Genomic DNA, 60,948 nt, shown 5'->3' with positions numbered 1-60,948 from the left:
ATATGCACATACCTATGTGTATTATATTCATATGTTCCTGTCAAGGAGATATAAGTACATTTGGCCTCAGTTTCCTTATCTATATATAAAATGAAGCAATTTGGCTTTAATTGGATGTTCTCAATAACTCATCTTGGAGAATATAACTTACACCTTGGGAGAATACCATCATATACATACATATATGTACATAATACGCACACACACATATATGCATATATATATGATATTAACTACCTTTGAACTCAAATGAATTTTACTTATTTCTGCCTCAAAGGGACAAAAACCTCAGACAAACAGGGGAAAATCCCTAACAGAATTAATATGCCAAGTGAAATTCCCAAGGTCAAAAATGCTTGCTCAGAGAATTTCCAGATGTTCCTATTTTCCAGGAACTTTCATCCTTAGTCTGGATTGCGTGATATCATTAGAATTATCCTAACACCCCTGGCTCTACATGCTACTATGGACAGATGTGGAACAGGGTGTAAGGGAGACTGACCCCTGTGCAGACAAAGAATGAAATTTTCCAGAGACTATATATGGACTTTGGAAAGCTATTCCAGCAGACAAAAAAAGTTTCCCTTTCCTAGGACCAGTAGGGAGTGGCATTGTTAGAGGCTTACAAGAGGGACTTTTGCTTTTGCTTTTGAAGAGGATAAAGAGGAAGAGGGGGACTGGGAACAGCTGGTCTCCACTTATCCATTTCCTAGGAAGGGGCGTGACTGGAATGTATAGAAGCTGCTGACTATTATCACTCCAGGATCTCTGTGAAAACCACAGGTATTTTTAACTCCCCATACCCTATACATATCAATGGCAATCATTTATCCCAAAAGTTTGCTTTGTTCTTTAGGTAATTCACAATTCTACATTTGTATAGTAGTATTTAAAGCTACCTTACCTTTGATACAAGATTATTGATTAATTATAACTTCTCTGTGATGTGTGCATGTCCTTAATTGTCATTGGTGGGGCTGCAAGAGAAATAAGTAGTGAATGGCATATGATACCTGGATAGCTGTCTCTTGACAGAGAAGATATACCTTCTCTGTTTGACTGGGAGTACACGAAAGCCCTTTATCTCACTTGATCCTCACAATAACTTTGAGAGGTACCAAGTGGGTATACATACACGTATACTGTACATCTGCATATCTATATGTGTGTATATGTATATATGTATATGTGTGTATATGTAGATAAATAGATAAATAGGTAGAGAGATGAATGGATGGATGGATGGTATGTATGTTTGGAGGGGAGGCAGTCCTGTACACTTCTTATATACTTATATATTATATGCATTACTATATATAATATATATAAATAGCAATTGTTTCTGTCCTGCCCAGAAGTTCTGAGGGTCTTACCCTCCTAGATTGACTTTTTTTTTTTTTTGTGAGTAGGCAAAGTAGGCCATCTTTTGCCTCATTTCTTACCTAAGCTAAAATCAGTGAATGGGTGTTGCTTCAGACAAACTGTGACCTGGGAAAGACCTTAGTTAAAAAAGGCCAAGGTCTCCTACTGCATCTGGGGTCATCTGTAGTCATTTTAACCTATGTCTCACCACTGGGCTCAGATGACTCTGGAAGAGAGAGTGAGGCTGATGACTTAGCACAGCCCTCCCTCGCTTAAATCGAATTCACCTGGAAGTCTAGACATCACCCTCCTGACGTCATCGGTCCTCTTGGAGAGTGAAGGACAAACAACAACGTCCTGTCTGTACATACACCCACTTCGGTAGCCCTGTCTGTCAAGGTTTGGAGGTTTAAGGTAGAAAGTAAAAATGAAGAGGTATTCATTTCTTCTTCAGGTCTCCACCTTTGAAATATGAGAACATCTACTTTTCTTAAATGACACCTTTCTCCTCCTACCTGGCACTAACACCCCTTTCTCTTTCACACACACACACATACACATACACACATTTCTTCCCTCCATCTAATATGCATATACACACACATACATGTATGCACAATTCTATAGAGATAGGAAGGAAGACAGGAAGGCAGGAAGGCAGGAAGGCAGGAAGGCAGGAAGGCAGGAAGGCAGGAAGGCAGGAAGGCAGGAAGGCAGGAAGGCAGGAAGGAAGGAAGGAAGGAAGGAAGGAAGGAAGGAAGGAAGGAAGGAAGGAAGGAAGGAACATATGGGTTTCCCCAATGAGAAACTGGGTGACTGTTCTACAATGTAGAGATTTTCTGGGGCACTGAGAGGTTATGACTGACCAAGGGTCATAAAACCAATCAAGGTCCAAGGTAGGACTCTTTTTTATTCTAAGGCAGGTCCTTATATCTCTGTGCCTGTCACCATGAACCTTATCTTACATTTATATATCAGGCATACAGGAGGCACTTTCTTATTTACTGTTATCTACCTCAAGACCTAAAACAGTAGCAAGAGAACACTGAAAAGAAAAATGGTGGAGGTGTTGGAAAGCAGAGATAGAAGAGCTGGAAACCACAGGAAGAGGTTGTAGGATTTTTGCCTAGCCTGCACAGGTCTGTTCTGTTCCTTTTACCCCTGTGTTAGTATTTTTTGTGGGGAAGACTTCCCTTGAAAGACTTCTAGGGGTAATTATTCCAGTGCATGTTACACAGGGAACATAAAGAGAGGCTTCCAGGGCACCTGAATGTCTTGCCCACTATGAGAGCAGGTTGGCTGTGACACCAGTGGTTTTGATTGCTGCCTCTTTCCATTATGACCAAGACCAGCAACAGAACTGAGACCAGTACTAGCAGCAACCATTGCCCTAAACACCTACTTAATGTTGATTAGAACCCTGGCTAGAACCGGTATTTCAGCCAGCCAAGCTAGGATCAGGAGTCTATATTGGAGACAGTCTGGAGGGCTGGAGACTGTCAGCTATCCTGAGGCTTAAAGGAAGGGTTAGCCAGGGTCAGGGAAATCTGCCTCTCTCCCCATACTGCCTTTACCTTCCTGTTGAAACTCTCAGTTCCAGAGCTAAATTCCTGGACACAATATTTCCCCTACACACTATCCCCTTTCCCCTCTCCATGATATGTGAGAACAGTTGATGTGAGATGTCTCCTCAAATAACCCAAAGAAATGGGAGGGTAAGAGGGAGAAAATTCAGAGATACCTGGGGGAAACATTCCAAATCAGGGAGCCCTTGATAGGCTCTTAGCAATTTTATTTTATTATGGCTTGTATAAGCCATGTGATCAGATAGAAATTAGTTTCATACATCATATAATATATAGAGAGGGTCAAATTGAGTCTGAAAATTTCCCAAAAATACGGTTTGGGAGAATCTAGTGAGTTCCCTCTCATTTTCTAATATGGTGGGGCCATAAATCATATCATCCCTAGATCAATATTAAACCTGAATGGTTTCCTTCTTACCCAGTTATCTGAAACAGCAAAGTCTGGCATGGTGGGTAACTAGTGAAGACACATGAGTACCTCTGTGAGCATGCAAAGAGAGAGAATCTCCTTTACTGGCTAGTTAATGAATAAAGGGACAGCCTATTTTTCCCGGAAACTTAGAGAATGCAGGACATGAGTCAGGTGTGTGCTATACTACTAATGCAGGACTTAAACTATCACCTGAGAACCTACCCTGAGCACGCCCAGACTGCACCTGCACTTGTCACATTTATAGAACATTTTATTTATGGTTATAAAGTTTTATTTTATATATACACACACACATATATGTATATATATATATGCACATTATACATATATACCTACACATGTAAGTATGCGTAAATAAATTGTATTTATGTGTGTATGTATACAAAACTTTTCTTATATTATTTTTTTGCACTTAGCACAGTGCCTAGCACATAGTAGGTGTTTAATAAATGTTGATTGATATATCTTCTCATTTGGTCCTCAGGACAACCTTGTAAGGACTGTATTTGTTCAGTTGTTAAATCATGTCTGACTCTTTGTATCCAACTCTTTGTGACTCTGTGGACCATAGCATGGAATTTTCTTGGCAAAGATACTGGAGAGATTTTCCGTTTCCTTCTCCAGTGGATCAACTTTTGTCAGAACTCTTCACTATGACCCATCTGTCTTGGGTAACCCTGCACAGCCTAGCTCATAGTTTCATTGAGCAAGCCCTACCACCACCATGACAAGGCAGTGATCCTGGAGGGAGAAGATTGTACTACCGTCTGTTTCTGTTTTATAGATGAGGAAAAGGTAGAAAAGCATGAGGTTAAAGTGAGTCCCTAAAGGCCACATACATAGGACTTAAGTCCAAGTCTTTTGGTTCTGTGGACAAGTCTCACCACACTGCCCCAAAGCAAGAAAGTACTTAGTTAAATTCCAACAGGTTACATCAATGCACTTAGTCCAGTTGCTTGTCATTAGAACTTTGAAAAGAAATTTATTCAGATCAATGCTTGTGAAATTCTATTTGTAATTTACTGTAAATCTGACTATAATTCCTTGAAAGGGTCAAATTACATTTAGTGGCATGAAAATGGAATGATAAGATAACACATCAGACCACTAGGTGGTGCAGAAAGTAATATTGAATCTGGAATCAGGAAGTCTTGAGTTTGAATTCTGCCTCAGACATTTAACTAGCTAAGAAAACCTGGATAAGTCACTTAATTTCTCTATGCCTCAGTTTTCTCTTCTATTAAATAGGAATAATAACATCTACTTGATAGGCTGTTGTGAAGTTCAAATAAGATGTCATGAAAAAATGCTTTGCAAATTATTGAATTCTATGTAAATGCTATCTGTCATTATTATTAACATATAACAGATTCAGAGTAACTCCCCTTATCCTCTACCGGTCTTTGTAGTTTCCAGGATGAGAAATATTTGGAAAAAGAAAAGCCCTGCAGCTATCAAAAGTAGGAGTGCCATAAGGAAAGGAAAAAAAAGACTTACTAAAAAAGAATCAACACAAGCGTTGCCTGGTCCACCTACTCCACTTTCTCTGGAAGTGAATATTACAAGTTCACCACATGCCCAAGTCCTTGACATTGTAGAATGTCTTCTCCTTCTCACAACTGGGAGGGCAGAGAAGTAGGCAAGATGATCAAATTTGAGGGATACCGAACAAGGCACTGCCATAGATGAGAGAATGAGGTGAGTGCCATGAGACTGGTTTGCCACTGGAAATCAATTACATAGAGGAACATCTAGTGTGTAAAACATATGAAGAAGAATCATACTGGACCATGATGATGCACAAATCAAAGGGGGACTCCTAGAAAAGACCTTAAGACCCTGAACATCAAAGAAACCAAAGGATTCTCAGTTTCTTATGAAGCTGTGTGAAGGGGCTATTAATCAATCATTCAATCAACAAGCATTTATTAAGCATGTATTCTGTGTTGTTGGATCTGTTGGGAACACAGAAAGCTCCTTGAGGCCAGAGACTCTATTTGCCTTCCTTTGTATCCCCATCCTTAGAATAGTACCTGGCACATAGTGGGCATTTAATAAATGCTTGGTCACTGACTATTGATTAACAGAGGGTACCCCAGAAACAACCACAATAAGGCTAGTGTTTCTGAGACAATCAACAGAGGCATTTAAAGAGGGATGGATTCTGAGTCTGCTTCATAATTCACTGTGTTTCATTTACTTTGTTCCATTGTTTAAATTGAATATGCCTTTTCCTTTGGTTTCATTTTTTCTTCTGGCTTGGACTGATGAGTTTTAATGGAAATTTGAGTTAACGAATTATGGGCTTTAACTGGTGGCCACAAAGCTGGATTAGTATAACTTTCAGGGGCCATCTTGAGAGGGTGCTACATCAGAACTAAAACTTTGTGGGATCAATAACAAAAATGAATATTGATGCCAAAATGTTGAAAATATCAATAAACAGCAAACATATTGTTAAAAATTATTTACTGTAATTCCTGGAAAGCAGGGATGATTTTAATATTAGGAAAATCAAAGCCATTATAGATTATACTAATAATAAAACTATACAAATTGCATGATTCTGTCTACAGAGAAAAAAGCCTTCAACAAGACAGCCTTTATGTTTAAAACACTAAAACATGTTAATAAATGGATTTTTTTCTTACTATCATCAATAATAATGTAGCTAAAGCCAAGAGCTTACATTATCTGTAATGAAGAAAACGTTAGAAACCATTCCAATGAGATCAAAGCTAAAACAAAGATGTTTTATTATCATTGCTTTTTTGATAAAGTTTTCAAAATGTTATCATGGCAGTAAAAAAAAAAAGAAATTTAGGAAATAAACCTCAACAAATAGCAACCATGTCATACTGATCTGCAGATGACATGATGATTTACTTAGAGCAACCCACAGTTTCAAAGAAAAAAATTAATTGAACCAAGTAACAATGAGAGTAAAGCAGGATATATATAAAAGAAACCCACAAAATAACTAGTTTTCTGATTTTTCTAATAAAACTTAGCAAAATGAGATATAAAAATTTGATTCAAAATAACAACAAAATTCACAGAAAATCTGGTAGTTAACTTAAGACATGCTCAAAGCTTATTTGAATATGACCACTACAAAGTATATAAGTATATATCCCAAAGAGATGAAAGACAAAGGGAAAGTCTGATATATAACAATATACGTATGTATGTATGCGTGTATATACGTATATTTATAACAGGAATATTATGTTAGAAAAAGTGAGCAACCATTAATTGAGAAAAGGCTAAATAAATTGTAGTCAATGAATATAAAGGGATATTATTGTGCTATAAGAAATTATGACTATGGAGAATGTCCCTGGAAAGACATATGTGACCTGATCCAGAGAGGAACAAAGCATAAGGAGGTGAACAAATTACACAAGGACCACAATGATGTGCAGATCATGATATAATGGGAAAGGACAGTATGTACTTGGAATCAGGAAGACCTGAGTTCAATAATAACTTAAAATATTTGTACTTCAGTTTCCTCATTTTTAAATGAAACAGTTGGACTCTAAAACCTCTAAAAAGATCTTCAAGCTCTAAATCTATGAGTCTATGTATGAAAAACAACATTGGAAGACATCAGAACTCTGATCAACGAAGTCATTCAAAATGACTTCACAGGAGAGGGATGATAGAACAGAGGTTTGGAATGAAGTTCAAGTCTTTAGCCTTTCATAATTGTGTTAGTTTATATTACTTGGCTATACTTCTCTGTTATGATGAAAGGTACTATGGAGGAGGTGAAGGAGACAGCCACTGGACAGTAACAGAGATGTAAACCAAGAGAGTGTCAAAGAAACATTTGGTCATCACTCCCATCTAACTCAACTCTCCAAATACATTTTAGAGAAGGACGGCTGCTACTTACACTCAATGAACTAAGGGCCCATGATAACATCAGCAGAGCTTGTAATCTCAGTCAGAAAGTTTTTCTGGAAATGAAATCCCAGCAGGCTTCTGTTTTTCCTCCATAATTTTCTTCTTCCTCTCTCTTAGGCATTAGTTCCTTAGATGGAACCTACTCTTAAGATATTAGGAGATACCCTGTTTCTCAGAGCCAAGGCCTAGCAAGCAGGCTGTGCCCTGAACTTGGCATAGCAACAATCCTTTGCACTCGTCCTCTGGATGATCTCACCCTCTGGCAAAATTGCATAATTATTGTATTGCTTTGACTAGCACCAAATGTTCTCTAAATTCAGACAAACACTGGACAAACTTGGACAATTTCTGGTCATGAAGCCCTGCTATGAATCAAACTTCTCACATTGACCCTGTTGCCCCTCATTGTCAGGGCTACAACTTACTGTGTAGCCACAGGTATAAGGAATGAGATCTTCCTACACTACAGTGAGTCACCCCAGTAGGGGAAGGGTCCCAGCACATGGATCTAATTTTCCTCCTTGCTTGAAACTCATTTTTCTCACTTTGAAATTAAACTTCTGTTTGAATCCTGACTGCCCTGTCTCTAGCCTGTTCTGTTTGACTCCAGTTATCCACAGGTTAGAGGCTGACTTGGTGCAGGTGACATTAATTGGCATCAGAAATGGGATTAGACATGGAATTGGGTCTTGGACTCTCCAGTAGCAGCAATAGTGGACCAGGTACCGCCAGAGATTTATTTCTCTAGAGTCTCACCCCCACTCATCTGGTGAGTCCTCTGCCCTTGTCTCTGCTCCAATCTCTGAGTTCTAGGCTTGATGGAACTCTCCATTCTTTGTGAGGAAAACTCTGGGGTTCTCCAGTGACCCAATCCATCTTGGGCCTTTTCTCTAAGGATATCCTTTCTGCATGCTCCGTTCTCCCAACCAGCTGTTTCTGTCTGCTCTGTTTGACTTTGGTTTCTGCACAACAGAGGTTTTTACCTACTCTGTTCCAACTTGGTTATGCCCACCCCTCCTCACCCCACTCCCCCACCCCTTTAGGCTAAGAGAGTGCTTAGTTAGCTCTGAGCCTCTATTAAACCAGCAAACATATGCCTGGCTATAGGTTGTAACTGCATGAATTGTTAAAACTATTTGTCTCTGTTTGTATCTGTCTTGTCTTTCTGTTGGCATTTGTAAAAAGTAAAATCTCTGTGTCATGTTAGTGCTGTTTGTCAATTCTGTAATCTTGAAAGACTTAAAATGCAGCCAGCTAGAAAAAACGTCTAAAAGCTAGAGCCAAAGGTTTTAGAATACTGGAAAAAATTAATGAACTTTCAACTCCCATTTTAGACTTTTCACAGGAGATTAGGTAATAAGAAATAAAGTCAGATAATCAAAGTTGTAGAACTGTTAAAAACATCTTGGTAGATTTTGGAAGTGTGGAGATTAATCATTAAGGGGTTTGAAGATTTATCATTTTAAGACTGCAGGGAGACTTTGGGTAATTAAGACTCCTGAGACTTTGGGTAATTCTAGGAACTCACTCCCATCTGAAATATCTTAGTAAGTTTTGGAGTACTGCTCTGTAGAATTTGTTTTAAGGAAAAATGAGGATGAAATCTTATAAAACTTAAAAATAAATGACAAGATTAATAATTTCATTATTCTAGGGCAATGAAGGCAGACAGCTAGTTTATAAGTAACCTGAGAGTGAAGAAAGAAAAAAAAACAGGTAAATGAATTGCACCTTATAGCCACCACTTCCTTGATCATCTCAGATCAGGTTCCCAAATAAGAGAGTTTTAAAAACTGCTAGAAAAATGTAGGGAAACTTGAATTATGTTCCAGTTGCAGGAATTTATTAGCCGTATAATCTTAAGTAAGCTGTCATGTCTGTTTGCCCCAAATTTCCTTATCTGTAAAGAGAAAAACAATAATGGTACCCACCTCCCAGGATTGTTGTGAGATCAAAATAATATAATGATTGTAAAGTGCTTAACATAGCAACTGGCATATGCAAACCTGATATTATTGGTATATTTTAATTGACTGTAATTATTCCATACTTGATAAGTCTAAAATGGGTTTAAAATGTCAGAGGTAATAAGATGAATGACTTTTATATGGGATAATTTGGAAACGCAATTAACTGAATTGATGTCATCTGAAGTTTTGTTCCATGTTTTAAATACATGATATTATCTGTGTGGTTACTGTATTTCTGAATTATCCTATATTGTGACATTTGAAAAACCATTGTAATAGAAATGCTTTTAGACAACAATTCTTAATCTGGATGCTGTTACACATAAATTGAGTATTTAAAAAGGATATGATAGAAAATAGATACTTGATAACTTAAATATTAAATGAGGTATATTTTGTAATAAAGCAGATAATAATATATAATAGAAAATTTTCATTTGAAATTCTTGGCTATCATGAAAGTATATAGCATGGTTTAAAGATGTAGCCTCAACATATTAATGACGAGTCAACCATCAGGTATTTGCTGTATGTTTGAAGCCCCAGAATATGAGTACTCAATTTGCAAATAAAGGATAAATCAAATGTTAACTGTTAGGGAAACATCAGGAAAGATATTTAAGCCCTAAGTTTTGGTTAGTGAAATTTTGCTATCTCAGGTAAAAATTCCTGGTACTATAATTTGCTGTTGTTTTGAGTTTTGATTACAGGGATAGTTGTCTGAGTTGTCATGAAGCCAATAGTAGAAAACGGCATGTGCTACAGTCTGGGAACTGCTAAAGGTGAATGTGCTGCGAAAGGTTTGGGGGATCACTTTGGCATAGCCTAAGGTAAAAATCCTCCTAACTCTATTTCCCCATTGTGCTATTTTCCCTTCTAAAAAGGAAATTTCCCCACCTAATTAATCCTGAGCCTTACTTTTAACACCTCCTGACTCCACGATTGGCTGTCAGATATGACTCATGCCCAGAATCAAACGTAGCTGAGGGAGTTTTTCTTCTTATTATGATATATACCTGTGTCCCTCTTTCTCCCTTTATAGCAAATTTCTATAATCAAGAAGTTGTTTAAGTTCAATACTAAATCTACTAATAATAGACACAGGAATATCTCCAAGTTACTATAATAGGATGCAGGCATGAGTGTCTTACAATTTTTACCTGTATTTGTGGTCACATTGTAATATAGGGATGATATCCTCCTAAGGGGGAAATGGTTAGACAAAGTAATAAAACAAAGATACAATGTAAAAAGTTTTCTATATAAATGGAACAATGAATTTGAAAGAAGCACCAGGATTTTACTGGCTTTTTTTTTCTAGGAACTATTTACAAATGTGTATAATAGGCTTCCAAATATCTATCATAGAAATTCAGGCTTTGAGCATTTTTTTGGTAATAAGTTCTCAAAATTGGGTTTTACACGTAAATTCTACTGATAATGGTAAAGAAAGTGAAATTATTTTTCCATTTTTAAGGTATCTGTCTGATTAAATGGAAGAAGAGCTCATTTTACAGGTGAACTTTCATGAATTTTTTAAGGATTCTCATATCAGGTACAGGATTTAGGTAAAAATAGAAACAGTGAATGGGATAAATAAATTGAAACTCTTGGAAGTTTCGAGATTAGAGAACTAAATTTACTAAGTTGTATTAAGTCTTATTACTAGCAGAATTATTTAGGAACCTCTAGATTTGGGACCAGAGAAGCAGAACCCCATTCAGAGCCGTCCTGAGAATAAAACCTTTTGTCCAAAAAAAGATATTTAGGGACCGGATAACTCCATAACATGTTTGAGACTCAAAAAGTACTGATTGAATGGATATGGAAAATGGGTTACCAGGATACAAGGAGACTTGATATTAGTTAACATGAGTAATAATTATTGTATTGTTTCAATGTTTTGCCTCTAGTCTTAACTTTTGACACTGGTTTCTGATCTTAGCCATGAGATCTTGGTTCATGTTTAAGTTTTCCTGATTAGTTGAGTGACATACAAATTTCCTTTCTAAAATTCATGAAGAAATTTGCTCTAAAGGGAGTTAGAGGGACACTGAGGTGTCTCCATAACTAGGCCCTTCCCCTCTCTTGCAGACTTCTTACACATTATTCCCCTTCATGAATTTTGTGATCTAACCATACTAGTTTACTTGCTGAGATACTGGGAATGTAAGAGACTTGGCCAGAGTTAAGTATGTGTAAGAGGTTGACCCTTGAACCCAGGCCTTCCTAACAATGACGTTGTCTCCCACACTGTCTTTTCTCTCCCTCCTTTGTTGATTCATTATCCACGTTACACCCACAGTGGGTGTCCCCCCAACACTTATTCCTTGCATTTTCTCTGAGAAAGAATGAGCACAGGACTAGGCTTCTTCACTTTCTTTCGGTGGTAATTTATCCTGTGAGATCATAAAGCATCATTCAGCATTTCTATACACTTAGACACATTTAATCCATTAGTCTTAATCTTTCCCCACCCATGGGGGGTAGGGGTGGGGTGCCATCTCTTTCACATCTATATTCCCTCACTCGGCCCACCCTGAGCCAACAAGAAAATTAAGGAATTAGCCAAATCTGTTTAACCATGGGACTCTCTAGATAATGAGGGGGAGAAGGGTGGTGCCCCCAGTATCCTACTGTGATGTCACTGTTGGCTCCCTTCTGGTAGTACAATTGGCTTGGATGGATCTCATGCTCTAAAGATTCAGTTCCCACAGAAGCAATATCATAACCAAACCGTTGACAAAAGGTTTGGCACCATCCCGTGTTAATGTGTTGTAAGGAAAAGGGGAGGAACAGGGGTAAACAGTGATGAACACCCAAGAGCTGAGACCATCTTGGGAAAGGAGATGTTTGCATTTAGTACAATTCATTTCACAAAACAGTTGTCATCAAGTGTGTGGCCTAGCAGCTCAAATTTGCCCAGAAAAAGTGATTTCTAAAAGACTTTTCCACTTTCTACAGAAAAATCACAGATGTAGAGCTGGAAGCAATCTCAGGATATCTAGTCTAGTGCTGTCTCATTTTACAGGAAACTGAAGGCTAGGAAGCTCACATGATTTGCCCAGAATCACACTGGCAAATTAACGCTAGAGACAAGATTTGAATCTCCTGAGCCAATGCTCATTGTATCTAAGTTATGCTTTTCTCTGTAAAGACACAGTTTGTTGTTCACTCATTTCAGTCACATCCAGCTCTTCAGGACTCCTTTAGGGGTTTTCATGGTAAAGATACTGGAGTACTCTAGTTCATTTTACAGATGAAAAAACTGAGGTAACCGGAGTTAAGTGACTGGACCAGGTCACGTAGCCAGTAAGTATCTAAGGCTGGATTTGAACTCAGGTCTTCCTGACTCCAGGCGCAGCGCCCAATCTACAGCTCCACCTAGCAGCCCAAAGATGAACACACACACACACACACACGCACACACACCATGAGCCCCTCTTCTTATGGGCTCATGGTATTTCAGCATATAAGAAATGTAAGTAATGTAGTACAGTAGTAGGAACACTCAATTATGATCCAAAGGACTGCTCCCTAATTCCTCATAGCCACTCATATGAGCCCTATCTTTCCTGAGCCCCATCTGACTCTACCATATACTTCTACTATGCCCTCTGGAGCCTACATTCTCTCCTATTTAAAATGCACCCTTTCTATTAGACCTGAGCCTTCCTTCTTGCTCCTGAAAATTGGATTTTGCACTTAATTTTCCATGTACAAGTTCATTTCCCCAGTAATACTTAAGTTCCTTGAAGACAAACGTGGTTTCATATTTGACTTTGTTCCTCCAGTGCTTATCACAGTGCATTGCACACTGTAGGCATTTAATGAACAAAATATCCTTTTTTTTGGACTATGGATCCCTCTGGCAGTCTGGTAAAGTCTATAATATCCCTTCTTAAAATGTTTTTAAATGCATAAAATAAAATACATAGAATTATAAAGGAAACTAATGATATTGAAATTCCCTTATCAAAATCTTTTTAATATCTAATTTATTTATTTTCAGTTCTTAACATTTACTTCTACAAGAATTTGAATTCAAAATTTTCTCCCCATCTCTCCCCACCTCCATCAGAGGACAGCATGCACCCCATCCACCCCTTCCTCCAGTCTGTCCTTCCCTCTATTACCCACCCTTCTTCCATCCCCCTTCCCCTCTATTTTCCTGTAGGGCAGAAAAGATTTCTATACTCCATTGCCTGTATAACTTCATTTCCAGTTACATGCTAAAACAATTTTCAGCATTCATTAGTATAGCTTTAAGTTCCATATTCTCTCCCTCCCTCCCCACCCACCCTCATTGACATAACAAGCAATTCAGTATAGGTCATACATGTGTAATAAATGCAAAGTACTTCCACAATAGTTACGTTGTAAAAGACTAACCACATTTCCCTCTGTCCTATCCTGCCCTTCATTTATTCCATTCACTCCCTTGACTTGTCCTCCCACAATACTATTTGCTTCTGATTATCCCTTTCACTGATTTGTTGTCCCTGCTATTATCTTCCCTCTCCTATTCTCTTCCCCCTTGACTTCCTTCAGGGAAACATCTATTTCCATAGCCAATTGAATGTGTGTTATTCCCTCCTTAAGTCAAATCTCATGAGAGTAAAGCTCAATTATTTCCTTTCATCTCCCCTCTTCCCCTCCATTGTAAAAGCTCTTTCTTCCTTCTTTTATGTGAGATGATTTGTATAGTCTACCTCTCCCCAATCTACAGCTCCACCTAGCTGCCCAAAGATGAACACACACACACACACACACACACACACACACACACACACACACACACACACACACACCCCATGAGCCCCTCTTCTTATTCCATTCAACAGTAAATTTTATGTATATATATATATATATATATATATATATATATATATATATATATATATATATATATATATATATATATATATATATTCCCTCTAAGTACCCTAATATTGAAAAAGATCTCATGAGTTACGAATAACGTTTTCCATATAGGGATGTAAACAGTTCAACTTTAATGTGTTCATTAAGGCTTCTCTTTCCTGTTTACCTTTCCATGTTTCTCTTGATTCTTGTATTTGAAAGTCAAATTATCTATTCAGCTCTGGTCTTTTCAACAAGAATGCTTGGACATCCTCTATTTCATTGAAATTCCATTTTTTTCCCTGAAGTATTATACTCAGTTTTGCTGAGTAAGTGATTCTTGGTTTTAATCTTATGTCCTTTGACCTCTGGAATATCATATTCCAAGCCCTTCAGTCCCTTAGGGTAGAAGATACTAAATCCTGTGCTATCCTGATTGCATTTCTACAATACTTGAATTGTTTCTTTCTGGCCCCTTGTAATATTTTCTCTTTGACCTGGGATCTCTGGAATTTGGCTGCAATATTCTTAGGAGTTTTCCTTTTGGGATCTCTTTCAGGAAGTGATCTGTGAATTCTTTCCATTTCTATTTTACCCTCTGGTTCTAGAATATCAGGGCAGTTTTCCTTGATGATTTCTTGGAAGATGATGTCTAGGCTCTTTTTTGATCATGGTTTTCAGGTAAACCAACAATTTTTAAATTATCTCTCAGATCTATTTTCCAGGTCATTTGTTTTTCCAATGAGATATTGCACATTGCCTTCCATTTTTTCATTCTCTTGGTTTTGTTTTGTAATTTCTTGGTTTCTCATAAAGTAACTAACTTCCATCTGCTCCATTTTAATTTTTAAAGAACTATTTTCTTCAGTGAGCTTTTGAACCTCCTTTTCCATTTGACCCATTCTGCTTTTTAAAGCATTCTTCTCTTCACTAGATTTTTGAACCTCTTTTGCCATTTGGGATAGTCTATTTTTGAAGGTGTTATTTTTCTCAACATTTTTTTGGGGTCTCCTTTATCAAGCTGTTGAGTCACTTTTCATGATTTTCTTCCATTGCTCCCATTTCTCTGTCCAGTTTTTCCTCTACCTCTCTTATTTGATTTTCAAAATCCTTTTTGAGCTCTTCCATGACCTGTAACCATTGCATATTTATTTTGGAGGTTTTGGATGTAGAAGCCTTGACTTTGATGTTTTCCTCTGATGGTATTCTTTGTTCTTCCTCATCCAAATAGATGGAAGAAAATATCTGTTCACCAAAAAAGTAACCTTCTATAGTCTTATTTTTTTTCCCTTTTGAGGGCATTTTCCCAGCCAGTTTCTTGACGTTTGAGTCCTTTGTCAAGTGGAGGGTATATTCTAGGGTCCTGTAAGTTCTCAGTTCCTCCAACATGACACAATCAAGAGAGAGGAGTTTTCTCCTCTCCTGGCCTGTGCTCTGATCTGTGAGCAGAATTACCCTCTCCAGGGATTCCACCAGCTCCACCATGCCAGTGCTCCTCCTCACCCCAGGATGGCCCCTCAGGACTGAGATCCAGATCAGTGGCTCAATGCCCCCAGGATCTTTAGGCCAAGAGCTCCAAAAGTGAATGCTGCTGCTACTACTGCTGCAGTGGTTGCTACTGCCCTGGAGCCAGGTCTGGGACCAGACTAGGCGCCCTTCTCACTGAGGTGAAAGAGTTTTCTTACTGACCTTTGAAGCTGTCTTTGGCATTTGTGGGTTGAGAAATCTGGAAACCCCAGCTGCTACCCATGATTCCATGCCCTGAAGCCTGCTCCAGTCCTGTCTTTGCTGTTTGGCCCAGGCTGGGCTGCTCTCTGCTCTGAGTCTGGTGCAATAGATCTTTCCTGTCGGCCTTCCAGGCTTTATTGGGCTGGAAATCTCTTTCACTCTGTCGTTTTGTTGCTTCTGCTGCTGTTTAGAGTTATTTTTGCAAGTATTTTATAGGATATGGGGGTAGAGCTAGAGTAGGTCCGTCTGTCTACTCTGCCATCTTGGCTCTGCCCCCCAAAAATATTTTTTAAAAGCAAGTTCATGGACCTCAGAATAAGAACCTCTGCTCTATAACACATAATTAACCTAGCTTTATTGGAAGTTCCCCAATGAGGGGAAACTCAGTATCTCTTAGGACAACCCTTTCCATTTCTCAATAGTGTTAATCGCTTTGAGTTCTCTCTGTTGATAAGCAACCTAGTCTTATATATAACCTTAAAGTCCTTTAAATCTTGCTCCACTTTCACCCTATACATCCAATTAATTACCAGATTCAGTCTATTCGAAATTCCTCTCCTGATCCTACCATTTGAGTCCAGTGAAAAGAACACTGGACTTAAGGTCAGGGGACTTTGGATTTTAAACTAGAAGGAAACTGAAAGATCAATTAGTCCAATCCCTTCATTTTACAGATGAGGAAACTGAGGCCCAGAGAGGTTACAGGTAGTAACAAAGCTAATTCTGAAACCAGATTCCCAATTTCAAGTTGGAACTTTATTTTTTAATATTAATTTATTTATTTTTAGTTTTCAACATTCACTTCCATAAAATTTTGAGTTCCAAGTTTTCTTCCCCTCTCTCCCCTCTCCCCACCCAAAGACAGGATGCAATCTGTTATAGGCTTTGTATATATGTTCAATATATTAAACATATTTTCACATTAGTCATGTTGTAAAAATTAGAACTAATAGAAGGAACCATGAGAAAAAAGAAACAGAGAGAGACAGCAATAGTATGCCTTAATCTACATTCAGACTCTCTAGCTCTTTTTCTGGATGTGCATAGCATTTTCCATCATCAGTCTTTTGGAGTTGTCTTAGATCCTTGCGTTGCTAAGAAGTAAGTCTATCAATGTTAGCCATTACACAATGTAGCTTTTACTGTGTACAATGTTCTCCTGGTTCTGCTTACTTCACTCAGTATCAGTTCATGTAAGTTTTTCCAGCTTTTTCTGAAGTCTACCTGCTCATCACGTCTTATAGAACAATAGCATTCCATTACATTTATATGCTACAACTTGTTCAGTCATTTGTCAATTGATGGGCATCCCCTCAACTTCCAATTCTTAGCCACCACAAAAACAGCTGCTATAAATATTTTTGTACATGTATCATACTTATCTTACTGGTGGGACCTTGGGCAGGTTCCTCATCTGTTTAAAAAAAAAAAGTGAAGGGTTGGATGAAGTAACAGCTAAGTTTCTTTCCATGTCTTAATTCTATCATGCTATGAGGTCCTAGGGGGTTGAATACATAGTTGGTCTACATAAGAGAGTTTTAACTTTTCTATCTAATAACTTTGAAATACCATGGTTGTTGGGATGGTTAGGTGATACTGTGGATAGAGCACTGGCCCTGAGTTCAAATCCAGCCTCAGACACTTACAAGCTTGTGTGACTCTGGGCAAGTCACTTAACTCTGATTGCCATGGAAAGAAAGGAAGGAAAAAGGGAATGGTGGGAGGGAGGGAGGAAAGAAGGAAGGAAGGAAGGAAGGAAGGAAGGAAGGAAGGAAGGAAGGAAGGAAGGAAGGAAGGAAGGAAGGAAGGAAGGAAGGAAGGAAGGAAAGAAGGAAGGAAGGAAGGAAGGAAGGAAGGAAGGAAGGAAGGAAGGAAGGAAGGAAGGAAGGAAGGAAGGAAGGAAGGAAGGAAGGAAGGAAGGAAGGAAAGAAATACCACAGTTGTTAGGATAGGTATGAAAAACAGAACAAGAGGTGAGAGATCAGAACAGATGAATCTGCGATAAGCTTTGTTCTCTTAAAAATTTCTCCTTTCCGTTCTTTTCACAGGCTCATAACTCTAAGCTGGGAGGAATGTTAGAGGTTATCTGGTCCAACTCCTTCTTTCTACAGATGGGGAACTGAGGTCCAGAGAGAGTGCTCAAGGTCACATAGAAAATGGGTGGCAAAGACAGAATTTGAACCCAGGTCCTTTGTTTCCAAATCCAGTACTCTTTTTATTATTCAATAAAGCTTTTTCTTCTTGCTGTGTCCATGAAATAACTAAGACAAATAATAAGAGCTCAATTAACTTATGAGTAAGACTAAATAGAAAATCTGCCTATAATCTCTGTAACTATAGATTGCTTACATATGGGAAAAGATAGGCAGCTTCCCAGATAATGTGAGTTAAAATTCAAATGGTTTCCACACCCTAAGAAGCATGATTATTAGTTTAATAGAGAGCTTGGAATGCTATTGCATGCATAAAGGATTTTTTTAAAAAAACACATTCATATTTGCTTATTTAGAAACATCAATTAGAAAAAAAAGTTATATGTGAAATTGTTATTTAGCAATTCTAGGCATTGCATTGCTTTTAAACCAATGTTATAGGAAAATTTTCAGGCTTAGGACTACAAAGAAAATGGAAATATAGATGGGTTCCTTTTTCATGACCCTTATTTATTCTGTTTTTCTCAATAGTATCCATTTTTTACACACTTGCAATTAGCCCTAATTAGAATAAATATTTGAATGTATTCTTCCTAGAGATAAAGTAACACTAAACTTTAAAAAAAAATACTTGCATTTTCTTTTTCTTTGTGTGTTCAATATACGGGATGCTTTTTAAAATCTACTTTTCAGTTAGGTGTTCAGATGTTTAAGGTTCACATCTGGTTTAAACATTTTGCTTTTTGAGGTTCCTTGACCCACTCCACCCCCTTCTCTACCACTGTGTCTGCTTATTGCAACAACTTGCATTTGCAATGGATTTGTGTGGGATTCCTTCAGAGTAGAGAAAGGTTTTATGAGGAAATGACTGTAGTTCTTCAGAATTGTGGTTTTTTAATGGAATAACATTCTAATGGAATAACAATATTTCTTTAAAGACTGTCTATGTGAAAAGGATAAAGGAAACTTCATCTGGACATTGATTGAGTAGATTTTATATTTAACCCTTCTTTCCCCCAGTTATTTTTAAAAGTCTCATTATATTACACTTGGTGTCCAGTCATGGAAGATATAACCAGTACCTAGCACTTCATATTAGATCATCATGTGCCCTGCCTCATGCTCATGGAAAAGAGAAATGGACAAGGATAGTAATGATGGTGACCACATAGAAAGGGCTACAAGCAACATGTGGTGAGGGGATAAAAGGGATAAAGGAAAGATGTGGTGCCAAGAATTAGGGATGGCCCAAGACCCCCAGGGATCTAAGCAACTGAGAACCCTAGGATCACAGTTCAAGAGCTAGAAACTACTTGAGAGGCGATTTAGTCCAACCTTATTTTAAAGATAAGGAAACTGAGATACTTGGAGATTAAAAGATTTACCCAACCTCACACAGGTAGTAAATATCAGAGGCAGGATTTGAACCCAAGTCTTTAATCCCAAGTCTTTTTTCTCCATTTTTAGATCTCATGGAACTTGCTCCCCCTCATCCATAATGTCTCATAAACTGATCTGATTTCTATCTCTTCCATCCTCCTTCATTCATCAGTTTCTATCTCTTTTCTTCCCCTTCATTCTTCTTCTCTACCCGTTGGATTCTCCAAGTTTTCCCCACTTTTCTCTTTACCTTTAGCAATCTGATAAAGAGAATCCTTCCCCCCTAAGGCGATCAGGGATGATATTAGCCTTAGCTTAATAAGTGATTGCTGGATTGACAAGATATCATATGATTACATTGCAAAACTCATCACTGTATTTCCTTCATGGCAAGCTCTTATCACACAATAACTACAAAGATCTAAATATGTTTAGATCAAAGGTACCTGAAGAGCAGAAGTGAATGAGAGCACCAATCAGGATTGGGATACCATGGAATTATAGTATTGGGAATGAAGCTTGACGTGGAGAACTAACATGGAAATGGGGTTGGTATGGTATGGAAAGATTGAATTGTTATGAAGTTAAGAATCTAAAAGTAAATGGAGAAAGGGGATTGAGTGATAGAGCTATAGAGCAGTAAAAGAGAGAGAGTTAGACAATTTAAATACCCGATCTGAATGTAAGAATAGACAGAGAGAGAAAAGAGCAGAAGTACATAAAACCTTTAACAAGGAATTCTTTCACTTAGGATGAGTGTGGGAGGTAGAGTGGAGTGGCAGTACTGGGGGAAGTCCAATCAATTGATTGTTGTTTGTTTGTTGCTTGTTGAACAAACATTTATTAAGGTCCTACCATGTGCCAAGAACTATGTTACACACTGGAGATTCAAATACAAAGAATGAATTTCTCAAAGAATTTGCATTCTAATGGAATAATTTTATATTGAGACAGAGGAGGAAGGAAGAGCATGTGTCCCTCCTAGATTGGAGACTGGACTGAAGGGAATCCACAAGCTCCATAGTGATGGGACCCTAGAGGTAGTACTCCCAGGGAAAAAGAAATGGAGTGGTCATGATCATCAAGTGTAAGGATAAAAGTCTCTGCTTCACCTAAGGGAAGAAGCTTGCCCTGTAGAAGGAAGTCCTATATCAATATCTATATCTATGCCTATACATCACATCCTCTCTTAACTCTTATTTTTTCTAGCCTAAATATCCTTGTTCTGCAAATTTGTTATTCAGTTGTTTTTCAGTTGTGTCTCACTCCACATGAACCCTCTTTGGGATTTTCTTGGCAACAATACTGAAGTGGTTTGCCCTTTCCTTCTCTAGCTCATTTTACAGATAAGGAAACTGAGTCAAACAGGGTTAAATGACTTACCCAGAGTTGCACAGCTGATAAGTGTTTAAAGGTAGATTTGAATTCAGAAAGGGCAGTCTTCCTGACTCCAGGTCAGCACTGTAGCTACTGCACCATCTAACTGCCCCTTCTGCATATTACATAATTATTATTGAATGACATGTCATCTGCAAATTTTGATAAGCAAATTTGACAAGGATGTCCTCACCTAAGTCATTGATTAAAATGTTAAACAGCCCAGAGCCAATAACAGATCTTGGGTATACTCTCTCTCTTCTCTCCAAATTGATATAGTGATTATTTGGGGGGAATCCATCATTCAATAAGTTCCAGGTTGAACTATATGTACTATTTATCATGTCGCAAGTATATTTCTTCATATTCACAATACTATCATGAGACTTTGCCAAATGCTTTACAGAAACATTTTCCTCATCTTTCAATCTAGTAACCTTGCCAATGAAGCAGATGAGATTAATCTGGCACGATTTGGTCTTGATGAAGCCATGCTACTATTAGATATCATGGCTTGCCAGGACTCAAAGTCAAGTTTGCCCATCTATACTTTGCAGATCTTACCCTCTTTCCTTGTTTGAAAATCAGGACATCTATTTTTTCCTTGTCTTATTCTCTACAATCTTCCAAAAATCAGCTCAAAAATCACTTTGGCTGGTCCTCTAGTACCTCAGGGCATCATTTGTCCAGGCTTGGTAACTTGAATTCATTCCCTGATTGAAGAAGTATATTCACTGGCAGAGAAAATAGCAGCAAAGTAAGGTTTGGTGTAGTTCTGCCTTCTCCCTGTACTCTACTACTACATTCCCACCCACCCTGAATGGTAATTCTATCCTTTCTTTAGTCTTTCTATTGTACCCTAGCAGTTTTTAAAACCTTTTTTATTGAACTTAGAATTCATTGCCAATTTTGGCATGATTCAATACTTTGATTAATTCAGTGACGCAGAGAAAGGCAGGGACAGCTTCAGATGCTGAAATTAAAGAGAAGAGGCAGAACAAAAAGAATTTCACTTATAACTTGTTCCCTCACTCAGAGACAACAAAAGATGAAATTGAGCCACATCTGTCATCCACTTAACTGTGATGCAGTGTTCACATGGCTGGTTCTACCTTGGAGCTGTAGGAACAGTGTGGAAATTTTCTTCTTGCTCTAAGCAAGGAAAGTATCCAGCAAAGGATCTAGGTTTGCTATTTTTAATTTCCAGGCAGAGAGATGTGTTTATAGAAGATCAGGCAAATTTAGTTTGACTGATTAGAATAATAAACAGTGTTAATGGATGGATTAACAGTTGAAGCCCTTCCTTGGAAAGAAATGAGTACTTAAAAAGCACAAAAATTTGAAAGAGTTGACACCTACTTGACTCAACCTTCCCCTTCAGGCCTGGCTGACTCGTGCTAGGAAAAAGCTTGTTTTGGGTGTTTTTTTCCACTTCCATATCATGACATCTCTAAATGGAGGGCAAACAGAACCCAGAGTGGGTAGAGAAAGAAATGATGAGCTGTATATGGTAGCCTTTTTGTAGATCTCTATATTGTCAATTTAGATCAGGCTGCACAATCGAGCCACTATGTCGAGCCACTTGCACCATGCCAAAGGATTTCAGTTCACCAGCAAAAAATGTAGAGGAAAATATCCTTTGTATGTAGAAGAAATCTTTTGGCTACTGCAAGCAGCCTACAGACTGTAAGTGTGTAGGACTACTCTATATTTTATCAGCAGAGGATTTTAAAAATTTATTCTACTTCATGCTACATCTAACAATGGCTAAAAATGCTTCAGAGAAGCTTAGGAAGACTTGCATGAACTGATACAGAGCAAGAGAAGAATAGTGAACAGAACACAAGCCAACTACAGTAATATAAAGAAAAAACTCCACTAAAGCCATCAAAATTCTGATTTAATGAAATGACCAGTCTTGGGTTCAGAGAACTGGTGATGAAATACATCTCCTCTCACTCAGTAAAGAGAAGGCTGGTTATGGGAGCAGGATTTCACTCTATGGTTTCTTTCTTTTGTTTTGTTTGGTGCATACATGATCAGAAATGGTCAATGAATCAATCCATTAACAAGAATTCATTAAGGGCTAATTATGTGCCTGACACTCTGCCAGGTATTTGTGATAAAAAGATAAAAATCAGGCTTTAAGGAGCTTACATGCAACAGGCAGAAAACAGATTAAGAGGTGAAAGGGACTTTAGAGACATCTAGTCCAACTCCATTTATATAAATGAGGAACTGAGGTCCAGAAAGGTCAAGTAATTTACCCATAATCAGACAGCTGGTAAATATCTGAGGCAGGATTTGAATCTAGCTCTTCTTAACCTTAAGTCCAGCACATTATCCACTGTCTCACTATCCAAACATACAGTGTCCCAAAAGTCTTAACATGCCTTAAGTATTAGTAAGTACAGAAGTATCAATACTATGAATTTACTTAACAATCATTTGAAAGTTTATTTAGATTTCTTTTATAGTCATATTATTTTGTGAACTGTTAAAAATAAATTTTTTCATTTTAATTCTAACAAGACAGTTATGGGAAAGTTTCTAGACGACACCGTTTCAGACCAGTGAGGAGGAGGTCCTCTCGCCTGGCTACCTTAGTCACTTGATCTAACTTCATTAGGCTTTTTCTCAAAGAGTTACATCAAAACTATTATGTATGCATCAAAACCTCATTCTTTGGCTGATCTTAAGGCTAGGAGACAAATGCAATCCTTTCAGTCCCTGAGTTAAAGTTTTTTACTAAATTTGACAATCTCCTAGAGCCATGTATAGCAGAAGACAGGGCTTACGTCCGATTATAATAACTGTACCACTGTCATTTACGTAGTGCTCTAAGGTTTGAAAGGTATTTAACTCATGTTATCACGTAAGGTACTCACAACAGCCCTGAGAAGTAGGTGGTATTAATATGTCCACCCCAATCCCTATTTCCCTTTAAAATTCAGTGTAAAAACTACCAATGACAATTGAGAAACACATCAATGTTTTAAAAATTTTAAATAATTAACTTTTCAAACATTGTTGGGGATTTTTTGTAAGTCAGTAACGTTGATACTTGTGAAGTAATTATGACGTAAATCAGCACTAAGACTTTTGAGACACCTTATCGATACGAACAAGGTAATTTGGGTGTAAATCCTAGGAGTTGGGGCTATCAGTTTGCCATATGTAATTTTGTTGTTGTTGTGATACAGCAGGGTTCTATGGGGAAGGGTTTATTGAGAAGCGACAGTAAAGTTTTTTTTAAAGAATCAATGAAACATTTTTAAAAATAAAATAAATTGCATGGATCCCCCACCCCCACCCGACCTGCAATTCTCCTCCTGTCATCTTTGAAAAACATGGGAGGTAGAAGAGGGAATAGGTTATTCTATGTCAGTTAAAACCTAAGCACTTTGAGAGTAGGAATTGTTTCATTCATTAGACTTGTATCTCAAGAGGCTCACACACTGCTGACACGTAGTAGGAGCTTCATAAATGCTTATTGGTTGATTGATTGTTTAAGCTGGGATTGGTTCCTCAGGGTCTTTCCATGGTCTTTCACATCCCCTCTTCTCCTGAAGTCAACCTCTGGGGCAGCTGGAGAAGCCTCAGTGTAGATTCATGGATGGCAATGTCAGCTCTTTATAGGAAGGCATAATTACATATCCTGCCTCATGCCTACAGAAAAGAGAGATGGATATTTTACTAGTCTTATGCCAACCTCTTACTATTCAACTTTCCACACTGTTCTCTTTTCTTTTGGCTCAAATGTACCCTCAACACTGATTTGTTACTCAGTCTTGGTTTTTGAAGAGTTAGAACCACCACCTTAGTGTCACCTTTGATGCTCACCTATCATCCAATCATTTACCACATCCTGAGAATTCTACTTCCTCAACATCTGTCCCATCCTTTCTACTCTTACCACAACCACCTCACAGAGAGAGGCTTTCATTACTGCCTGACTGAGAAATTTCAGTGACTTCCTAAAAAGTCTTGTGGCCTCCCTCTGTCTCCACTCAGGACAGAACTGTTGTTGATAAATAAGGAAACTCAGGCGTGAAGAGATTAGTTGATTTCTATATTATTCATGCATACATCTGGCCATGTCTCTCTAATGACCAAACCCTTCATTAGCCCTCTACTCTCTACCAAGTTCAATCTCTTTTCTTTACCTGGCATTCATGTTCTTCTACAATCTAATGTCACCTTTTCTTCCTAGTCTTAGGTTTGTTACCATTACATACTATACACTCCAGCCACATTGGGTTGCTCACCATCCCCTATTCATATCCATACCTTGTCTAATGTGCCTTTGCTCAGATGGTTGTCCACGTAGCTGAGCTAGGGGTAAAACACTGGACTTGGAGTCAGGAAAAACTGAGTTTGAATTATGCCTCAGTCAATTACTAGCAGTGTGACTGTTGGCAAGTCACTTAACCTCTCTCAGTCTCACTTTCCCCAACTATAAAATGGTGATGATAGCATCTCCTACACAGGGATTAAACAGCTATAACATATTGAGGCATTAGCTGTCATGATAGAAAAGGCTTTGATCTTAGAGGATCAAATGAGATAACATTAAAAAAAAAATTTTGAAGGACCATGTCATTTATTAATGTTGCTGTTATGCCTGAAATCCTCTGTCCATACCCCAAGCCTTGCCTATAGAATTCCTTGAAAGTACAAACAAAATATGAGCTCTTCACAAAGTTCCTGTGATGCCACCAGTTGGTAATGACCTTTCTTCCTGCCTCTGATCTCATGTTTCCATAGCACTTCTCTTTGTGTACGACAGCATTAGCATTGTGAGGCAAAAATTTCTGCCATATCTCAGTCCTATAGCTAACTCAGCACCTAGTATAGGACTGTGCATACACTCTGTGTTTAATTAGTATTTGCTGAATTGAATCTAACATAAATCAGAGAATCGCTGAATTCTAGAACTAGATATCTTAGATTATCATCTGATTCAACATCCTCATTTTCTAGGTGTGGGTCTTTTATAGAGAGAAGTAAGTCACACAACAAGTTAGTGTTTGAGTGAATAAGAGTACCTTTGTCCCCTGAACCCAACCTAGTACTCCTACCATTACATTACAGGGTTAGCCCCATAGATAGCTGAAGTAATTAAATTTGAAAAACATTTAGTAAGCACCTATTATGTGATAGAATAATAACACGAAATAAGTTTGTCTAACAATAGGCTTTATAACATTGCCTTAATTTTTCCTTTAAGTGAAGGATTTGGTTTAGTACATAACTGACTTAAATCAACTTTGGGGAGTGAATAGTTGGAACAGCAGGCTAGCGCAGGGGACAGAATGCTGGACTTGGATGACTCGAGTTCAAATCTTGCCTCAGAAACCAGCTGTGCAGCCCTGAACAAGCCACTTAACATCTTAGCCTCAGTTTCCTCATCTGTAAAAGGGGGATGATTATTGCAACTGCTTAACAAGGTTTCTGTCCAAATCAAGTGAAATAACATATATAAAGTGTTTCCAAACCATAAAGTGTTTTCCAAATGTTAGCTATTATTATTTACCATATATCACTTACCTTAGATGGCATCAGTACCAAGTTCACACATGCAAACACATATTCTTCAGTTCTTTATACATATACACACATACACAAACAGTAAAATTTCAGCACATTGAGACAATTAACAAAGTGAGAACATGCACGTCTAAGTTCGTTGTATGATATAGAGTATACTAAGAATATAAAGAATTATTGATAATCTTCTTAGTAGGCATAATAAATATGACAAAATCATGGAATTTATGAAGGGAAAGGGATCTCAGCATCAGCCCTCTAGTCCAATCCACACCTGAAAAAGACTCTTAACTGCAAGATATCTGAAAAGTGGTTAACCAGCCTCTTCCCGCAGGAAGGCCATTCCACTTTCAGACAGCTCTCATTTTTAGTAAGCTCTAATTTTAGAAAGTCACTTTGTGACTTTCATCCACTGCCCCTTATTCTGCCTCCTGGGGTCAAATGGAACAAAGATAATCACTCTTCCACAGGCCAGCCCTTGAAACACTGTGTGAAGCCCATAATTTGGTCCCCACTGCGTCTTCTCCTCTCTAGGCTAAAGATCTTAACATGACACAGATTCAAGGTTCTTTACCATTTCAGCTGCCCTCCTCCACACATTTCCCATCTTATCAACGTTCTTCTTAAAATGTGCTACCCAGAACTGAACACTGTTTTCCACATATGGTCTGATTCCATCTTGCTAATCTTTTTTCTTGAATTATGGAATTTTCTTGAATTATCTTTCCGTGGAAAGATGAACCTAAATTGCTGCAATCAATGGGAAGCTTTTTAAACTTATTAATAACATTTCCTTTTTGCTGTTGAAATGTTAAAAATGAGTATCAGGCCAAAGGAGAATTGTTGGGTTCCTGCACTGGATATTAACTGCAGAGGTTAGGGGTGAAAGAAGAGAAGTTGTTTAAGCAAAACCAGTGCTGTGGGCAGTGCGTGCATGCATGTCTCAAGCTGGTCTAAGGTTCAGAGAGTAGGGTGAGGGTGCATGAGTGAACACTGAGGTAAAACTTTGAGAATCTCTTTGTAGATTGATTCTGGTCATTGGCATTCCTTCCTATCCCTTTCTGGTTTATTTTCTGTGGGCCTAACTGATGATACTCTGGGAAAGGCAGGCAGTAGTTTGTATGATACGTCTGTATTCCCCCAGGTTTCTATGTGTAATTCTGTGATCGGATTCTGTGGTGACTCAGAGTCCAGATACTCCAAAGACAAGATTCAGATAATAATGGCATGTCCTCTCACAGTTTAATTCTCAACATTAAGAAGAGCATACTACTGGTGAGTATTATAATATAACAAAAGGGAAACAAGAGGCCCCATATCAGAATTCTAGGTGCTTTAATAACACAGGAGAACTTGAAGGAGAAGGAATAGATTCTTCCCAATGGAGAAGAACTTGAAACACCAAGCTCTTCAACTTGAAGGCTGGCATTTTATTAAACAATAACCTCGGGTTATGGACCTGACAGCCACAAATGATGTTAGAGATGGCCAATGAAGATTTAAAATGCCAGTGAGACAAGGATTTAGGAAAAGAACGTTTTGCTAACTTTGATGCATTCCAATCATCTGACTCAGTTGAACTATATTCTCAGGTGCTAGAGAAATTAGCAGATGTATTTTTTGAACCACTGTCAATAATAAGTGAAAGATAATTAAGAACAAGTGAGGTACCAGAGGATTGGAGGAGCACAAATAAGGCCTCTATTTTCAAAAAGTTCAGAGAATGGGAACCTCCGAATTGCAGGCCAATGAGCTTAACTTTTTAATTTCTGACAATATTTTAGAATGTATTTACTAATGCAAAGAGATGGTTAGTGAACTCCAGAAAAGAAACCAATGATCACAAAGAACAGATCAAGTCAAATTCAGTTCGTTTTCTTTTTTTGGCAAGATTATTAAATGGAAAATATGTAGATAAAATTTACCCAGATTTTAGCAAAGCATTAAACACTATTCTTATAGGAAAGGTGGATGATAGAACAGTTAGATTTGAAACAAGTGTAATGACCAGACCCAAAGAATAGTCATTAATTGTAGGAATTCATCTTGAGAAAGGGTTTCTGGTGGATATCTCTGGGAGATCTATGTTCAATCTTGCACTATTGCTCACTCTTAGCCAATTATTTAATGAAAACATAGATGGCATCATTACTAAGTTCACTGATGACAAAAAAAAATAGGAGCGATGGTTAGCATGCTAGATGAAAGAGACAGGAGTCAAAGGGTTTATAATAGACTAGAAAACTTGGCTGCAATGAAATTTAATAGGGATACATATAAAGGCTTACACTTGAGCTCAGGAAATCAATTTCACAATTACAAAATGGGAGAGACATGGATAGACAGCAGTTTATCTGAAAAACATTTGGGGTTTTGAGTGGACTTCAATTTCAATATGGTTGCCAGGGAAAAGCTAAAGCATTCTTGGGATATACTAAGAGAGACAAGTTTCTAGGATTGAAGAGGCAATAGCCCCTCTCTACTCCACCCTTATCTGAACACATGTGGAGTACTATGTTGCATTTTGGACACCATGTTTTAGGAAGGTCACTGATAAACTAGAGAATAACCAGATGAGAGCATACAAGATTATGAAGGACCATAAGTCCAGTTTATATGAGGATCTATTGAAGGAACTTGAGATGTTTATCTTGGAGAAGAAAAGACCCAAAGGGATACTTGACAGTTATCTTCAAATACTTGACAAGCTGTTGTGGAAGAGGGATTAGACTTGTTCTGTTTGACCCCAAAGGACAGAACTGGGAGCCATGGGTGGACATTAGAAGGAAGGCACTTTAGACTTGACATAAAAACTTCCTAACAATTAGAGCTACCTGGAGGTTGGAATGAGCTCTCTGGAGAAGTGGATTCCACTTCATTGGAAATCTTCAAGCAAAGAGTACATTATTATTTTTTTTATGGGGTATATTGTGGCCACTGAGGTCCCTTCAGACTGAAAGTCTATAATTTTGTGAAACTAGAACAGTGATCTCCAAATTGTCTTTTACCAACTCAGGTGTCTCATATAGCACAAACAGTGCTGAATTTGGAGTGAACCAGTTGTGGGTTTAAATTCTTCCTCTGATAATTATTATTTATCTAATGTGTGACTATGGACAGGTTTCTCTGTGCCTTAGTTTCCCTAGCTATAAAATTAGAAGATTGAATAAGACTATAAATTTATGACCCCATGCTTGTTATATATGGGGTCTGTAGGAAAGTCTGCTAAGCAGATGATAACGTGAACTGTCTGGGTCTCATTTTCTAATCTGCATAAAGAGGGTAATGAACTAGATGACCTCTAAAGTCTCTTCTTTCTTTAAATCTATGACCTCATGAACTGTGTTGCACAGAAATCACTACTACTTCCACTGACCATCTGGAAGATAATCCCAGGAGAGGGCTATGAAATAGGAAAAGTATCCACTAGAACATGTTTATTTAGACCAATGATCTTTAAATTTGGAGGACAAGAAACATTTCCATGTTGTTTTTCATGACCTGGAAATTGACCTCGATCTGAAGAAGACCCTAGAGAGGAAATAGCTGGCATAAATTAAGTATGGCTCTTATGAGGGTACTTTCTTTTGCAGAATCACTAGAAATACCTTGTAGAAAACCAATGAAGCAGATGCTACTTTGACTCTCATGTTCCTAGTATGCCATTTGGAATTTCGTTAGAGGAATCAGATTCTACTATGGTATCAAACCTGTCCTTTAGAACAATTCAATAATTATTTACTGGCCTTGGGCTATGAGGAGGTAGTGTTGCATCGCGCAAAAAACCGATGAACTTGGTGTCAGTCCCAGCTCAGATATTTGTCAGTTTGGGCAAGTAATTTGCCAGTTTAGAATCACACCTGGGTTCAAATACTGATTTGGCTACTCCTGAGTTATTGAACTATCATGTGACATTAGGAAAGTCATAATGTCTCTGATTCTTTTTCCTCTCTCTCAAATGATAATAATAATAATAATATCTGTGTTATTTAACTCAGTGGTTTGTTGGTAGGAAATTCTGTGTGGAATACGAACAAGCAATTCTCAAAGAAAAAAACCCAGTTTATCCACAGTAATATTAAAAATACTCCAAAAAACTAAAAATTAGTGTAATGCAAATTAAAGCAACCCTAAGACTGACCTCATACCTGTTAGACTGACAAAGAGGAGAAAAGAGAAAAATGGCAAATGTTGAAAAGACTGAGAGAAAACAGGCACATTAATATACAATAGTTGATGGAGATATTAATTGGTTCAACCATTCTGAAAAGTATTTGGAACAATGTCCCCAAAGTCACTAAACTGGAGATATCCTTTGACCCATTGATACATTAAAGAGATTAAAGACAGCAAAAAGAGACCTATATGTATAAAAATATTCATGACAGCACTTTTTGCTCATTTTAAAATCACTAATTTGGCAAAAATAATAGGATATTTGAACTACACATAGGAACAGGATTTCTAGTGATAACTAGTAAAAATTTAGAATGACTCATAGCTACATACATATTCATAGATTATTTGAGAAAGCAGCGAGGTCTAAAAGCTCAATTTGCCCTTTGTTTTGCAAATGAGAAAAATGATGCCCAGAGAAGTTAAATGATTTTGACCAGGGTCATACAACCAACTAATGCCAAAGGTAGGAAATTGACCAATTCTGTAGGTCAGACTCTGAGACACCATTTTCATATCTATTCTTTTATCAATAAAGCTGATAGGTCTTTTGACTTGCCAACCTTTGTAACAACTGGAATTTTACTACAAAATGATTTAATTTTCTATATCCCTATATCTGAAAGCATTTCATGCCAAAATTCCAATCAATGAGCAAGTCTTCTTCATATTAAAGAGATTACACATCATTCTTACATGGAGAATTTCTGGGAGTACCTAAAGGTTATTGCATTTGTAGATACCACTAAAGTGTATCTCCTCTGACTGTATCTGATTATGCTTTCATAAACTGCATTGGCATGCACAATTCTGGGGTTTCCCCACACATACTTTTTAAAAAGTATTTTTTTTAAACCTACAAATGTGAATATCTCCACATACAAGGAATGGAGAAAAAAGATTGCATACAAAATCATGAATCTCTATCATGTACAACTTGTCTTAAGTACTAGATGTTTGAGTTTATGTTAAGTATATTGATTGCATTTTAATTGTGAATTTGACAATCAATGAATGTAAACGTTTACATATACAAAAGGCAGGAAAAGGAGACTATATATGAAATTGAATCTATTATTCACAGTTTAGTCAAGGTATATGTTAAATTTAATATCACAGTACTAATACTATCCTATTAGTCTGTCTTCTTCAGAATTTCCTTCTACACTCTTCTGTGTATTTTTAAATGTTTCACTGATAACTTCTTATTTCTTCTTTTATTTTACATTACTATCACTACTCCCTCTCTTCTCCTTCACAACAGTTCACTTCAGAAAAACCCTCCCCTACCTTGTAAGTATAGTCAAGACATCTGTTATAGTGATCACATCTGAAAATTTATGTGCACCTACAGTCCACCCCTTTTCTGCCAGTAAGTGGGAAACACACTCCTTCATCAGTCTTCTGGAGTTGTCATTGTATTCATTATATTCTTAAGTTTCTTTTTTTTTTCCTTTACTCTGTTGAAATTGTATAAAGTGTCTCCTGGTTCTACACATTTCATTCTGCAACAGTTCAGACAAGTTTTCCTAGGTTTCTATGAATTGCTTCCCTTCTTCATTTCTTATAGCATAAATAGTATTTAATTACATTCCTTTACCATAATTTGTTCCACCATTCCCAAATTGATATGCATATCTTCCCATTTTTTACTACAACAAAAAGTAGTACTAGAAATCATTTTCTACATATTGATCCCTTCTCTCTGTCTTTGACATCTTTAGGGAATAAACCTAGTAGTTGTATTATTGGGTCAAAAGGCATGAATATATTAATGACTTTTGGAGTGTTCTTCTAAACCATCTTCTGGAATGGACGAACCAGTTTCCATCTCCACCAAGAGAGCATCAGTGTCTTTGTCCTCTTACAGCCTCTTCAGCAATTATCATTTTCCTTTTTTGGCATCTTTACCAACTTGATGGATATGGAATGGAATACCATGCTATTTAGATTTGCATTTCTTTTACTATTCACAATTTCATACATTTTTCCACACAAGATACCTTTTTGCTAAGAGTTCCTCATTCCATAGAATTGGAAGATCTCAGATCAAGGCTGCAGCTTCTACTCTCATCTTCCATTTTACTTTCAAGAGAATGCTTGTCACAACAAGTTGAGTCACCAAAAACTGCCTTACTTTCAAAGGCCTTCAATATGCCTTGATCATTGACTTCAGTCTCTCAGAGAACCAGAAAGGCAGCTTCCAGGATTAGTTAATCAAGAAGTTTTTAATAAGCAACTACTATGGGAGACATAAAGACGTAAAGAAAATATTTCCTTCCCATAAGTAACACATTCTATAAGGACAAAACATATACTCAAAGATGACATGCACAAATATAAGTAAATATACATAAAAGAAACAGAAAGAAATTTAGTAGAAAAGTCAATAGAAACTGCAGGAACAAGAAAAGGCCTCGTTTAGTGAGTTAACATTTGAATTTAGCTTTGAAAGAAACACAAGCCTCTAAGAGGCAACAGTGAAGAGGGAGTTTATTCCAGATAAGAAGATAGCTAATGCAAAAACATGGAGATAGGAGGACTTTCACATTTAAACAAGTAGGCCATTTTGTTTGGAGCACAGAATGCATGAAAAAGAGTAGTTTAAAATAAGTCTGGAAAGGTAGGTTGAGGCCAAATTGTGAATGGCTTTAAATGCCCAAGAGAAGAGTTTGCATTTATTGCAGAACTAATAAGGGAGCACTGGAATTTATTGAACAGGAGATCGTCATGGCAGCTTAGTAAAGGATGAGTTGAACTGGAGAGAGACTTGTGCCAGGGAGAGAAATTAGGAGGCTATTAGATTATTATTATATGAAAGGTGATGAGAAGTTGAACTGAGTGAAGAAGAGAAAACATTCAAAATGGGAGGTAGAATCAATAAGACTTAACAATTGTTTGGATACTTGGGATAACTGAGAGTCAGAAGTCTAGGTGGCCTCTGAGGATGCTAAATTTTTCCATCTTATCTTGTATTTTTCCTCTTCACATACTCTAGCCTCTAGTCAAATGGATGACTTCCTGTTCCATTGAGCATGCCCTGAATTTTCCCACCTCCATCTCTTTGTTCAAAGTTTTCCTTATACCTGGAATGTCCTTCTTCCCCCTCTTCACCTATTGAACTCCTATTCATCCTTTTAAAAAACAACTCAAATGCTACCTCCTCCAGGAAGCTTTCCCAGAGAATCTTCCCCCTCTCCCCTTCTCCTTAGGCATCATATACCCCTTTGTTTGTGTCTCTGATGAACTCACAAATTGTTGTATATGATGACTATCTTTGTTTGTGTCTTAACCCCTTATAGAAATTATGTTTTTTCTAATCTTTGGGTCTAAGTGAGGTGTATGGTGCTATGCACACAGAAAATGATTAATGCTTGTTGACTGTTTAAAAGATAAAAAAGCAATCAGAGCAAGATGCTCCAACTAAGGTGGCAAGAGACTTGCCAACATATAGTCTTAGAGAATTGAGCATCACAAAGCTATTATTTGTCAGAGGCATGATTCGAACCCAGGTCTTCCAGACACAAGGCCCATCATACTATCCAACATCAAACTGCCTATAATTTGGAAGTATTCTACTTTTGTTTTTTTGTCCCTGACTGTGTTTTCATAGGCACAAGGAGTTTCTGGTGTGGGAATTCCTTTCACTCATGCAAATGGGCAAGTCTTTGACAATTTATAACCTTATGAGAGTTGTCTGAGTCACTGAGAGGTTAAATGATTTGCTCAAGGTCTCACAGATGGTATGCGACAGGATTTGAATTCAGGTCTTCCTGGCTTCACAGCTAACTCAGCAATTTATTAGAAAGTCTTAGTTTTCTGGCACAGTGAGAGGTGATGTGACTTACCAGTATATGTCAGAGGAAGGCAAAATTTGAATTAGTCTTCTAGACTCATTATTCATCTGAAAATAAGCATTTCAGTACAACTAAAAAAGAGATAAAAAAGCGTCAGTCTAGCATAAGATGGGATAAGATATCCATCCTGATATCTGATACGATATATTACAGTAGAAAAGAACACAGGAGTAAGAATTAGTAGATTCATTTGTAACAGTCATTCAGGAAAGACTTGGATTTGGTGCTGTGTGAGAGAGGGTAAGTAACTAGACATGCTTAAAATTATAGTTCTTCCCAGCTTGGGATGAATCAAAATTACCCCAGCAGTATCGGAAATGGAGGGAAGAATTTTTCCTATTACAGCAGCAGTTTTTACATCTCCCTGGAGACAGAGAGATTGCCATTTAAAAAAGGGTTACCAAGGAGACACAGCAGTAGCCATAGCAGCAGAAGCAGCAGCAGGTGAAGGATCCTTTCCAGGAGATGGATTCTAAGACTTTTAGTCACAAGCTCTATTTCCTTTACCTGGCTCACCAGCTGATTTTTTACAAGCATCCAGCAGGGAGTGACAGAACCATTCCTTCTCAAAGGACAAGAATGAATGAACTTCACTCTGCTTCTCCCTTGTTTTACTGCTGCATTCAATAAATAGCATGATTTATTACCGTTTCTCTTCTGTCTTTAATTTGCTTACTGGTCACTTATATTTTTAATGATTATATTCTTGATAAAGAAAAGATAATGTCAACTGAGTTGGTGTTTTTTGCCATAAAGAATGTGATGAGAAAAAGGAAATCTTGTGGATTGATTATGCAGAATTCAATGGGCTGATATGCCTCACTTCTAGCCTTGGTCTTTTGATTAGTGAGTAAATTGGATGTAAGTGAGGCAAAGTTGCACGAAGTCATCAGCCTCATTCTCTCCTCCTGAGTCATCATAGTCCAGTGGCAGGACAGAGTCCAGACAGCTAGTGATAGCTCAGAATGCAGTAGATGACCTTGGCATCTTCAGTGTCTAACCAAGCTGTAAGCACTCTGCATCGCCTGCTTCATCTGCCTTCATGACTGTTAGAACAAATTGTTCTCATCCACCCATTCCACCAGATGAAGTCTTCACATGCTTGGGGTAGACACCCCCCTAACTCACCAATCGGTCTGAGAGCTCTTGGTTACCCTCAACCTCGTTTGGCCCATCTGCCAAAACAGTTTACTGAGATGTGGCCACTGCACATGCTGCAGTTTCTTGGAGCCTTCCATAGTGCACTGTAGAAGAATCACCCAGTGGGGACTTTCCCTCTTTTGGCCATACCTTCCTGTCCCATATAATCTTGCCCAAGCCCTTCCATAGTGCACCATAGAAGAATCACCCAGTGGACCAGGTGCAGAATGCTAAGTGCAACACGTGTGCTCCCTGCTACTGCCTGTCTCTCACTCCCACAACATGCACTTGTGATTCCTTTGTTAGGAGGAGCAGAGTACGGAACATTTTCTCTCAACTATTTCAAACTTTTTTTTAAGAAAAGGAAGCTACCAAGAAGCACTGCTTTTTCTTGCAGTCACATCATTGTCATCTTTCTCCATCTCTTGGCTGAAAGTTCATGGGCCCTTCACATCCCATATGGGCTTGTGCATGGTCATATGCAAGGGAAATACAGACCCTGTACACCAAAACCAAACATGGGACAAGGGCCAAGCAAATCCTAACAGTGAGAAACAAGGAAGAAACTCATTTGGAAAGGAAAGGGCTGAAAGAAGCAGAGAGAAGATAGGGTAAAGGGAGAAGGACAGTGCAAAGGAAGAGGGGAGAGGAAAGGGCCACAAAGAATGACTCTCTCACTTAGCTGCTCAACTTTCCCTCCCTCAAAGTCAAGATCATCTCCCATGATGCTAGTAAGAGCCAGCATTTATACAACATCTAAAGGCACTTCAGGAATATCACCCCAATTTGTCTTTCCAACAACCTTGGGAGGTTGCTGTTATTATTAGGTGCTGCTGTTATCCCCATTATACAGCAGAGGAAACTGAGGCAACAGAGGTTAACCTCTGTTTAAGTCATTTAAATGACTTACCTAGGGTCATATAGTTGGTGTCTAAGGCTACCCAATGGGGCAGCTAGGTGTTGCATTGGATAGAGCACCAGTGCAGGAGTCAGGAGGACCTGAGTTCAAATCTCACCTCAGACACTTGACACTCAAGGAGCTGTGTGGCCTTGGGCAAGTCACTTAACCCCATTGCCTCATCCTGGGTCATCTCCAGTCATCCTGATGAATATCTGGTCACTGGATTCAGATGGCTCTGGAGGAGAAGTGAAGCTGGTGACCTGATTTCTGGGGGTTCAGAATTATAAATTTTACTTGTAATCAGTATTTTTAAGCTTTCTAACTTTGCAGAACAAACAAGTCACTTGTAACCAGGTCCTCTGACTTAGAATAAAAGCCTTAGAAGCTAGTCTCCTTGTGTGCCAGCCAACAGACCAGACCACTCTGAACAATCAGGGTTTCTCTACTCCCTCACAGGACAGAAAAGAGTGACAGCAGAAGCTCTCTCTCTGCCTCAGTTTCCTCAGTTGTAAAGAGGGGGTAATAATAGTATCTTCCTTCTAGGACTAAGGTATCAGATGAGATATATTTATGAAGCACTTAACAGTGCCTGGTACATAGTAGGAGCTTAATATATGTTTGCTTCCTTCTTTCCTTCATAAGTAACATTTTGATACATTTTGCTTTTACATCACCTACATCTTCCAGTATATCTATCCCTCCTTTCCCCTATCAGAGAGCCATCCCTTGTAGCAAACAATAAAAAGGAAGAAAAAACTCAGCCAAACGCCAATATAGCAGAAAGTTTGACATCGTAGTTCCCATCTCTGCAAAAAAGCAGGGGAAGATGTCTTCTTATATGATGCATTTTCGCTTTGCAGCATTGCTTTTCAATTGTTCTGTTGATTTTATTTTCATTTATGTCATTGTAGTCTCTGTGGATATTATTTTTCTGTCTTGGTTTAGTCCATTTTGCATCAGTTTATACAAGGCTTCTAATGTTTCTCCATCATTTATTTCTTAAAGCAAAAAAAATTCCATTACATTCACATACCACAGTTTAGCCATTCCTCAGAGATGTTCATCATCAATGATCAACCATATCTCCAATTCTTTGCTACTACACAATATATTGATATGTGGTATGTTCCTAGTAAAGGAATCAAAAGATAGGGACATTACAGTCACTTTCTTTTTGTAATTCCAATTTGCTTTCCAGAATGATTATGCCAACAAGACATTAGCGACTATTCCCTTCTCTTTTTCTACTTCAGCATTGTACCCACACAGGGGCAAGACTACTGAAAAGATGGAGAAGTCCACTGGGTGAATTGAGTTGGGAGTGATATGAGAATGGCTAGGAATCCTCAAGAAATTGCTATCCTGGTCAGGAACTCACCAATCAAGACCTGCTGTCTTAGCCCCAGGGCAAGCTAATTAATAGATTTAGTACATTTATGTAGCTTGATAGAGGAAAAGACTTCCCATATCTAAGGCCATGTCTGAAGTCAAATTTTTCTGATTCTAAGTCCAGCACTCTGTCCACTGTACAACCTATAGAGTAGACAGGTTAACCTGAAGTCAAGAAGGATTGGGTTGAAGTTGATTTTGTTACTCTGGATATGTCACTTAACCTCCCAGTGTTTTATCAGTTCTCTAAGACTAAATTATAGAGAAGGTGTTGACCAGTGTTGGTAGAGGAAATTTCCTCACCTGGAAGTTCCCTACACCAATTAAATCACTGGTTGCCTCCTTACTCCCATCTCTATTTCCTGAATTAACCTGTCTTCCTATGATGATCATGTTGCACCATGAGCCACTTGCCACGGTCACTTAATGTTCTAGTCCTTGTAACAGCTTTTAGGAGACTTCGAAATGTCTACAGAGGATGCAAACCAGCCAGTAATGCTGAAAACAATAACTGTTTTATAATGGAATAGTCCAGAGAGTGGAATGAGTTGGAAATGATGTTAAAATGATTGTATTTATAATAGATACATTTTACCTTGGACAAGGAAAGGTACTGAAGAGATTCATGGAAAAAGATATGATACTGCTGTGATTTTACTATAAATCAATGGTTTTATAGGAGCAGGGACTATTTCATTTATATCTTTGTATCTCCAGGGTCTAGCATAATTCCTGGCACATAGTGGGAACTTAAATGCTCAGACTGATTGATTAATTGATATTTCTAATGACAATCATTTGCTACTTCCTAATTGATTCTCCCCACAGTAGCTGTTCCAAACCTTTTCTTTCCTCTTCCAGCCCCATAGAAGACTCTTCTGACCCTACCATCTCAGTAGAGGACCCACTTCATACTTCACTGAGAAGATACAAGTTATTCATCATGAATGAACTCCTTCTTTTCCTTGGCTCTACAGCTCAAACTCCCTCAACATCATCCTTCATCCCATCCAGACTCATAACATGGGAGTTATCTTTAATTCTTCACTCTCCCTCATTGCACATATCCAATCTAAAAAGGATGCTTCCACAATATCTCTCACATCCATCACCTTCTCTCCACTCACACGTTCATCACATAGCTGAGGTCTTCATCATTTTTTATAGGCATGTTGTAATAGCATTTTAATTGTTTTCCCTTTCTCCAGTTTACTCCCCTCTCTAACTTATCTTCCATTTAACTACTAAAGTGATATTCCTAATGCATATCTCATCATGTCTTTCCCTTGTTCAATAAAATTCAGTGGTTCCCTATTACTTTTGAATTAAAAAACAAACTACTCTACTGGCCTTCTTCACAATCTGGCTCCAATCTACCTTTGTAGACTTTTTATAAATTACTCCTTCCTTCATGTTACCTTTGGTCCAGCCAGAATAGCCAGACTTATGACATTATATCTCTCATCTTCATTTCTTTTCCTAGGTTGTCCCTTATGCTAGAAATGTTCTCCCTCCTTTACCTCCATGTCTTAGCATCTCTAGTTTCCTTCAAAGCTCAGCTTAAATCTCCTTCTTCCTGATCCTGTAATTGCTACTGCCTCCCTGTCCCTTCAAATTACCTTGAATTAATTTTGCATACACATGTATGTATACACATTCTCTCCTTGACAAAGTGTAAGCTCCTTGAGGGCAGGAAATATTTGATTTTTGTCTATGTGTCTCCAGGACCTAGTGCAGTTGTTGGAACAAAATAGGAATTTGATGCACTCTTGTTGATTGGTTGACATATGTACCATTAGCATAATATAATCATATGGATTGCCTTCACAGCCACTTGCTCAGAGTATGCTTTGTAAATGCCCTTTTGTAAAGGAAGATTGGTGCATATAGAGCCTCAAATACTATTCTTATTCCTCACATGTAAGAGGTTGGGGAGTTTGCTTCTGAGAAAGTCATGATGATATATCATGACGAAATGCCATGGAGGGAATCTGAAATGTGTATAGGCCTTCTGTAACTGGTTTGGTCTGCTAAACACAAGATGGACATCAGCCTCTTTGCCTGCAGTTGTAGGACCAGAAATGGAGTATCTTCAAAAGATACATTTGGATATGAACTTGATGGGATCATCGCTATGTAGAAACTATGCTAAGAAAGAGCCCATTCTCCCCAGAGACTGAACTGGCCTAGGAGAGAATGTGCCCTCAAGAGCTGGGGGAAAATGTTTGATCTTTCATTCTCACTAGACCTTCAAAGTAATTATCCTCTTGTAGAAGTTAACTGATGTTAAATGGTGAAATAGAACTGTAGTGCTAGTTACTCAAAGGTATCTAAAAATAAGGGACAAAAACTGATAGAAGATCAAACCAAGGAAAGTAGAGAAGAGACACCTCAAGGTACCTCTACAACCCTGAGGAAAAGATATAACAGCCTGGTTGCTAGACAGTGAGCCAGGGCACCTTGTCACATTTACATCTTTTTATATGCATCCCTCCAACTAGATTGGAAACTCCCTGAGCTTCCTAAAAAGGAAACATATCCTCTTATGGCAGTGAAGGAGAGGAGGGCTCTCCTTTCAAACAACAGACATGGCATACAGTTCAACAAGCATTGCTGTACTACTGAATGACTCCAAGGCACTAGAAAAAAACATTCATGAATTTTCTTGTTGAAAAGAGTCTTTGTGAGCCATGAGCTCTCTAACTCCTGGCCTTGCACTCCAATAAAAGCTTCAATTCAGGGTTAGGAGAAAAGAGATCTCTTTTGAAAACAATTGATTGAGAGCTCTGGGAACTTCAGAACTGTGTGTGATGGGCCAACCTAGCTCTATCCAGGTTTTGGCAAACACTGTGATTGTTTCCTCTTTGTCCTGACATTTCGTGTTTCTTAAACTTCTGACCACGGTCTGTCACATTTTCCCTTTAATTCTAAAACCCACGTGTGTATTTTAGTGAAATGTGATCCATATGCCGCTGATTCATTTCTCCTTAACTCACTAAGAGGGAGTTATTTAGTGAGAGCTATTTAATGTGCAGAAGACCCTTCAGAGCTTTGCCACCAGCTGAATTGTTGCTACTTTTTAAACAAAGATAGCTTATGGTGCCAAGGAGTCATCAACTGAAAGCCAACCAGCTCTTCCAGAGACATTTCAGACCAGATCAAAACCCATCCCCCAAGGCAAACTTCAACTCCAATCTTGGTCCTCAAGGGAAGATGCTATGTATGCCATTCACCCATTCAAAAGTCAGACAGAAAATATCAAATATCTCCTGTGTTCCAGACACTGAGTTAAGGAATTGGAATATAAAGAAAAGCAAAAGATGGTCTCTGCTCAGAGAGTTCTCATCCTGATAGAGGAGAAAACATGCAAATAACTATGTCAAAACAAAACAAAACACACATGAAGTAGGGTTTTTTTAATACTGCTATTCTGTATTCTGAAGGCAAAGAAAGTTAAATGGTGAATGACAGGCTACAAAAGAATCGATGGTGCTTTGCTCCATTCAGAAAAGATTCTGCTCCTCCAGTAACACCTGCCTTCTTGGGGTTCCTTCTCCTGGCTGTCCACCACACCAGAAATGTTTGACCTCCTTATCTCTGCCTACTGGTTTCCCTGAGATCCTTCAAGATTCACCTTGAATCCTACTTTCTGATGGAGGACTTTTCCATTCCTCACCAAGTATATAAAAACAGACTATATCCTTGAGGAGCTTGTTGTTTATTCTTCATTAACAAAGAGGACTAATTCTAGTAATAGCAATAAGAAAAGAAAAAGAAAGAGAAGAAATCAGAATAGGGAATGAGGTAACAAAACTCTCTTTTTGCAGATAATATGATGATATACTTGGAAAATCCCCAAAACTCAAAGTAGTTGAAACAATTAATAATCTTAGCAAAGCTGCTGTTTTTGTGTTCATCCTTTGTTACCAAAGAAGACTGTGCCACCAGAGAAGTGATGGCATGACTTGCACTTGACTTTGTTTTGAGTGAGGGAGGGCTGTGCAGGTCACCATCCTCACTTCTCCTCCAAAGCCATCTGGAGATATTCACCAGAATGACTAGAGATGACCCAGGTTGCACTGGAAGACCTTGGCCAAGGTCTATGCAGGTATTCACTTTAGGTGAGGTAATGCCCATTCATTGAATAGGCCTGTTTAAGAAGTAGCCAGGACATGGCTCTTTAATGAGGCCAAGAAAAGGAAACACATCAGTCTGGGAGGTAAACGGCAACAGTTGCTATTGATAATCCCTTCGCAAAGTAGTGTGAGAAACAAATGCCATACTAAGAATACCACCTGGCCATTAGAGAATTCATGGGGAAGAAAAGATTCTGGATGGGTAACCTGACAGACACCCCCTTGTGGGACAGGCACAGACACACCAAGCACTGGGTTCATCCAGCTTTTTAATTCTCCTTCTGGAGTGCAAGGTTGCTCCCCTGTTCCCCATTGACTAGCAACTTCCTGAACAACCTATACCATGTTCTTCTCCTAGATGTGTTCCCCCTCCCTTGTCATGCATTGCATGTGTATTCATATTGGCTTGCTCCAGTCTGGGGGGTGGATTAATATTAAACAGCTCATTTAGCATGCATAGAAGCTTCCGATCTTTTACTTGATCAGAAGCCTAGTTCTGCTAGGTCACAGCTTTGAGCTTCTGACTTACACCCTGTTATATTTCCTGCAAGGTTGGGAGTGTGTGTACACGTCACTTCTGTGGAAACAAAACTCCTTCCTCTGTTTCTCACGGTAGCAGGATATGAAGTAAATCCACAAAAAGCGCCAACATTCCTATATATCACAAACAAAACTGCAAGGATAGTAAGAGATATCTTATTTAAAATTACTCCAGACAGTATAAAATACCTAGGCATATACCTGTCAAAACAAACTCAGGAACTATATGAACAAAATTATAAAAAAACTTTTTATGAAGTAAAATCATATTTAAATAATTGGAGAATTTTAATTGTTCATGAGTAGGCAGGGCTAATATAATAAAAGTGACAATTTTACCTAAGCTAATTTTTATATTCAATGCCATCCCAATTAAGTTACCTAGAAATTATTTTCCCAAATTAGAAAAAACAATAACAAAATTTATTTAGAAGGACAATAGGACAAGAATATCAAAGGAACTAATGAAAAAATATAAAGGAAGGAGGTTTAGCAGTTCCAGATCTTAAACTATATTATAAGGTAGCAATTATCAAAACTATATGGTATGGACTAAGAAATGGAAAGGTAAATCAGTGGAACATAAAATGTATACAACTTATAGCAGAAAATAAATATACTAATCTTGTACTTGACACGTGTAAAAACTTAAGTTTTGAGAAGAATTAATTATGTGGTAAAAATTGCAGGGAAAACTGGAAAGCACTGTAGCAGAAACTAGTAAAATAAGATCAAAATAGATACGTGACCTAGATATAAAGAGAGTACAAGAAAATTTCCAGACAACAAATAGCCTATCAAACTTATACATAGGTGAACACTTTATGAGTGAACAAGAGATGGAGAGTAGTGTGAAATATAAAAATGAATAACAACATTAAATTAAACAGGTTTTTAGAAAGAAAACAAATTGTAGCCAAAGATCAGAAAACTGGAGAGAGGGTAATGTATAGTCAGATTCTCAGATGAAGGTCTCATATCTCATATCTCAAAAACATAAAGAACTTTGTCAAATTTATAAGAATATGAGTCATTTCCCAATTGATAAATGATCAAAAGAAATGAACTGACAGTTTTCCAATTAAGAAATCAAAACAATAGCCATATGAAAAATGCTATAAACTGTTATTGATTAGAGAAATGCAAATTAAAACAACTTTGAGATCTCATCTCACACCTGTCAGATTAGCTACAATGATAGAAGGGGAAAATGATAAATGCTGTAAAGAATGTGGAAAAATTGGGATAGTAATGCATTATTGGTGGATTTTGAAGAGCAATCTGGAATTATACCCATGGAGTTATAAAACTGTGTATACCCTTTGACCCAGCAATAGAACTACTAGGTTTATTTCCAAAGATGATTGGGGAAAAGGGAAAAGAACTTATATATTCTAAAATATTTATAACAGCTCTCTTTGTGGTGGCAAAGAATTGGAAATTGCATGAATGCCCATTGGTTGGAAAATGGCTGAACAAGTTGTGGTTATGTGATCGTGCTATAAGAAATGATGAGCTCAATGATCATAGAAAAACATGGATAGATTTGCACAAAATAATGAGGAACAAAATGACAAAACCAAGAGATTGTTGTATACTAGATTAATAATATCGTTTTAAGAACAACTTTGAGTGATTAAGTCTTTCTATTATAAATACACAAATTAACTAGAAAAAAACTAGAAAAAATATGAAGATGCATCCAGAGGAAAAACTGATAAATAGAAATATGTATAGAATGATTGTGTGTGTGTGTGTGTTGTGTGTGTCCAAATACCCACATATTTGTGTCTTATGCCACCCATCTCTGGCAGGGAGGGAAGGGAGGAAAAAAAGGAAAAAAATTGCAAGTTGTACATAATAGATTTGGAGTTTCCTCTACAGTCTTATTTTGTTCTATACTACTATGCTATGGAAATGATTGCTTTATTTCTTATGTTCAGATACAAACAAATAAAAATATATATTTATTATATATTAATATATGAAATATATTAATATATTTATTACATATAATAAATATAAATAAATAAATTTTAAAAGAGGATCATTCAGGGTATGTGAATTGGATTTAAATGAGGCCATGTCAACTTCTACCTAGTATGACAAAATCATAGGACTAGCATATAAAAGCATGGATAAAACATGTATGTGTATGTGTGCATGAAATGTGTCTTATCTACCTAATATAGTGAAATCACATAATGGGTACTAGGTAGATCATATATTTTTATTTGTGAGCGTGTATGTATGTGTATACACACATGTATACATATACACACACATATATACATTGTTTTCATTCTGGTGAGAAACTCTGAGAATTTTTCCCTCCCAGATCCTTTAGGGAAGGCAAACCAGGCAATCTTTTGCCTCAATCCTTACCTACCCTTTAACTACTGAATGGGTGTTGCCTCAGCCTGGGATCTGAGACAGACCTTAGCATAAACAGGCCAGTCTCACATTGCATCCAGGGTCATCACCAGTTGTCCTGACCTCTGCCTTGCCACTGGACTCTAATGACTCTGGAGGAAATAGTGAGGCTGGTGACTTTGCACAGCTCTACCTCACTTAAATCCAATTCACTCGAAAGTCAAAACGTCATCCTCCTGATATCATTGGTCTTCTTTGAGAACAAAGGACAAACAGCACATACATATGTGTATATGTGCATGTGTATATGCACATACACACACAAACACACATATCCTGTGATTTCACTGTACTGATAGAAAAGACACAAATACAGACAAATATAATATCTCAGACTACATAAAAATCACATTAGAGAGTTACAAAGCCAGATCCTTTATGAGATCTGAGAGGAAAACTCATCTCTGACTGGATGAATGAAGGGAGGCTCGCTGAAGAGGGTGACATTTGGATTTGACTTTAAAAGGTTATGAAGAGTTCAACAAGGTAAGAGGGGAAAAAGGAGGACAGACCCAGTACAGAAAACAGTGTGAGCAAAGGCACCAAATCAGGGACTGCTCAGGAGATAGAGAGTAGAACATTTTGCCTGGAGCATAAAGAGTGAGGAGTGTAATCGCCCAATATAAGATTAGAAAGATGGGAAAATACTAGATTGTAGGAGATCTAAACGCCAAGCAAAAGTTTGAACGTTATGTGAAAGGCAGTGGGGAGCTGTTGAAGATTTTTAATCAATGGAATGCAATTAACAGATTTCTGCCTACAAAATAATATGAAGGACAAATTAGAAGAGGGAGAGAGAGCACGGCAGCTGTATTTACTAAAGAACTGTTAAAATTGTTCTGGTAGGTGTGATGGTGGTTTGTACAATGGGTGGCTTGGCAATTGGAGCAAGCATGAAATTCTGTGAAAGAGGAATTGATATGACTTACAATTGATTAACTGTGAGGTGAGAGGGAGGGAAGAGACAAAGATAACCACAAAGCTGTGAACACAGGAGATGTGGTGAATGGTAAGCCCACAGACAGTAATAGCAAACTTCAGAGGAGAAGTCAGTTTGGAGGAAGAGATACTAAGATCGTTTTCAGACATGATAAATTTGACTTGCTAGTGTTGCAGTTTCATTGACAGAGATTATTATTCAAGAGTTCAGGAGTGAAGATAGAAATCTAACAGTAAGTAGTCTGCATAGAAATGGTAGTTGAGTCTTTGTGGGGGGGGCATAAAAGAGAGATTGCAAAGGAATAGAATTTAGGGGGAAAAGACGGGGACATAACCCCCTGAGAAAAATACACATGAAGAAGAATGAAAGAAAAAACCTAAAGGAAGGATCAAGAGAAGACACAGTTTGAAAATCAGAACAAGGAAAGCATGTTATCTATGAAGCCTAGAGAAGCAGGGCTGGCTAATAAAGTCAAGTAGAAAGAGGACTAGGGAAAAAGGTCATTAGATCTGGTGAGTAAGTTAGTCATTGATGACCTCTGAGAGACCAACTTCAGTAGGGTGGTTGGGATGGAAGCCCCAAAAGCAAAGCTGAAACAGCCACAAGCCTATTATCAAAGCAGTTGGAGCCAAAATCATGCCAGTGTGATGGGGCTAATATATTCCATTATTAGGGAAGAAGAAAGAGCGTTCTCAAAATAAGGATAAAAACCAAAGTCAGTCTTAAGAAAACAGCACAATCAAGAATTTGACTATCTTAAGAAAGAGAGAAAAAAATACCAACCCAAATAAAGATCTCAAAATAAAAGTCCCCTTTATTCAAATGGATTGAAGATCAGGAAGGAGCTCTGGTTCGGGAAATAGGGTTTCAGTCCTGATTCTGCTCTTTACCTGTGTGACCTTAAGCAAATCATTCAACTTCTCTGTGTCTCGTTCTCCAAATCTGAAAAATAAGAGGGCTAGACTAGATGAGGGCTCTTACTCTTTGATTGTGTTATGGACCCCTTTGGCGGTATAGTGAAGCCTATAGGCACCTCAGAAAAATGTGTGTGTTAAATTTATCACTGAAGGAAATGTCAAATTTCAGTTAGAGGTTTACGGATCACCTGAAATCTATCCATGGACTCCAAAAGTTAAGAACCCCTGGAGTAAATCATTTCTAAGCTTCCTTACAGCTCTAGATAGAAGGATCCTACGAATGGTGAGATTTCCACTCAAATTGAGGCTCAGATTTGGATCTGTCATTTGGATTCATTGTCATTGTTTGTTAATAAGATAGCATACATACATAAGCTCCAAAACTGTTCCTCTCCCCATTTCCATTACTGTTCAAACAGTGGAATACTATATTGCTTTAAGGTTTGCAAAGCACTTTTCCCACAACAACCCTGTGAGGTAGGCACATCACTGAGTGCTTGACTTCCTGGTCAGTTCTGTGTGATCCCCTGGAATCCAGTCCACTGGGCAGCCTGTTGTCTGTCATCCTAGCTATATGACCCACTCAGCATCCTTTTGCATGATAAACTACTTCTAGACATCTGCCACCCACATCTTCAGCAACGTCTCTTTTGTTATGTGGTTCTAAATAAAGGTTTTGCATAGATCACGCCATTGCATGCTGGGTGACCACAAGCTGATATGAGTGTGCATATGAAAACCATTTTGCCAGATGTTCTCCCTCTCCCTTTTTCTCTCCTCTATTCCCCATGCTTCCTCTTGAACTAATTCACTCCTCCTTAGATAGCCTGATCCCCTCCACCATCACCAATACTGGACCAAGTACAAATATCCACTCTGCTTTAGCCCCACTACTGTTCAGAACTCCTGAATTTAAGCAATTCTCCAGTCTGAACCTCCCAAGGAACAGGGATTGCAGATGTGCACCACCACATCCAATTCCCACTTTCCAAAAAATGACATTTTGGCAGAAAATCTTCTGATGCCTAGACTCAAAGAGCATTGACAGAGGTTTGAGCAAAATCTCTAAAGCAGCATGAAATAAAACTATAAAGTGGTACAGACCTAATATAATTCAACAAGTGTTTATTATGCTCTTACTGAATACCAGGTGTTATGCTAGGTCCTAGGGATACAAAGACAAAGAAAAAACAAAATATTTCCTTTCTCCAAAATGTTAATACTCAATTGGAGGAAACAATGTGCATGTAGATTGTCAAATACAAAAGGTATATAAAATAAACAGAATATAATTTCTGTGAGGGGTGAGGAGTACCAACTGCTAAGGGTAGATATGAAGAAAGGTGATACAGCCAGAGGGTATTCCAGGGATGTGAGGGACAACCTGTACAAAAACCAAGGGTGGGAGGTAGAATGTTATGTATGGGAAAATCAAGCCATTCTGGCTGGAACTTAGTATGCATGAGGGGGAAGGTATAATCAGCCTAGAAAAACATGTTGAGTCCAGACTATGACAGAACTTGAATGCCAAACAGAGGAGTTTAAATTATGTTCTAGAGGCAGATGGGAACCATTGAAGCTTCCTGAGCAAGGGCCCACCACAGTCAAATCTGTACCTTCAAAAGCTCCCTTTTGTAGACCAGCCAACATTAGTTCTGATGATTAGACCACACACTGAGTAGGAAATGCTTGTAACTCACAATGCAATGGAACTTCATCCTAACAAGGTTCTTAGGGCCAAGCAATGCGACTACCTAATACTCTAAACATCTCACTCCAGCCTAAAGGGGTGCCAGACCCCTTAGACTGAATTCCATAGAGATCTGGATCTGGACTACACACACACACACACACACACACACACACACACACACACACACACACATACATATGTGTATATATATAGAGAGAGAGAGATATGGATATATTGTTGTTCTTACTTGTCCTTTGTTTTCTAAGGGGATAAATGACATCGCAGGGTGATATTTTGACTTGTATGTGAATTGGATGAAATGAGGCAGAATTGCACAGAGTTGTCAACCTCCCTCTTTCTTCCTGAGTCAATAAAGTCCAGTGGTAAAACATCAGGATGACTGGCAATGGCCTAGGATGCAGTGGGTGACCTGGGCATCTTCAGTGTCTGACTAAGCTCTGATTGCTCCATGGCACCTGCTCTAGCTCCCTTCATGGTCATTGGGACAAATTGTTCTCATCCACCCATTCCAGCAGGGGAAGTCTTCAAATGCTTGGGATAGACATCCCCCTAAGTCACTGATGGGTTTCAGGCTCATTGGTTATCTTCCATCTGCTAAGATGATTTTACCAGAGGATGGCAGCTCTGCGTGCTAGAGCTTCTTGGAGCCACAGGTGAGAGTTGAGTACCAGATGGACACCAAAATTGTATGAGCAACCCTGAAAATGGCTTGGCAAACCCTCACACCAAAGGTGCTAGTTCTCTCTGAACTTTTTCTCTCTTTCTCTCTCTTTCCCTCTCTCTCTCTCTCTCTCTCTCTCTCTCTCTCTCTCTCTCTCTCTCTTTCTCAACACACACACACATATATATGTATATTATTTATTCCATACATATTCCATATATATTTCTATTTTATGTATAGATATATGCACGCACACATATATACATATGTATATATATATATATATATATATATATATATATATATATATATTCAGAAAGGTTCCAATGTATGAAAGGATAACTTTTGCCTGAAATTTCCCGTTCAAATTAAATTTGAAGAGACTGAAGAGACTGGGCAGGCTGAGGCAATATTTCCCCTTCATTTCACTGGCATCCTTAGGGTGGGAGGGTACAGGGTGAAGCCCCAGGACTGAAATAAAAGAAATTGGGGCCCTTTGTGCTGAGCTGTTCAAATGTTGACTCTTCACTCACTATCATGCTTAATATATAACACTTTAGATCAAGAAGTTGCAAGCACTTCACTCACACTCACACACACACACACACACACACACACACATATACACACATATATTATGTCCAATTCATCTTCAGGGTAAAATGAATAGAAGCAATCATAATAACATAGACTAGGCTATAAGGGACCTTAAAAATCAATTAGTCCAAAAACTTCATTATAGAAAGTGAGCAAACTAAGGACCCGACAGAAAACTATCATTGCCATTTTTGTCAATGGAAAAGTGTGAGTTCCGAAGGGGTAATTAATAAGAGCTAACATTTATATAGTGCTTACTATATGCCAGACAATGGGTGAAATGATTTACAATTATTTCATTTGATCCTTGCAACAACCTGGGAGGTAGGTACTATTATTATCCTCATCTTATAGATGAGGAAACTGAGACAAACACATTAAATGACTTGCCCAGGGTCACACAGCTAGAAAGTATCTGATGTTGGGTTTTTAGCTCAGAACTTACTGACTCTGAGCTTAAAGTCATTCAGTAGCAGGGTTAAGAATTAAACATTTAAGGGGGCAGAGCCAAGATGACAGAGTAACAGCACAGACTTTCTAGAGTGCTGTCCCCAAGCCCAGCCAATAGCTGTAAAAAAAATGGCTCTAAACAAATTCTGGTGCTGCACAACCCACAGAATGAGGGAGTGAAGCAAATCTCCAGCCCAAGACAGCCCAGAAGGTCACTGGAAAGTGTCTATCATGCTGCGTAGGGAGCATGGCACAGTTCAGCATGGGCCATTCAGGCACAGACAGGACCTGAGCAGGTCTTGGAGAACTGAATCTCTCACACCTGTGGCAGTTTCCAGACTTCAGGACCCCAAAACACCAAGGACAAATTGGAAGGTCAGTGGAAAGAGCAGAGTGATCTGGCCCCAGCCCCAGGGCAGCAGAGAGGGAAGGGTAGACAGGAACTTGCAGCAGCCACAGCAGCAGCAGGGCAGAGACAGAGACTATTTCTGGAGTTCTAGGCCCACAGATTGTGGGGGAATCAAGTGGCTGACAGTATACCCCCCACACTCACTGGAGGCAGAGATCAACCTTGACAAAGAGCTCAAAAGTCAAGTAAATGGCTGGGGAAATGAGCAAGAACCAAAAAATGAATCAGACTATAGAATCTTACATAGGTGACAAGGAAGATGAAAACATGCAAACAGAAGACAACAAAGTGAAAGCTCCTCCATCCAAAACCTTCAAGAAAAATATGAATTGGTCTCAGGCCATGGAAGAGCTCAAAAAGGATTTTGAAAATCAAGTGAAAGAAGTAGAGTAAAAATTGGTAAGAGAAATGAGAGTGATGCAAGAAAATTATGAAAAATGATTCAACTTCTTGCTAAAGGAGACCCAAAAAAATGCTGAAGAAAATAACACTGTAAAAAAAAGACTAAGCCAAATGACAAAAGATCCAAAAAACCAATGGGGAGAAGAATGCCCTAAAAGGCAGAATTGACCAGATGGAAAAGTAGATCCAAAAGCTCACTGAAGAAAATAATTCCTTAAAGATTAGAATGGAGCAGATGGAAGCTAATGACTTTATGAAAAATCAAGAAATTATAAAACAAAACCAAAGGAATGAAAAAATAGCAGATAATGTGAAATATCTCATTGGAAAAACAACTGACCTGGTAAATAGATCCAGGAGAAACAATTTAAAAATTATGGGGCTACATGAGAGCCATGATCAAAAAAGGAGCCTAGACATCACCTTTGAAGAAATTATCAAGAAAAACTGCCCTGATATTCTACAATCAGAGGGTAAAATAAATATTGAAATGATCCACTGATGGCTGCCTGAAAGAGATCCCAAAAGGAAAACTCCTAGGAATATTGTAGCCAAATTCCAGAGTTCCCAGGTCAAGGAGAAAATATTGCAAGTAGCCAGAAAGAAATACTTTGAGTATTATGGAAATACAATCAGGATAACACAAGATCTAGCAGCTTCTACATTAAGGAATCTGAGGGCTTGGAATATGATATTCCAGAAGTCAAAGGAACTAGGATTAAACCCAAGAATCACCTACTCAGCAAAACTGAATATAATACTTCAGGGGAAAAAAATGATCATTCAGTGAAATAGAGGACTTTCAAGTGCTCATTCTTGATGAAAAGACCAGAGCTGAATAGAAAATTTGATTTTGAAACACAAGAATCAAGAGAAGCATGAAAAGGTAAACAGGAAAGAGAAATTATAAGGGACTTATTGAAGTTGAACTGTTTCCATTCCTAAATGAAAAGATAATTTTTATAACTCTTGAGACTTTTCTCAGTACTAGGGTAGTTGGAGGGATTATATACACATAGACAGAGGGCACAGGGTGAGTTGAATAGGAAGAGATGACATCTAAACAGATGAAATTAAGGGGTGAGAGATGAATATATTGTGAGGAGAAAGGAAAAATAGAATGGGGGAAATTCTCACATAAAAGAGACAAGAAAAAGCTTTTTCAACGTAAGGAAAGAGAGGGAAGGTGAGATGGAAAAAGTGAACCTTAGTCTCATCACATTTGGCTTAAGGAGGAAATAATATACATACTCAATTTGCTATAAAACTCTGTCTTACACTATAGGAAAGTATGGGAGAAGGGGATAAGTGGGGTGGGTGGGATGATAGAAGGGAGGGCAAATGGAAGGAGGGTGTAATTAGAAGTAAATACTTTTGAAGAAGGATAGGGTCAAAAGAAAGAATAAAATAAATGGGGAGCGAGATAGGATGGAGGGAAATAGAGTTAGTCTTCCACAACATGGCTTTTATGGAAGTCTTTTACATAACTACACAACTATAATATATATAGAACCTGTTGCCTTCTCAGTGAGGATGAGTGGGGAGGGAGGAAGGGAGAAAAGTTGGAAGTCAAAATTTTCAAAACAAGTGTTAAAAATTGTTTTTACATGCAATTGGAAAATAAGATATACAGGCAATGGGGCATAGAAATCTGTCTTGTCCTCTGAGAAAATAGAGGGGATGAGAATAAGAGAAGGGAAGGATGTGATAGAAGGGAGGACAGATTGAGGAAAGGCATAATCAGAATGTGCTCTGTCTTGGGGTGAACAGAGGGGAGAGATGGAGAGAAAATTTGGAACTCAAAATCTTGTGGAAATGAATGTTAATAACTAAAAATAAATAAATAAATTAGGGAAAAAAGAATTAAACATTTAGACTCATTTTGGAAAATGTTATCCACATCTAGAGAAAGAGCTATGGAGTTCAAATACAGATCAAAGCATACTATTTTCACTTTTTTTGTTTTTTTTCTTTCTCATAGATTTCCCTTTTGTTCTGATTCTTCTTTCACAACATGACTAATTTAGAAATACATTTATTATGATTGTACATGTGCAACCTATATAACATTGCTAGCTGTCTTTTGGACCGGGAGGGAAAAAGAGGGAGGGAGAAAATTTTGGAACTTAAAATCTTATAAAAATGAATGTTGAAAGCTATCTTTATATGTAATTGGAAAAAATAAAATACTATTATGTGGGGGAAAATAATTGAAACACTCCACCCCCTAAAAAAGAATTAAACTTGTAGTTTTTCCATCTTTACATCTTTTTGCTCTAAACACACTTGTCAATATCTTCTCCTATAGAAAAAACCTCACCTAGGGAATCCCCAGTGAATGAACCAAAGTCTGCAAATCCTCCCACCTAGTTATTTACAAATATATTCTCACTCAACTGCTTCTCTTGGTCAAAGAATCTTATTTCAGGTAAAGTTGATTTCCAGATTTTAAAATTATTTTTTTGCAAAAAAACTGTTTTATAATTCTCCAAGAAGACCATAACCCCTCTCTGCTTTAGGAGACCACCATTGTGAATTTACAATGGCAAAAGAACAGGCCTTTAAAGGCCCATATCTCTGAGTTTAGACAGACTAGGGTCGTATCCCTAGTGTTTCCAATTTAGTAAGATCTTCCAGAACCTCTCCTCTGCTATCATAGTCTACAAGAAGCCAGGGGCACCTCCATGTCATGATGAGTCATCAGAATAGGGCATTACTACAGATAGTAGCTCTAATTATAATAGTAGCTTACATTTATGTTGCCCTTTACGAATGTAAGTCAGCTTGATGTGGAAGGGAAGAGAAGGGGAGAGGAAGACAGTACAGAGAATGGAAAAAGCATTTAGCTAGTGCCTACTATGTACCAGGCACTGTGTTCAGTACTTTTTATAAAACTTTATTTATTTCATTAAATGTTTCTCATTAAATATAGAAATACTTAACATTCATTTTCAGAATTTTTGAGTTTCAAAATCTCTCTCTCTGCCCTCCTACTTGAAAAGACAAGTAAAACATATTTCCATATTAGACATGTTGCAAAAGAAAACACAGACACCCTCCCCCCCCAAAAAAAGAGGAAGAAAGAAAGTGAAAAAAGTATGCTTCAATCTGTATTGAGTTCATCAATTCTCTCACTGGAGGTGGATATCATTTTTCATCATGCTAACACAGCTAGTAAGTCTCTGAGGCTGGATTTGAATTCAGGTCTTCCTGACTCTAGGCTCGGCATCTTATCCACTGTTACCCACCAACTGCCCCTACAAAGAGAAAACTGGTTTCAGATCCACAAGACCTGAGTTCAAATCCTTTCGCTGGTATATATTGGCTGTGTGAACCTAGGCAAGTCTTTCAGCCTCTCAGTGACCCAGGCATCTAAGAGAAGATACAGATTGGCAAAGGTGAAGGAAGTTTCCTCATCTGAGAATTTCCTACCCCAAAAAAGCCCAGGTCCGTTCCCTATCCCTGTCCTGTGATTACATAACACTTTTAGGTAATTAGCAGCATAATCTCATATGAGATACTATTTGTAGGGCACTTAGCACAGTGCTAGGCACAAAGTAGGCATTTTCCCTTTCCCTTCCCTTCCCTGAAAAGGAGCCAGAGGGGATTATGTCTCTTTTCCTTCTTGATCCCTTTCTATTCATCAACTTTTTAAATAAAAATCTTCCTTTCTTTACCTTTTCTTCCCCCTCCTTCTTTCCCACAGAATGTCTTAGACCCACAAAACAAAGGATAACATCAGCCCTGGCGTTAGACCGGGTCCAGAAAGGAGACATACTGTTTTTACCTTGCTTCATGTTTCATTGTCAGCTCTTACCTTTCACCTTACAAACTAGAAAAGGACTTTATAACCATTCCAAGCTTAGCTGTGTTAATGGCTTCCAACCCACATTCCCTGCTTTGTTTGTTTTTTCAATATGGGTTCTCCACTTCCAGATGTGCCATTCACACTTGATAAATTTACAACTGTTTCCACTACTCCCCTTCGCCCTTTCTTCTGGGCAAATTTGGCCTTGGGAGAAGGAGAGACTCATTTTAAAAACTTTCTCGTTTTTCAGTTTTCTCCCAGTTTCAAGGATTTTTTTTTGGATTGTATGAAACCCTTCTCTCTTCATGGGACAACTCTGATGCTGCACCCCACCAACAGCAGAACAGATTTCCTTCCCTGATCAATACTTCTATAATCTGTGCTAAAGCTGTACCTTTATTTATATTCCGAAATATCGTTTGCTCCAGAGTTCAAAGTGATAGCTATTTGAGCACAGGGAGAGCGCTCAGAACATTTCTCATATCTTCCCCACTCACTGAGTTACAGGGAAATATTGTCTTCATGGAGGGCAAGAAGCCGTCGGAGAGGATGGCGCACTGAGTGCTATCTCAGAGGACATATGTTGTGGAACAAGTCACATGATAGGAGGAAAGGAGTGAGATCTGTATTTTGTCATCCAGAATTGGGGTTTCTCCCCCTCCTTCCTTCCTTTGTTCTTTTTTAAAATTTATTTTTAATTTATGGACTAAAACAAGAATTTCCGTAACATAGTGCAATAAAAAAAGATGATTGAAAATGAAACTGCAAATCTGTTATTCCTTTTAAATCCACAACAAAGTTATCATGTACATTTTTTTCCTTTGCTCTTGGAGAGGTTTCTTGGCTGCCATTCAGGGCACAGAGAAGGGAGAAATCTGCTGTAACCCAACAAGTCTGTGCCCTCCATGTAGATGAGAACAGCAGACTTCAGGAGTCTGGGCTAACAGCTATGGTAACCCGGGCTTTTGTCTGCTTCAACCAGCACTGGCAACAGGAGAGGTGAGACAAGAATGCAGACAGGGCTGGCAACCACATCCCAAGTGGCTTTAGAGAGCAGTAACTTGGACCCACTATTCTAGCCGTGAGCAGATTACAAACTCCTTGAGGGCAGGGACTATCATTTTTCCTCGTTTTCATCCCCAGCCTGTAGCATGGTGCCTGGCACACAGTAGGTGCTTCATAATAACACGATGCCTGACATACAGCAGGTGCTTCATAAATGTTGATAGAATGGAACAGATCAGGAAAAGATTCACGAATTGGAATCAAAGGAGATCCCCAAGTGTTGGGGGCTGTCAGCGCTCCAGAATCCTGGTGGTGTGGTGAACCGGGTGGGGAAAGACCCAACCTGGAGGTCAGGACAAAGCAGGGAGTCAAAGTCTGGCTTTCAATTAACAGCTGCAAAGACAAAGGGAATCTTAAATCTTAAAATATTTCCCTATCTGCGACTCATCTACCAAGCAGCTATCAAAATTACCTTCCTAAAGCACTGATCTGACCACCTCATTCCTCTAGCTTCAGATTGCCTCTAGGTTAAAATACAAACTACTCAGCCTGGCACTGAAACCCTTTCACTAACTCTCCATCACTTGGAGAATCCTAGATTTAGAGCTAAAAGAAGCATTAAAGATCATCCCCCTCATTTCACAGATGAGAGAATCAAAGCCCAGAAAGATGTCAATGACTTATCCGAAGTCATCTAGACTGGAAGTCACAAAGCTAGAATTCAAACTCAGGTCCTTTGACACTAAATCAATCGTTCCAGTACACCATGCCACTTCTAGATTTATTTCCCATTACTCCCCTTTGTGCAACTAGGTGTCTCAGTGAATAGAGAGCTGGATCTGGACTCAGGAAGACCTGAATTCAAATCCAGCCTCAGACACTTACTAGCTGTATGTCCCTGGATAAGTTACTTAACCTCTCCCTGCCTCAGTTTCCTCAACTATAAAATGGGAATAAGAATAAGCACCTTACTCCCAGAGTTGCTATAAGAATTAAATGAGATAATATTTGTAAAGTGTTTAACACAGTGCCTAGCATATAGGTGCTTAATACATGCCTGTTTCCTTCTGTTCCTTTCTTCCTGCACTCTACATCTAGCCAAATTGATGGCTACTTTCCCCCCAAATGGGGCCATCTGTCTTCTACCTCTGGGGCTTTGTACAGGTGGCTCCTTATGCCTGAAACGAGTTCCTCCTCATCACCGTTGCCTCTGAAAATCCTCAGCTTCTTTTCAGTGATCCTTCTCAGATCATCCTAAATAATCTTCCATTTACTGAGCAAGTTTTGGGGCTTTGGTGATGCTACTTTCCGTGCCTCCAAAAGACTGTAAACTTTTTGAAGGAAAGAATTATTTTTCATTTTCTCATGTGTTTGTCAAGTCAACAAACATTCATTAAGCACATGTGCCAGACAGGAAAGCAAAAACAGTCCCTTTCTTCCAGGAACTAACAAGCTGATGGAACCCACAGCACCCAGCATGGTTCTCTGAACCTACTGGATGCTTAATAAATTTTGAATCAAACTGAAGCAAATTAACACCCTCAAAGTGACTGACCTTTGACTCTCTGACATAAAAAAGAAAGGTCTGAGACAAAATTATTTGCTCATTTGAAAAAAAGAGAGAGAGTAAGCCCTTTCTTTACTACTTGTCTTTAAAAAGCAGCTGGGTTCAGATCCCACTGTCCCTTAGCACCTCTGTGACCTTGGGAAGGTCACTTGAGCTGTGTTAGGTCCAGTTCTCTCCTCTGTGAAACAAGGGGCATTAGAATAGAATAAGAGGCCTCTGAGGTCTCTTTCAGATCTCCCAATGACCCGCTGAAGTATGGCATGCAAATGTTCATATCTCCATTCTGCAGATGAGGAAACCGAGAGTCAGAGGGATCACACAAGATCTTATCAGAACTGAGAATGGAATTCTTGAACCCAATGTTCTTTCTTTGAACCCACTGCCTCCAAGCTGCTCTGTTGGCCTCCATGGTTTCTGACCAAGCTATAAGTTATATCACGTTGCCTCATTTCATCTTTGGGCATTAAGGTCCTTACTGTTGAAAGTGGTGATCATGGGTTGCTAACCTGAAGTTCATGAACTTTTTAAAACCTCTTGATAACTATATTTCAGTCTGATTGATTTTTATTTAAATATTTCTATTTAAAATTCTATTTAAAAATAGTATTCTAAGATGGAATATGGTGGTATATGACACGAAAAAAGATAAGAACCACTATGCAAAAAGTCAGAAAGATGAAATTTAATTTCATCAGACTGCTATCTTTACTCTTTTTTCTGATGCCACTCTGTCCATATAATCATTTCTGCAGTACTAGTTATTTGTTAATAATAGAATTATTACATTTGTTATGAATGTAATGCAACCACCTTGAGAGCAAAGATTATTCCTATTGTTTGTTTTTTCATCCCTTGCATCTAATACAGTGCTTTACATAAAGTAGATGCTTAATAAATGTCCATTGAGTTGGTTACTCAGAAAGTAGAAACAATTTCTACTTAGGACACAGCCCTCTGCGTCTTTAGCTTCTAACTTTGACTTGGAGTTCCCAACATATGTGTGTCACGGGATAGATTGAGAGGTCCCATGAAAGGGCTCCAATCGTCTTGCTGGTATTGGCCAACAAGCTCCTGTGGTAACAAGTGATGTCTGCATCTCAAAAGGCATATGATAATAGATTGGTAGACCCTATTTTAAAATACCACATAGCTAGCTTCCCAAAATGTTCTACAACAGGGTGCCCAGAATTGGTCTGCCTTTTAGGTTGGAGCCCATTAAGTTCTCGTTTTCACTACTGAATGCCATTTTTACAGCTGAAGCACCCTACTTATGAAAGTATTAGCCCCATTCATTACCCTATGAACTTTAAGAAGTTTAAATTTAATCTATGAACAGGAAGCTGGAAATGGTTGGTTCTTTCATACGTTTTCAAAATATTACCAATATGTACAGTTTTTTATTGGTATAGACTGAGACAAAGGGAGTCTATGTGAGGCAGAAAGGATGAGGCCTCAGATCTTTTCCCACTGGCATTGCACAGTGCATGTGCATAAGATTTAGTAACCTGCAAGTCCTAGCCACATGTGAATTAGTGTAATTTCCTGTCCCTTGCTCAATTTTATTTTTCTGCCAATAACTTTAAGAATGAGAGGCAATGTGGTAGAGTGGCCAGAGGGCTGCCTTTAGAGGCAGGAAGAATCAGGTTCAAATCTTTCCTTTGGCACGTAATAGTTATGTGACCAAGGGCAAGTTACTTAACCTCTCACTGCCCACAGGAAACCCTATAAGACTCTAAGTTACCGATGAAGTTCTCATATACAGTGGTAAAGGGATTTTTTCCACTCTGGCTGTTACCTTCAAACAACCAAAAGTGAAAAAGAAACTAATAGAGTCAAAGTTCTGTACGCAGTGACCTTCCATTAGTGTCTGTTGAAAGGGATTTGGACTCTGTTCAAAATTGGTTTCAGTAAATTTGATTTTTGTACACTCATGAGATAAGCACTTGTGTGTGGAGAACTCCCAGATGACACAGAAATCTGGTGGTTCCTACCTCTTTGCTAAAACTAGAAGCTGATCATTCATTCAACAATTTGGTTTCACACATGGTTTCACACCCCTTTGCATCTGCTGCCCTGCCTGGTTTCACAAGATGCCCCTGTCAGGATAAGTCCATCACATGTAAACTTACCACCATGTTGCTAACTCAAGCCTTGATTGATATCATCTCCCTCAGCCTCTCCTCCCCTCTAATTAGAGTGTAGAGTGCCAAAGTTCTCCCAATGCCTTCCTTTACAGAGGGCAGCAACTGGACCCTCCGCTCACTCCAATCTTCATCTGCTGCCCTGCCTGGTTTCAACTCCATGGAACAAAATGCCCATTCACAGAAGACCCCTGATTTCTCCTTCTCCCTCCCACCCCCACCCCCCCAGGCTGCCTTTCCTGCCTTATTTTGTGTGCTGTCTCCTCCTTTAGATTGTAAGCTCTTTGAGGACAGGGACTGTATTTCTTACTAGTTGTATACCCAGTCCTTAGCACAATGCCTGGCACAGAGTAGGCACTTAATAAATATTAGATGATTGGATTGAATTAGATGTGCTTTGCCTGGAGTATTTCCCTAATGGACATCTTCTTACCTCCTTACTGTGTTTCTTCTGCATAACCCCTTGTGTAATAATACCTAATCTCATAATACCTCCTGCTTATAGTCACCAATTACCTTTCTATTACTGTGAGTGGTTAAAGAACCCCTTCCATTATTGTTCATGGTATCAGCTTTTCTCATCTTCATTCAATGGAGTTCAGTTAGAAATGAACCTGAGATCCATCCACTATCCTGTTGATGTTCTTTTATGTTTAATGTGCTACAGACTATTGTTTGCATTGATAAGATTTTGTTTTTGTAACTGAATGAAGGCATTGGGAAGTGAGCTTATCTTCTGTAGGATGACTAAAAAAATCTTTTGGACAGTTCCAAATCTTTTGGAGCCGACTAAGGGATGGGGAGTGATGATATTGAAAGAGATGAAAGATTCTCATGATTAACATTGTGATTCAATATACCAGCTCCAAAGTCCTACTGTTAGTGAAAAAGCATTTACTAAGAACCTCCTGTGTACCAGACACTGTGCTAAGTGTTGGGGATACAAAGAAAAGCAAAAATTCTCATTCTCAAGGAGCTCATGGTCTAATGGGGAAAACAACCTGCAAAAAAACTATGTATAAACAAGATGTGGAAAGGAGAGACTGGAGATAATCAAGAAGGAAAGCACTAGCATTAAGGGAGGGATCAGGAAAAGCTTCTTATAAAAGGTGGGATTTTAGTAACCAGGAGGCAGAGATAAGATGAGAGTGAATTACATTCACGAGGGGCAGCAAGTGAAAATGAGTAAGAAGATGGAGGGTGTTGTTTAAAGAAAGGCAAGGAAGCCAGTGTCACTGGATTATAGGGTAGAAAGAAAGGGTACTAAGGTGTAAAAAGACTGGAAAGGTAGGAGGGGGCCAAATTGTTAAGGGCTTTGAATGCCAAACAGAAGAATTTATATTTAATCCTGGAGGTGATAGAAAGCCATTTGGGGAATTTATTGAGTAGAAACCCGAAAGAAGACAGCTAAGTGGCACACTGCATAGAGTGCCCTGGAGTCTGGAGTCAGA

At 38.4% G+C, this 60,948-nt stretch overlaps 1 long non-coding RNA gene across 1 annotated transcript; it reads left to right on the top strand.

Moving 5' to 3' along the window:
• The first annotated feature begins 206 nt into the window (after positions 1-206).
• On the top strand, positions 207-32,003 carry LOC140504998 (uncharacterized). The gene is made up of 4 exons (XR_011967313.1): positions 207-783; positions 4,791-10,093; positions 10,741-10,780; positions 17,903-32,003. It is a non-coding gene; the product is annotated as an uncharacterized lncRNA (long non-coding RNA).
• The last annotated feature ends 28,945 nt before the right edge of the window (positions 32,004-60,948 follow it).

This window comes from Notamacropus eugenii, chromosome 1 (assembly GCF_028372415.1).
Source record: "Notamacropus eugenii isolate mMacEug1 chromosome 1, mMacEug1.pri_v2, whole genome shotgun sequence".
Classification (NCBI taxonomy): domain Eukaryota; kingdom Metazoa; phylum Chordata; class Mammalia; order Diprotodontia; family Macropodidae; genus Notamacropus; species Notamacropus eugenii.
Note: the sequence above shows the minus strand (reverse complement) of the source record. Positions and strands in the feature narration are given on the sequence as shown.